General features: G+C 46.5%; 2 protein-coding genes and 1 long non-coding RNA gene across 8 annotated transcripts; all 3 read right to left on the bottom strand.

The window, feature by feature from the left end:
• Positions 1-18,346: 18,346 nt before the first annotated feature.
• Positions 18,347-23,952, bottom strand: LOC136523105 (uncharacterized). Of its 5 annotated transcripts, none has more exons than XR_010776098.1 (4): positions 23,435-23,952; positions 19,943-23,300; positions 19,509-19,561; positions 18,347-19,008 (listed from the first exon to the last, which is right to left on the bottom strand). It is a non-coding gene; the product is annotated as an uncharacterized lncRNA (long non-coding RNA). The 5 variants fall into 5 exon arrangements; XR_010776097.1 differs by having other exon boundaries at positions 18,347-18,978; XR_010776096.1 differs by lacking the exon at positions 18,347-19,008 and adding an exon at positions 19,025-19,054.
• Positions 23,953-26,544: 2,592 nt separating this feature from the next.
• Positions 26,545-39,954, bottom strand: LOC136520380 (uncharacterized). Of its 2 annotated transcripts, none has more exons than XM_066513881.1 (8): positions 39,738-39,954; positions 37,102-37,425; positions 35,880-37,007; positions 32,919-35,672; positions 28,941-30,059; positions 27,728-28,839; positions 27,481-27,605; positions 26,545-27,028 (listed from the first exon to the last, which is right to left on the bottom strand). In XM_066513881.1, the coding sequence occupies exons 1-6, from the start codon at positions 39,774-39,776 to the stop codon at positions 27,784-27,786; spliced, it is 6,420 nt and encodes a 2,139-aa protein (XP_066369978.1). In that variant the 5' UTR covers positions 39,777-39,954; the 3' UTR covers positions 26,545-27,028; positions 27,481-27,605; positions 27,728-27,783. The 2 variants fall into 2 exon arrangements, with proteins under 2 accessions (XP_066369978.1, XP_066369979.1); XM_066513882.1 differs by having other exon boundaries at positions 39,782-39,954.
• A 1,321-nt stretch (positions 39,955-41,275) lies between these two features.
• Positions 41,276-69,349, bottom strand: LOC136520381 (uncharacterized). The gene is made up of 8 exons (XM_066513884.1): positions 69,184-69,349; positions 68,645-69,050; positions 67,432-68,541; positions 48,936-51,554; positions 47,682-48,833; positions 42,086-43,452; positions 41,939-41,998; positions 41,276-41,743 (listed from the first exon to the last, which is right to left on the bottom strand). The coding sequence occupies exons 2-6, from the start codon at positions 68,954-68,956 to the stop codon at positions 42,328-42,330; spliced, it is 6,318 nt and encodes a 2,105-aa protein (XP_066369981.1). The 5' UTR covers positions 68,957-69,050; positions 69,184-69,349; the 3' UTR covers positions 41,276-41,743; positions 41,939-41,998; positions 42,086-42,327.
• Positions 69,350-71,656: the final 2,307 nt, after the last annotated feature.

Below are 71,656 nucleotides of genomic sequence, written 5' to 3'. Positions count from 1 at the left end.
ACCGAGCCGACGGCATGGCCCCTTGGACGTCGCTCCTGCTGCGGGCGATGAGCCGGCAATGGACCTGGGTGGTGCTCTTCCTTGCCGTGTACGCCGCACGGTCGCCTGCTCTCCGTCACCTGGTCTCTGCTCGCCTTCGTCCACGCCTAGCATTACGCCACCTTCTCCGCCTCCACCTTGACGGCGCTGGCCTGGCCCGCCGCACTCTACACCTGCGTCACATACGGCGCTGTGCTCACTGTCTTTGCCCCCGCCATGCTCGATTCAAGGTCGGTCAGGTCCATTCCGTGACGGGTCAAGCTGTTTCGAGTATCTTATTCGCTCAAGTAATTTGATTGTTTGGTCGGGTGTTTCGTTCCACTGTAATTGATATGCATATATAGGATATGATTAATTAGGCCTAGCGCTTGCTTATTTGATTTTTGCTAGGCGTTAGATATTGTGTTGGGGTTGGATCGTGACTCTGGTTCCTAGTGGGAGGGGTAGCCAGACTGAAAGTATGGCAGACGAAAATTTTGCCCGTGCGTTGTTGTGGGAGAAAAAAAAATCTATAAAACATTTACGAAAAATGAGAACCGAAATGATACATATCTATTTATGTTATGCTCTTTCTATAAAATTTCAGAGCTATTTTTTTTATGATAACTAAGTCATCCACAATATAATCTAATGTTGGCAATAATATGGCAATACCCTATTAAGCCTGTATCAAATTTAAAATACAATCTTGACAGATTTTTTCTCTCGGGTTGCAAAATACACAAAACCATTAATTTGAAAATTTGTAAATATATCATAATTCTAGTTTCATACTATCCGTGTGTTGGCATAGTTAAATTTTGAGTTATATGACTTCCTTTATGGACCGATAAAAAATTGTAATTTGAATCTATGATTAAAGTCAGTAAGATGTATAGTTACCAAGGTGTCAAAGACGATTATGACGTGAAGCATCTCTCGGTTTGTACATGGTAGCTCTAGTCGAGGATTGCTTTTGGATTTATTAGACTAAATTGGATAAGAAACTGTTCCATACTTCAGTTTGCGATTTGATTACTTAGGACTTTGCTGAACCGGATTATAATAATAATATAAGTTTTATTCTCAATTAAAACTGCATTAATAATTTAGTAGTGAAAATGTATATTTGTGTAGGTCAAAAGGTTCATAATATTATATTTATTTTTTATTTTTATATAGGGAAAACAAAATTAGAAAAAAAAGAAGGGGAACATGGAAGGGAATCACGGACACAAGTAACGTGGGGAAAAACCAGACGCAAACCAAAACCAACGTGAAAAAGACGGAAGCAAACCAATCTGATAACAAATCCAAATTTGACTCACGAACGGAAACAAAAACCCCAAAACCGGAATTTGAGAAACGCCATCAGCGAGGGAAAAAGGGGGACGTACATATATAGATTGGACTCTACTTCCAGTGTCTGAGTAGTTAGGTACTCCTTAGTTAAAAGAGGTGAACAAAAAAAAAGTACGTATAGATTAAAAATAGTAGAGGATATGGACACTACGGATTCAGGTGTGCAAGAAAGACGGACACCGTATGGGATCGGAAAAGAGTAGAAGGAATAGGAAAAGGAATAGCTCCACAAATACGTTTTTGGAATCGGACTTTGTATCGCGCTAAACAAGAGATATATTAGCTCGTATGAGCATGAGTTATATATATATATATATATATATATATATATATATATATATATATATATATATATATATATAAGTTTGGACCGAAGAAATTCTCCATTATTCGGTAGCTAAGAGGGAGACGTACTGAAAGGATCAAGATGCCCAAGAGGAGGGGGTGAATTGGGCTAATTCTAAATTTTCTTGCAATAATCAAATCCTACGGATAGCCCAATTAACCCCTTGTGCCTAAAAAAGTGTTTATATCAAACTAATGCACAACAACCTCGCAACCTATGTTCCAAACTTACTCTAGCAAGCAATTCTATGGATGTAAAACAAGTATTGAATTGCTCAAAGTAAATACTCAAAGTAAGTGCTCAAAGTAAATAGAGAGAGAAAGGAACGCGACGATGTTTTGCCGAGGTATCGGAGAGTCGCCACTCCCCACTAGTCCTCGTTGGAGCACCCGCGCAAGGGTGTAGCTCCCCCTGGATCCGCGCAAGGATCAAGTGCTCTCTACGGGTTGATTCTTCGACACTCCGTCGCGGCGAATCACCCAAAGCCGCTCACAACTTGAGTTGGGTCACCCACAAGCTCCGTCGGGTGATCACCAAGCTCCCAATCACCACCAAGCCGTCTAGGTGATGGCGATCACCAAGAGTAACAAGCACGAACTCTCACTTGACCACGCGAAGCCTAATGAGAAGATGGATGCACACTTGTCTACTCTTGATTCACTAATGAGGTTTCACTCTTGGATTCTCAAATCACAAACACCTCACTAGGACCTTGCTCTTCTTAGCACTCACAAACGTGTTTCTCAGCTGTTGGAATGAGCAAAAGTAACTCCACTCACGAGTGGAGCAACAATTTATAAGGCAGCCTGAAAAACGAACCGTTATGAGCTTCTGCGGGGTGACCGGACGCTCCGATCGTTTTGACCGGACGCTCCGGTCAGTTCAACCCGCGCAACAGTTTTCACGTGATGACCGGACGCTGTCAGGGTCCGGTCGGTACCGACCGGACGCGTCCGGTCGCTCTTGGATGCTTACTGTAAACGACCGGACGCTGGATACTCAGGGTCCGGTCACACTTTCTTAAGTCTGGACCCTTACTGGAGTCGACCGGACGCTGGCCCTCAGCGTTCGGTCACATGACCTTCCAGCGTCCGGTCACTCCAGACTTGTTCTCCTCAGTCAAATGAACTGACCGGACCCTGCGGCCAGCGTCCGGTCACACCGGAGCCAGCGTCCGGTCAGTATTTGACCCTCCATTCACTTCCAACTTTCGATCATATGTGAATGAAGTTTGCTCCAAAGGATCTTAGGCATTCATAGGAGCTACCTACAGCTAGTTTTAACAAGTGTGCACCACACCTAACTCACTAGACTCAACTAGGTCAAGCTACCTGTTCATACCCCCCTTCATAGTACGGCCAAAGGAAAAAACAAAGTCCTAAACTACTCTAAGTGTCTCTCCAACTTCAATTGACACTTAGAACTAGTTATCCTTAACCTTGTCGTCCATCCTTTGAAAACCGAAACGATTTCCATCGTAGGGGCATGACAACCTCAATTGCCCAATCGATCTCCATTACCATGACCTAACTTAATTGCCTCTGCAAAACACACGTTAGTCATAGTAATCTTGTATTGACATTAATCACCGAAATCCACTTAGGGGCCTAGATGCTTTCAATCTCCACCTTTTTGGTGATTGATGGCAATACCACCTCGAGTATGTTATGGAGTGAGGTTTTTGACGGGCTTGGTTCATATAAGCTTTTGTCGTTAAGAACAAAAGAGTTAGGCAAGCTTATATGACCTAAGCCAACACAGTGTACTCAAAGGATATGAATTAAGCATGAGTACAAGTAACAAAGCTCATTTGCTTTGAAGTATAAACGCGGAAGCAAAAGCAAATGAGCATAACACAAGTGATATGACATATAGATAATGCAAAGTAGAAATTACACAAGTCAAATATCACAATCACGTAGATAGCACTATCACATATATATAATAGTATGCATGAAAGTAAACACACAAATGCATAAGTAATAGTGTATCACACAAATTAAACTCCAAATGTATATAATAAGCTAATACTATATAACTAGCTCCCCCTAAATGTAGCTCCCCCTGAGACTACATACTCGAACACCCTCTCCCCCTTTGGCGTCAAACACCAAAACCTAGGGTGGGGCTGCAGCGGACGAGCCGGGCGCTGAAGAATGTGGGGCAAGCTGGAACTGGGCACCATCATCATCTGACCCTGAGCTCTGAATAGACTGACCCTCTGTGGCAGGAAGTGTCGCTGAAGCGGTCTGGGTCTGAGCTGGGGCTGGGGCTGCCTGTGAAGCTGCAAGTATGTCTGTCGTAGGATCGGACGAGGCGACAGACGAGGGGAGCCTCTGAGTAGTCACTGCGACTGGAGCTGCTGTAGACGGACCGGCGGTATGCATATGAGGCGGAGTAGGCATGCCGGTCAACTCGCTGAAGGATGCTCCAAGACTCCTAGAGACTGATGTCTCAGGCATGAATAGCGAGGAAGACTGCTCTAGTGTGAAGCCCGTCTGAAATGGAGTGAACTGCGGGGCTACCACGGGTGAGGCTAACCACTGGGACACCTGTATAGGCGGTGAAGCAAACTGAGCTGGAGGCTGTCCCTGACTCTGGAGCCCACTGGGCTGTACTGCTGGAGTCGTCGAAGTGGTAGGAGGCTGTGCAAGCTAGGGCGAAGGCTGTGGCAGTGGGACCCCAATGGCTGTCACTACATGCTGCATGAATCCCATGAGCTGCTGCTGCATAAGTAACTGCTGGTGCTGAAGGAGCTGCTGCTGCCGCTGGAACTCGTCCTGACGAGCCTGAAACTGTGCGAAGTTGGCAGCTGTCTCATGTGCCTGTCGTGTCTGATCCTGCTGCATCCGCTCAAGAATAGCAATGAGAGCGGGGTCTGTCTGCGGAGCAGGTGGAGCAGAACTAGAGCTACCGGCCTCTGCATCGTGTCTGCGTGGAGGCATCTGAGGTATAGGCTGGTAGTCATCGTCAGAGCTGTCACTGTACTCGCTCACCTCCTGCTGTGCCTCTAGCTCCTCCTCCTCAGTGGCTGCAATCCCTCTGATGATCTCATCCTGCTGAGCTGCGGACTCTGGCACGTCAGGACGACGGCTAGGCTGTCTGGGTGCCTAAGGAGTGGCGTGTCTGATCCTCTGTGACAGGTTGTAAGCTGGGAACTCTGTGGTGGCACCTGTATACTCATCCATCATACCAGGGGGCTTATCAAGCACAACTCTGCGGATGAGGAACGTGATCCAGTGAGCATAGGGAAGCTACCTGCGACCCTTGAATCCCTCAGCTATTGTGTCCTCCATCTCTGAAAGTAGAAGATCCCAGATATCAAATATTGTCTGCTGCATGATGGCATTGAGAAGCCAGAGCTGTAAGCGAGTCAGGCCCTCCCTGTATCCCAACCTGGGAAGCAGTGTCCTCCTTATGATGGCCTCTAGTACCCTCGCTGTAGGAGTCAAGTCACTGGGGTTCCTGCTCGACCCCTCTCCAAACGGCTCCTTGAAGCAATGTCGCACTAAATCTGTAGGGGGCACCAACCCTCCATGAGGACGCCTGGGAGGCTCCTGCTGTCCATAACAGACCTCATGCATCTTGACAGGCTGCTCCTGTAGCCTCAGGATCTCTCTGGCTCTGCCACTCGTCACTCTGTAGTCTTTGCCTTTGAAAGCAAAGTGAATGAATCTGTGATGTGGATCGATGTAGAGTGAAGCATAAAACTGATGGACCCAAGATGGTACATATATGCCCGTCCGTCCAATCAAATATGTCAGTCCTGGCAAATATGATAAGTATGGCCGAATGCTCTCTCCGGCTGCTGCCACAATAGACTCTATCTGACAGACTCTCTGAGATCTAAACACTGCCCCACTGTTGAGATAAGCATTGTAGAAATCCTCCTGCAGTGGCGTGTAGAAACCCTCAGCTGCTCTCTCATCCCTCCTCGGAGGAAACCAAACCTCAAACTCAACAAAATGCAGCTGCTGAACCTGCCTGACGGTAGCGGCCCTCAAGTCGAGGTGTACCACTGGAGGTGGACCCTGTGGTCTAGGTGGAGGACGTGATCCCCTCTGCTATGTCGGCGGCCTCGGCGAGACTAGTACATGCGTCCATCCAGAGCGGCGAAGCTAGGGTGCCGGCTCTGTCTCCTCGGCCTCCTGGGTCTGCTGAGCCTGCTCGCTCTCCTGAGTCTGCTAAACTGGCTCCTACGCTGCTGACGGACCCTCCTCAATGGCAACCCGTCGTCCTGCAAACATGGCAGTCCCAGCTGGACTCCCGTGACGACGCTCAACATCCTCAATCGTAGCTCTCAGTGCTGGTGAAACCGGCTAATCTACAATGACAACTCTGCTGCGGGCACCACCTCTCTCGGCACGCTCTGCGGCCTCTGCAACAGCTGCTGCTCTCGTTGTCTCTGCGTCGGGGTACTTCCACTTCTTGGATGTCACCTGCTTGGTTGACTTGCCCTTCGATCCGGCTGGCTGGTGAGGCGGGGGCCTCCGATCATCATCACCTGGGCCACCACCAACATTCTTGGTGCGGGCCATCTGAACTGACAAGATGGTGAACTGACGCTGATGAGGATCAACAGACAAACTGAACCTCTCAAGGCTTGGCCTCAATCCTTACTCGCGAGCTTGGCTCCGAGTTGACTGCCAACTACCACAAGAACCACAACGGAACCGACTCGCTGCACGATAGAGTAGATGGATATACAGATAAATACAATATGTCTAATAGATGCGAAACCCTAATAGAGAAAGCAATGTAGATGCGAACTTGAATCGAATGGCTTTCTACCTGACGATCCGTGAACCGAGAAAAGATGAGATGTCGCGCGGGGAACTCGGAACCGGCTAGGGTTAGGTCAAACAGCCCTGAATGTAATGGGGAATCAGTGCATTGAAAATTTGGTCTAGGTCACAATTGTAGAGATCAAGATTGAAAAATAAATCTTGCCTTACCAATCAGGGAGATGGTAGGGCTAGGGCACTCGGTGTGATGACCAGCAGGCTCGACAATGGCGCCAAAGATCTCGGCGGACTTGACTTGGTGGCGAGGTGGCGCGCTGGAAGGCTCGGGAAGAGCTAGCTGGACGACGGCGCGGCGAGCTTTGGCGCGAGGTGGCCGGCGCGATGCTGTAGTGGCACGGCGAGGCAGGGGCACGGTGGTGCGGGCGCGAGGTGGCCGGCACAGGGCCGAGGTGGCGCGCGGCTGACGAGGGGGCCGAGCGAGCACTGGCAAGGGAGGCGCGGGCAAGGCTGCGGCGGTGCTATGGCGGCAAGCAGTGGAGGCGGCGGCTCGGGCTAGGGCAGAAACAAGTTGAGGACGAACAGGGTACGGCTGTGGTTAAATAATTCCCCAAACGCGACAGAAAAGGAAACCGAAAAGAGTCCTGAAAACGCGCGAGATCCACTGACCGGACGCTCCGATGGTAGCGACCGGATGCTACCACCCAGCGTCCGGTCGATTCCAGAGAGGTCCAAATCCTCTGGAATCGGGACCGGACGCGTCCGGTGGTCCATGACCGGACGCAGGCAGGGCCCGGTCAGTACAACTTGTGCACTCTTCGATCGACCGGACGTAGAACCCTTCCTGACCGGACGCACAGACGCAGCGTCCGGTCACTCCTTCGGCAGCAGTTTACCTCCTGTGAACTGACCGGATGCTGGACAGCAGCGTCTGGTGCAGCGTCCGGTGCACCTTTTCTAGCAAATCTTCAAACTTCCTTCACGCTGCCTGTTCCCAATCAAGTCTCAACTTGAATAAGATCCAAATAAACACCAATTGGGACTGATGTGAGTGACCTCTCTTAAACCCTCATATTTTTCAAAATATTTTGCCTTAGGCTATAATTCTTTTTAAGAAAATAGGCAACAAAAGGGCAAATGGAACAAAAACGACAAAACAACATTCATGCATATGCAATACTTGAAAGTAAATCTAGTTGCTTGTCAAGTTTGATCCAAGGTTAAGCTTCTTCACAGGCTTTTCGGCGGTTATCTTAACCATGTTAGACAAGCGCTATATGCATTGCCACAAATTTAAACATGTCGTATATTACAATGAATGCAAGGGACAACACAAGCTCAATTTTTTGTGAAGTTACTAAAATCAAGTATATTGAGCTCATTCCGCAATCTACAAAATGTAGCCTCATCTAGCGGTTTAGTGAAGATATCCGCTAATTGATCTTCGGATCTTACACCTTCTAGTGATATATCATTTTTAGCCACATGATCTCTTAGAAAGTGATGTCGGATATCTATATGCTTGGTGCGAGAGTGTTGAACCGGATTATTTGCAAGTTTTACCGCACTTTCATTGTCGCACAAAAGAGGTACTTTTTCTAGAACTACTCCATAGTCTAGCAAAGTTTGTTTCATATATAATATTTGTGCACAACAAGCACCCGCGGCAATATATTCCGCTTCGGCGGTGGACAAAGCCACACTATTTTGTTTCTTGGAGGACCAAGACACAAGTGATCTACCAAGCAAATGGCACCCTCCAGATGTGCTTTTTCTATCAACTTTGCATCCGGCGTAATCCGAATCGGAATAGCCAATTAATTCAAATAAAGCTCCTTTGGGATACCAAAGACCAATGCTTGGTGTGTGCTTAAGATACCTAAGGATTCTTTTTACGGCAATTAAATATGTTTCCTTAGGACTAGCTTGAAATCTAGCACACATACACACACTAAACATGATGTCGGGCCTAGATGTGGTTAAATATAACAAGCTACCAATCATAGAATGGTAGAGAGTTTGATCAACCGGGTTACCTCCCTCATCTAGGTCGAGATGTCCATTTGTAGGCATTGGTGTCTTGATTGGCTTACATTCATCCATCTTGAATCTCTTGAGAAGATCTTTTGTGTATTTCTCTTGAGAGATGAAGATGCCTTCTTTTATTTGCTTGACTTGAAAACCAAGAAAGAATGTAAGCTCACCAATCATTGACATCTCGAACTCCTTCGACATCAATTCACCAAATTCTTTGCATGAGTCTTCATTTGATGATCCAAAGATGATATCATCAACATATACTTGACAAATGAAGATATGCTCATCAAGCTTCTTGGTGAATAGTGTGGTGTCGACCTTCCCAATGGTGAAGCCCTTCTCAATGAGAAAGTCCCGAAGGCGCTCATACCAAGCTCTTGGGGCTTGCTTAAGCCCATATAGTGCCTTGGACAACCTATAAACATGATTAGGATATCTAGGGTCTTCAAACCCGGGAGGTTGATCAACATAGACTAGTTCATTTAAAAAGCCATTTAAAAATGCACTTTTCACATCTATTTGATATAGTTTCATTTCATGATGTGATGCATATGAAAGAAGGATACGGATGGCTTCTAATCTTGCAACCGGTGCAAAGGTCTCTCCAAAATCCAAACCTTCAACTTGAGAGAACCCCTTTGCAACTAGTCTTGCCTTGTTTCTCACAACAACACCTTGATCATCTTGCTTGTTGCGGAACACCCACTTCGTTCCAATGACTCTTGCACCTTTTGGTCGCTCTTCAAGAGTCCAAACTTCATTGCGAGTGAAGTTGTTCAACTCTTCATGCATGGCATTGATCCAATCCGGATCTTTAAGAGCTTCTTCTACCTTGGTAGGCTCATAGCAAGAGACAAAAGAGTGATGAACAATAAATGAAGTAAGTTTTTGAGATCGAGTCATTACACCCTTTGATGGACTCCCTATGATGAGATCTTGTGGATGATCTTGTAGGAGAGGTGTGTTTCTTCTATTGACCACTTGAGGAGGAGGTTGTGGAGCATCAACATCTTGTGCTTGTACCACCATTTGCTCATGAGAGATGTGAGTATCTTCATTTTCCACTCTCCCATCTTTTCCACCATCTTGTGGTACATTTGATGAAGAAGGTTGGTTAATGACTTGTACATCATCTTCTTCATCTTTTGGCTTGATGTCTCCCACCGGAATGTTCTTCATAGCCTCCCTCAATGGTTCATCACCTACATCATTAAGATTCTCATGTGCTCCTTGGGAGCCGTTAGATTCATCAAATTCCACATCATATGTTTCTTCAACCAAGCCGGTGGCATGATTAAATACTCTATATGCTTTGGACTTCAATGAGTAACCAACAAGAAAACCTATATCACAACATCTTTGAAACTTTCCTAGGTGTTGCCGCTTCTTGTAGATGTAGCACTTGCAACCAAACACCCTAAAGAAGGAGACGTCCGGCTTCTTCCCATTGAGCAACTCATACGGTGTCTTGACAAGGAACTTTTGAAAAAATAGGCGGTTGGATGCATAACATGTGGTGTTGATTGCTTCCGCCCATAGAGCTTCGGGGGTGTTGTACTCATCTAGCATTGTCCTTGCAAGAGTGATCAAAGTCTGATTCTTCCTCTCAACTACACCATTTTGTTGAGGAGTATAGGTTGCGGAGACCTCATGTTTGATTCCAACTTCATCACAATAAGCTTCTATGTTTGTGTTATCAAACACTTTGCCATTGTCACTTCTTATCTTCTTGAGCTTCACTTCAAATTCATTTTGATCTCTCTTGGCAAACTTCTTGAAACAAGATGCAACTTTGGATTTGTCATGAAGGAAGAACACCCATGTATACCTTGAATAGTCATCCACAATCACAAGACAATAGAGATTTCCTCCCAAACTCTTGTATGTTGTTGGTCCAAATAAATCCATGTGTAGGAGTTCTAGCACTCTTGTGGTTGACATGAAAGCTTTGGTTGGATGAGTGTTTGCAACTTGCTTGCCGGCTTGACATGCACTACAAAGCTTGTCCTTCTCAAACTTCACATCCTTCAACCCTCTCACCAAATCATTCTTCATAAGCTTCTTGAGTGAGCTCATCCCAACATGAGCAAGTCTTCTATGCCATAGCCACCCAAGTGTTGTTTTGGTGAATAGGCAAGTCTTCAAGTTTGCATCTTCGGAGGTGAAGTCAACTAGATATAAATTGTTGTATCTAAATCCATTGAATATCACTTGTTTGTCATCTACTTTGGATACAACAACTTCCTTCTCGGTGAATAAGTATTGGAAGCCAAGATCACACAATTGCCCAACGGATAGCAAGTTGAAACTCAATGAGGCAACATAGAGCACATTGGAGATGGAATGATCATTTGATATTGCCACTTTGCCCAATCCTTTAACCTTGCCCTTTGAATTATCTCCAAATGTTATTTTCTCTTGTCCATCTACCTCTTCATCTAGTGAGGTGAACATACGAGGATCACCGGTCATATGTTGGGTGCAACCACTATCAATAACCTAATGACTTCCACCGGTCTTGTAGTTCACCTACACACAAGAGATTCAAGCTTTAGGGATCCAAACTTGTTGAGGGCCCTTCACCTTCTCAACAAGTGACTTAGCCACCCAAATCTTCTTAGGCCTACTCTTGTTGGGGGGTCCTAAGAACATGACTTTCATCTTTCCACTAGAATCTTTTCTAAGCATGTAGTGAGCATTGAAAGCAAAGGGTCTAGCATGCTTGGGCAAGGGTTGTGGTGGTGGAGTTTGACACTCATGAGCAAAGTGGCCTTCTTGTCCACACTCAAAACATCTCTTTGGCTTTAGCTTTGGCTTTGATTGTTGGTGTTGAGCTTGAGCCTTCTTCTTCTCTACACTTGCCATATAACCAATGCCACTTCTATCCATCTTCATGACGGTATTCATGAGTAGCTCACTTTGGAGATGCTTGCCTCTAGCAAACTTGCTCAATCCCACCTTGAGATGCTCTTTCTCCATCTTGAGCTTCTTGTTCTCTTCTTTGAGAATATCATTGTTCTTCTCTTCCTTGAGTTTCTTGTTTTCTTCTTTGAGCTTCTCATTCTCAAGGATCAACTCTTTGTCATGATCAAGAGTTTCTAGCACAATGGTGTTGTGATTTTTCATCTCTTCAAGATCTTTCATGAGCTTCTCATGGTCACTCTTGAGCTTGACATACTCATCATAGTCATTGCACTCAACCACTTGCTTGCCTTTGCTACTAGATCCATGCTCAATGCTCTCATAAATTAAATCATCACATGAGGTAGCTATATCAATCTTAACAACATGGTTAGTAGCAACATGTGGCTCATTTGGTAAGAATTCTTGTGCAATAACAAGGGTATCATAATTGATCTTTAGAGTTGTATATTCATCTTTTAGCTTGTTGTGACTAATGATAAGCTCATTGTGCACCCACTCAAGTTTATCATGTTTATCTTTAAGCTCTTTCTTAGAAGATTTGAGCTCCTTGAGTTTGGATGATATAGAATCATTTGTTTCTTTGAGCTCATCATTAGCCTTTTCTAATGTATCACACTTAGCTAAGAGTGAATCATTTTTAGCATCAAGTTTTTCATTTGTAGCTCTACTCTTTCTAATGATCTTAGTGTATTTTCTTAATATTTTGACAAGATCATCATATGTGTGTGAATCATCATCGCTATCACTATCATCATCACTAGCTTGCTCATCATCACTACTATCATCACTCTTAGTTACCTTGCGTTCACCCTTGGCCATAAGGCATAGGTGTGTAGAGGATGATGGCGATGGTGGCGGTGAGGATGCAAGATCAATAGCAATGGCGGCCACCTTCTCATTGTCACTCTCATCATCGGATGATCCACTTGATGAATCAATGTCCGTGAGCCAATCACCGACAATATAGGCCTTGCCACTCTTCTTCTTCTTGTAGAAGTCTCTCTTTTTGCCATCTCTCTTCTTGTATGGCTTGTTCTTTTTCTTTTCATCTTCATCACTTGAATCATCTTTCTTGCCCTTGTTCTTGAACTTGTCTTTCTTGGGCTTTGTGCATTGATGAGCTAGGTGGCCAAGTTCGCCACAATTGTAGCAATCCATCTCGGAGATTGGCTTTCTTCTTGAGCTAGTGAAGAACTTTTTCTTCTTGCCGTCAAACTTGATGCCACTCTTGTTTAGCTTCTTTAGCATCTTGGCGGTCTTTTTCACCATGAGAGCAAGACTTTCTTCATCATCTTCATCACTTGAGCTCTCATACTCAAGTCTTGCCTTGCCCTTATCTTGGCTAGCTTTGAATGCTAAGTCCTTCTCTTTCTTCTTTGTAGAGGATGAGCCATCTTGTGGCGTGATGTGCATGTACATCTCATGAGCATTGATCTTTCCCAAGATTTGTGTCGGTGTAGCGGCGGAAAGATCACCTTGATGTAGCACGGTCACAATGTGCCCATATTTGTCAATGGGGAGGACACTCAAGATCTTTCTCACAACGTCGGATGGTGACATTTGAGTAAGTCCAAGCCCATTGACTTCCTCTACAAGAACATTCAAACGAGAATACATTTCATTAGCACTTTCTTTGGGAAGCATCTCAAAAGAATTTAGCTTTTTAATCACAAGATGATAGCGTTCCTCACGCTCACTCTTGGTTCCCTCATGGAGCGCACAAACGTCCGACCATAGTGCATGGGTGTCTTTGTGGTTCCTTACACGATTGAACACATCTTTGCAAAGGCCTCTAAAGATGGTGTTGCGAGCCTTTGAATTCCATTTTTCATAGTTTACTTCATCGCCTTGAAGTTGTGCAGCATTCTTAGGTGTTGGGAACCCTTGAGAGGCGGCTCTAAGAATTCCAACATCTAGAGCTTCTAGGTAAGCCTCCATGCGAATTTTTCAATATGGAAAATCATCCCCCTCGAAGATAGGAGGTCCATCCCCGTGAGACATCTTGCTCTAAGCGGTTAGGCTTAAAAACGTGAGCACGAGGCTCTGATACCAATTGAAAGGATCAAGATGCCCAAGAGGAGGGGGTGAATTGGGCTAATTATAAATTTTCTTGCAATAATCAAATCCTACGGATAGCCCAATTAACCCCTTGTGCCTAGAAAAGTGTTTATATCAAACTAATGCACAACAACCTCGCAACCTATGTTCCAAACTTACTCTAGCAAGCAATTCTATGGATGTAAAACAAGTATTGAATTGCTCAAAGTAAATACTCAAAGTAAGTGCTCAAAGTAAATAGAGAGAGAAAGGAACGCGACGATATTTTGCCGAGGTATCGGAGAGTCGCCACTCCCCACTAGTCCTCGTTGGAGCACCTGCGCAAGGGTGTAGCTCCCCCTTGATCCGCGCAAGGATCAAGTGCTCTCTACGGGTTGATTCTTCGACACTCCGTCGCGGCGAATCACCCAAAGCCGCTCACAACTTGAGTTGGGTCACCCACAAGCTCTGCCGGGTGATCACCAAGCTCCCAATCACCACCAAGCCGTCTAGGTGATGGCGATCACCAAGAGTAACAAGCACGGACTCTCACTTGACCACGCGAAGCCTAATGAGAAGATGGATGCACACTTGTCTACTCTTGATTCACTAATGAGGTTTCACTCTTGGATTCTCAAATCACAAACACCTCACTAGGACCTTGCTCTTCTTGGCACTCACAAACGTGTTTCTCAGCTGTTGGAATGAGCAAAAGTAACTCCACTCACGAGTGGAGCAACAATTTATAAGGCAGCCTGAAAAACGAACCGTTATGAGCTTCTGCAGGGTGACCGGACGCTCCGATCATTTTGACCGGACGCTCCGATCAGTTCAACCCGCGCAACAATTTTCACGTGATGACCAGACGCTGTCAGGGTCCGGTCGGTACCGACCGAACGCGTCCGGTCGCTCTTGGATGCTTACTGTAAACGACCGGACGCTGGATACTCAGGGTCCGGTCACTACTGACCGAACGCGTCCGGTCACACTTTCTCAAGTCTGGACCCTTACTGGAGTCGACCGGACGCTGGCCCTCAGCATCCGGTCACATGACCTTCCAGCGTTCGATCACTCCAGACTTGTTCTCCTCAGTCAAATGAACTGACCGGACCCTGCGGCAAGCGTCCGGTCGCACCGGAGCCAGCGTCCGGTCAGTATTTGACCCTCCATTCACTTCCAACTTTCGATCATATGTGAATGAAGTTTGCTCCAAAGGATCTTAGGCATTCATAGGAGCTACCTAGAGCTAGTTTTAACAAGTGTGCACCACACCTAACTCACTAGACTCAACTAGGTCAAGCTACCCGTTCATACCCCCCTTCATAGTACGGCCAAAGGAAAAAACAAAGTCCTAAACTACTCTAAGTGTCTCTCCAACTTCAATTGACACTTAGAACTAGTTATCCTTAACCTTGTCGTCCATCCTTTGAAAACCGAAACGATTTCCATCGTAGGGGCATGACAACCTCAATTGCCTAATCGATCTCCATTACCATGACCTAACTTAATTGCCTCTGCAAAACACACGTTAGTCATAGTAATCTTGTATTGACATTAATCACCGAAATCCACTTAGGGGCCTAGATGCTTTCACGTACTGTCGGGTTCATAAACCCAGGGTCCCTCGCGGACCGGCTTTCCCGCAAAGGCTCGGCCCGAGCAGGCAGCGCGCAACTCATGGGCCGGCCCAAGTATCGGAACGACAGGCTAGGAAAGCGATCCAATCATCGACCAAAAAGGTCTGTCCGAGGAGGAACGGCACCCGCCTTCCGACTCCGACCTACCTCTCCGACCAGAGCGTCCGCTTCGATCTCCAGCCCCGCCTCCGGACGGTCTCTCCGATCGGAAGGCCTGGCAAAACACTACCTCCGACTCCGACCCCACGTCTCCGACGGGGGTATGCAAAGACCCTGCTCACTGCTCTTCTCCGACTAACGCAACCAGAGCCGATTAGGACCAACCGACCGGGGACGTCCGCTCGGAAAAGACTAGGGAACGGACGGAGAAAGCAAGGCAAGGCGCACAAGTCAAACCACGATACCAGGGACCGTACCCTGTACACCTGTAGGAACAGTACTCTGCAACCGCCCTGACACAAACAGTGTTGTAGCCGCCAACACTTTACCTACAGTGTTGTGGGTGCCATTAACTCCTATATGGTAAGGCCCCCTACATGTCTCTGGGCATCGACAGTGTTGAGGGTGCCGGAATTTATCGTTCCGAGTGAACATGGTGAAACTCCTCACATGCCTCTGGGCATCAACAATATATGCAGGTACTGACATCTGCCATACCCGAAATAAGACGACGTAACTTCCCACATACATCCGACATCCAACAATGTTATGGGCGCCTACCATCATCCTGTACCTGCCGGCGTGGGCAACAAGGTTTAGAAGCATACGTACTCCCTCCCTCTCACTTGTAAGGCCATCCCCTTCATCTATAAAGGGGGATGCGCTCTCTCCCAAAAGACTCAGTTGGTTCAGGTCGATCCAAGTGATTCCAGATTCATTAGATCAATCAAGTTCACTAGCTCACAACCACAGAACCGCCAGGTTCGAACCTCAAGCACACGCTTGAACACTTAGCTCATAGCGGAGCTCCTGTCGCTCTCGGCCCTTCCGATCGGAGCCCGACCGGACCTCTTGCACCCCCCATTTTCTCCTTCTCGTTTGTAACCCCACTGCAAACTTCGAGCACCTGGACTCAGTAATAAAGTCATCGATCGACTCAAATTGGATGTAGGGTACGTTGCCTGAACCAGTATAAACCCTGTGTCATTGAGTGCTAGGCCACCTCCGATTACAACGTACGACAAAACTACAAATATCTACTTGTTGGTCACTTTCTGCACCGACACGTACCAAAAAAAGATGGAAAAAAAATAGGTTGAAATTTTGTCTTTTTATTATTAAAAATATAGATATAGATACAGATAAAAAACAATATTATAAATAATAGTGCAATAATCCACTGGACCTACTTTTGTTGATTAGTATTTTTCTTTTGAAGTAAGAATAATTCAGGAATCCCAACACCCTTATTATTACAGTTTAAAATCCAAAAACCAGCTGTAATCCAAATAAACCCTAAGTACATATAATACAATATGGGGTACGGTGGAGAGGAGAACCCGAATGGACGATTCTGCAGTCTTGGTAAATAGTATTTCTTCCATCCCACTTTTTTTTATTTACATTGATTATTTCTTTTCTTTTCTTTTTTGATCGGCACATTGATTATTTCTGAAGTCGCTCGCACCTAACTACTACTTTAGACTACTGTCCCTCCGGCCAATTCATTGGCATTTCGTGCCGTGAAAAACTGCTGTGGGGATTAGATTAATCGACGGACGCGGAGTTGACTGACCCGTCACGAATTGAAAGTAATTCATGTCTACATCCGTTTGAGAAAGGCCAGCCTATAGCATCGTTGCGACACAAACACTTTTACTATATTGAACGGTTTACTTGTCGTACTACTCGTCTAGTCTTCCTCCATCGTCGATCGCTTCGACGTGGGCATTATTTTTTCTTTAATTAATTAACGTATTAGTTTCGATGTAGGCATTGCATTGATGTCAGGGGATACCGACCGGAACTGGACTTTGATTAACACCGACGATGATAGGAAGTTTGGAGGTAATAACACTCGTCGTCTCATTGGTCTATCTATCGTGCTTGCACTATGCACACGAGGAAAGTACAAGGACTTCTCACCTGCCACTGCCATTGGCAATTCTTCAATCCTGTCACGTCACACAGAATGAGACCCATGGCTTTTGAAATTGGATCCTCCACTATGAAAATTGCCTACATCGATGAGCTACCCACAAAGTCAAGCTTCCCAGCACACCCATGTCCAAACTCTTATCCTGTAGAATGCTAGACAATTGCTCCACTTACTGCAATAGACCCGAAAACTATGTGATACCATGGTTGACAAGTTTAACATGACTGCAACACAGTACAAGCGAAACAAAAAGGAAGAAATGCACCATATGGGTAAACTGAAACTTCTTTATGACATAGGTATCTATGCTCTCCTTGGCAAATTTAAAGTACCATTGATCTTTTTCCACTCTTCTTCTAAAGCCCATAAAAAATTGTAATTTGAATCTCTGATTAAAGTCAGTAAGATGTATAGTTACCAAGGTGTCAAAGACACTGGTCTATGTGACGATTATGACGTGAAGCATCTCTCGGTTTCTACATGGTAGCTCTAGTCGAGGATTGCTTTTGGAGAGATATTTATTAGACTAAATTGGATAACAAACTGTTCCAGACTTCAGTTTGCGATTTGATTACTTAGGACTTTGCTGAACCGGATTATAATAATAATATAAGTTTTATTCTCAATTAAAACTGCATTAATAATTTAGTAGTCAAAATGTATATTTGTGTAGGTCAAAAGGTTCAAAATATTATTTTTATTTTTTATTTTTATATAGGGAAAACAAAATTAGAAAAAAAAAAGAAGGGGAACATGGAAGGGAATCACGGACACAAGTAACGTGGGGGAAAAACCAGACGCAAAGCAAAACCAACGTGAAAAAGACGGAAGCAAACCAATCTGATAACAAATCCAAATATGACTCACGAACGGAAACAAAAATCCAAATATATATATATATATATATAGGGCCTGTTTGGTTTCAGGCTCCTAAAATTTTAGCTCCTAAAAAACTGTTTGGTTCCGATGACTAAAACTGACTAAAGGCAATAAATGTTGTTGGAAAGAACCATGATGCCCTTCTTCCCTCTACCCCTGCTCTCTTCTCCCTCTGTGTCTTTCTTCTTCCTCCGCCACAAGAAGAACCGAACGAGCTCCTCCCAGCCGCCGGCCAAATCCACCGCCCCTGCCCCGCCATTACCAAATCACCGCCGCCCAAACCTGCCTCGCCTGCCCAGCTACCTCCTCCACCTCTCCTTACCCTGGGCCATGGCAGGCGGGCCCCGGCGCCTGGGGCAGCAGCGACGGGATCGGCATCCGGAGTCGGATCCGGCCGTGGTTGAGTCCTCCACCAGCGGCGGATCGAGCGGCGGATCTGCGTGCTCCCGGTCGCGCTGCCGCCGCTCGCTAGGGCAGCCCGTTGCGCGTCGCCGCTAGCAGCCGCCGGCCCGGGAGCTTGACCTCGCGTTGCCGCTCCCGCAGGGGACCCGCCGACTCCGCCCTCTCCCTCGTTGCCGCCGGAGTGGCCCGCCGGAGGCTGTGCGGTCGCCGGGTTGGCGGCGGCGGGGCCTCTCTAGGACTCTGCCGCCCGCTGCCTGGGTTATATATATACTAGTCGATTGGCGCGCGATTCCGCGCGCTCGCGCGGTAGCACGTTCAGAGGTTATACAGGTCTATTGAAATATATTACAGGGATAAGTATTTTATAGTGGAAAAGCTATACACGGTAGCTGATCTCTAAGCCGGTGTACACAAATAGTTGTCTTCGGTGGTAGTAACGCTGCTGATGTGTGGTGGTGCTGGTGAAGGTCTGGTGATAGGCGACGCATGATGGTGCTGATGTAAATAGGAAGTTCTCTTAGCAAGCTGTGATCAGCGGATACGTTAAATTATTGATGAATGGCTGCCAATACTGAAATGCAAAAAATAGGACTCAGTACTATTATTTGTTTGCAAACTAAATTGAAGAATAATGTGTGTACGGTAAACCTAGATTGTAATAAAATATCATATCATGGTGAAATCATGTTAACAGTGGGTAAAGCTGGGCATAGTTAAATGTACCTATTATCCTAAACTCAGTTGATATATATTCCTCTTAAATCTAAAAAATAGAACACAAGGAAAAGCGTTGAATCTAAAAAAATATAGGAATCGAATCCTAACACGGATCATGATACATTTCTCAATCTCTTATTGGATGAGGCAGTCAAAGAATTGTGACATGGTATGTTTGTGGAAGAACCATTGAAAAACTCAAATTGGCAGAGCACTTGTCCATGAAAAGGATCATGGCACTATATGTAAGATTAATAAAAAGAAATGAGCATGTACTATGAGAACCTAACATCAAAGAAACAGGATACCTTAGAATGAGCTACAAATATCATCAACCCGAGATCCTGATAAGGGAAAGAACCTGCATATCAGCAGCCATGAATAGGATCAGGCCACTATATTTAGTCCAGGGAACACAGTTGTTAATGCACCATTTAATGGTACAAAATTGATGAAAATGCATACCGCTTTTTATCTGTACAGGTACCTTTAGTTACCTAACAGAAAGCAGAGGTAGAACCATAATGCAATTATTCCATAGAAGCACACACACGTTTCATTTCAGGATTTTTCAATTTGATACCGACAAAACCTCCAGCACCACCTTGCTCTAAAAAAACTACACCCTGAATTCTCTTTAGCCCCAACGTATTAAAGGCATATAATAATCAATGGAGGATATGACAGCTGTAGCATTAGGAGGGAAGACATTCAGAGATCTAGAAAAAAGATTCATAGATACCTGGGGTCTCCATCAGCTTCCTCACTGCCTCTTGTTTCTCTGAAAAAATAGAGTGTACCACCATGTTAACAAATTACTGGAAGCAAGATACAAGGCTAGCTTATGTAAACTTAAAATGTAATCTTCTCAGAAGAGGCATTATAAAAAAAAATAGCAGATCAACCAGATGAAGCAATACTCTGTACAATAAATCGACATTAGCAGTTAAGCAGTGTTATGAAGAGGGAGCTTCAAATTTAAGTGTGAGTAAGCACAAGAAACACAATATTTTAATAAATGTACAAAGCATCATTGATTTTGTTCTTTTGATCCCAAGCTTGCAATGGATAAATTGCTTGTTAATGTGGTAGGCAAATGTAGAACTACCGATGGAAATTCAAGACTTATACTATCATAGTATGAACCTCTAATATGTGTATAGCAGAACTTTGAAACAAGCAGGAGATAGAAGACAATACATTTATTTTTATGTATGAAAATAGAGAACAGTGGATTCTAGATGGATGCAAAGAAGTACCTGATCAGCACCCAGGTTTCAGTTTTAAACAGGTAAAAGTAGATAAGCATTTTACAATGGATGCAACGATTCAAGGTAAAACGGATAGGATCAACCATGACTGATAACTTCCTTTGTCTAGAGTCATGGGAATTAGGAACTGAAAAAAGCAAATGCAAATAAGATACCTGTATTCGGAATTCCAGAATAGTACAAATTTGTTACACAAGGTATGGAGTGCATAGATAATATTGGCCTAGCTACAACTGATGTTTTCCTGGTAGATTGCAGCCACCGAAATCCTACTACTCCTGATGACTAAAACACTGAAAGGAGATGCAGCTACCAGGTTCAGCGGATTGAACTTATTGTCCAAACTCAGTCAGCAGCTATCTGGCGGTCGGAGGAACAGCACACGCTGCATTGCAGCTAGACTGAGAAACCAAAACAGCCTGGCAACTATTGCTTCTCAATAAGTTTCGGAACAGTACATAAGCCTGCTGACTAAACAACTCTCAAATTCACCAAAAAAAACAAACCAATAAAAGGTGGGAAAATTAGATAAGGACAATGAGTAGGTAACTGTTGCTGGGAAGGAGTCACGGCTCTAAAAATTAGAAGAGTGCTGCTTTTGCTATTGCTGTGTATGTGAAAACCATTGTTTCAAAAGCACAATAGTATGCAGTGTACAAACGGAGGCTGTCCAAAATTCACCAGGAATGGGTTCAAACCCAATTTGACTCTAATAAAACTTGAACACACCAAATCAGTCAAACATTAAGAACGGAACTCACCGAAAATAGGCTCAATTCTAGAAAAAGAAAAACACAAGAACGAAAGATCTCCCGTGATCATTGCTGTAAAAGTTAAACATAATTTATGATGTAATCATCAGATATTGTAGATCACCACCTGATCATGTTGTAGGAGTATCTGGCCATATACATAGAAAATTACAGATTGGACAAAAGTACAAGAAAGTCATCAACTTATATGTTTCCTCAAAAGAACTGATTGGTACGCACCTACGCACAAGCTCTCCAACAGATCCATGCATATCATATATCATTATAAGGCCTGTACATGGTACTAATTTTTTGCTTCCAACATTTCCAAAGGAAGTGTAGCCGAACTGATTGGTACGCACCTACGCACAAGCTCTCCAACAGATCCATGCATATCATATATCATTATAAGCCCTGTACATGGTACTAATTTTTTGCTTCCAACATTTCCAAAGGAAGTGTAGCCTAAATGTTGAGTAAAAACCATTGCACCAGAACCATGCAACTCGGTTTGGATGGTGTTAAGTGAGCCGAAAGCACAACTCATATGTCAAACGAACTGTAGCTTGAATGTTATATGGTGTACTAAACTGGGTATCTTTGATGATGAAACACATGGTTTACCACTGTGCATATAGAGTAGGGAGAGGTGAATTTTACAATCCTACGACATAAAGGATACGAATCTGACAAAGAGAACCACACTGTAATTTTAATTCTAGTGTACTTTGAGGTCGCTCTATTCCTCTTTGTTGTACCAAGCATTCGATGAGGTGATATGAAAATGTCAAAGAAAACTAAGGTACCTATTATCAGAAAACAAAACATTCTTAAGATTTAATTGGGATAAGTATTTTATAGTGGAAAAGCTATACACGGTAGCTGATCTCTAAGCCGGTGTACACAAAATATCGTCCAGCTATCTTTTGGTGCTATATTTATAGTTCTTTGGCTATTATTTTAGACAAATAACGAGGGCAGTTGCAAGCAATAAAACAAACGTTTAGGCTCAATGGTGAGTTGGCGACCTACCTACTCCTTTGGACTCTTGGTTCTGGGCCTGTCATCCAAATCTATGCATGTGTCAAGCTAATAAGCTCCTAGGTGTTTCATTCATACAGCACAAATATATTATGTAGGAAGAGAGAAAAAAAAGTGAAGGCAAAATACAAGCCTGGCGCTAATGCTCTGAAACGAGAATCTGTTGAAAAGACAAGGCTGTTGGAACTATTTGTGTCCGCAAACCTGAACCCTGTAAAAAAATAACAAAAGGAACATGGTCAAACAATCGCTAAACCATCAACAGACCATATATGTAATAATCACATATGAGCAAATAGCAATGCAGAAAAATAAACTGTATGAACCACCAAATCTATGATTTTAGAATTATATCCATGCATATAGCAATGCAGAAAAATAAACTGTATGAACCACCAAATCTATGATTTTAGAATTATATCCATGCATATGAATCTGTGTCTAGGTAAAGGGCATATATATGGAGCATGATGGCGTGGATAAGAAACAATAATATTTGACCTGATGCCTGTGACATATCACCTAGCACCTGCACCTATTGGTTTGGGAGAAGGGCAGGGACCATGATATAGCATTTTGCAATGCCTTGGTGCAGTTCACAATGAAGCAACACTGATGAGCCAACAGATCAATCTAATATGTAATTAAAAATGTACAATGAATTATTTTGACGAATCAAGTATAAAGAAACATAGGAACCAATCTGAACTATTCATGACTACGAGAATAGTACCCAAATGCGGCAAAAAATCAATTTGAAGGAGCACATCGAAAAACCCAAACTCTGATAGAATATACAAGATCAATCAGGAAGAACACAAACGTAAAAAGGAAAAAGAAAGAGCATGCAGCTCCTCCAGGCACGGCACATAGCTCAGGAACGGGATAGGAAAACAATAAGAAAAGGAGTCAGAGATGCAGGGCAGCTCGTTCAACCATTGAACCGCTGTTCCGATTCTGGCCGGAGTGAGAAACGCAGAGCAGGACAGCGCGCGCGCGGCCCCTCACGACTTCCACCACAAGCACCTAGGGCCACCTGTAGCACATCACCATCAACAAAACAAGAATTCGAATGAGCGAACTAATCGCTAATTGGAAGAAGAAATCATCCAGATCTAGAACAAGGAAATGAATGAGGAGTAAACCGGAAGGGAAAATGGGAGACCTAACCTGAGAAGAACTGAAGCTGGCGACGAACCAAGAAGAAAGGGTGAGGGGAAGGACGGCGGAATTACTATTAGGGTTGTGGCCGCAACTGAGCCGGCCGTCCTTCTGGGACCCGACGACTCCGGCAAAGGGCGTAGCACGTCAGCCAAAAAGGGGAACGAAGGGGAACGGCGGAAGCGGCAACACAATCTCGGCTAGCGTCGCGGACCGCACGACACCGGTGAGGAGAACGCGGTCGCGGAGCTGACGAGGGGAGTGGCGTCGTGGACGGCACAACGCCGGCGAGGAGAACACGGCCGCCTTGCTCGCGTCGGGTCTCGGGAGGGAGAGGAGCGTGGAGGAGGAGGAGGCTGGGCACCGCGGCGCCGAGGGCCGGCGACCGACGTGGTCGGGCCGCTCGAGGCGTGGCACCGACGGCGTCGGGAGAGAGGGATCGAAGAGGAGGAAGACGTGCGGAAGAGAAGGTTGGTGAGGCCGGATCGGGCAGAAGCCGAGGTGCCGATGTAAATATCTGGGCAGTAAAATGTGGAGCGGAAGCTAGATTCAAAAAATTTCTACAGAGGAGGAGCAGATTTCTACAGAGGAGGAGCAGAAAGTAAACAAGATTCATGCAATAAGCTGATTTCGCTAGAAGCTGATTCAGCAAATCGTGGCCACATAGATCGAGATCCAACGGAAGGGCACATTTTGGGTGACGTGGCCACTGGTTCGTTCGGAGGAGCTGGCCATCTTTTTGGCTTTTAAATATAAGTCCGGACCGAAGAAACTCTCCATTGTCCGGTAGGTAGAGGGAGACGTACCAAAAAAAAGATGGACAAAAAATAGGCTGAAATTTTGTCTCTTTATTATTAAAAATATAGATATAGATATAAATAAAAAAAACCATATTATAAATAATAGTGCTATAATCCACTGGACCTACTTTTGTTGATTAGTATTTTTCTTTTGAAGTAAGAACAAGTCATCACAATAATTCAGGAATCCCAACACTCTTATTATTACAGTTTAAAATCCAAAAACCAACTGTAATCCAAATAAACCCTAAGTACATATACCATTTTTGGGGAATACAATATGCGGTACGGTGGAGAGGAGAACCCGAATGGACGATTCTGCAGTCTTGGTAAATAGTATTTCTTCCATCCCACTTTTTTTTATTTACATTGATTATTTCTTTTTTTTATCGGCACGTTGATTATTTCTGAAGTCGCATCTAACTACTACTTTATACTACTGTCCCTCCGGCCAATTCATTGGCATTTCGTGCCGTGAAATACTGCTGTGGGGATTAGATTAATCGACGGACGCGGAGTTGACTGACCCGTTACGAATTGAAAGTAATTCATGTCTACATCCGTTTGAGAAAGGCCAGCCTATAGCATCGTTGCGACACAAACACTTTTACTATATTGAACGGTTTACTTGTCGTGGGCATTATTTTTTCTTTAATTAATTAACGTAGTTTCGATGTAGGCATTGCATTGATGTCAGGGGATACCGACCGGAACTGGACTTTGATTAACACCGACGATGATAGGAAGTTTGGAGGTAATAACACTCGTCGTCTCATTGGTCTATCTATCGTGCTTGCACTATGCACACGAGGAAAGTACAAGGACTTCTCACCTGCCACTGCCATTGGCAATTCTTCAATCCTATCACGTCATACAGAATGAGACCCATGGCTTTTGAAATTGGATCCTCCACTATGAAAATTGCCTACATCGATGAGCTACCCACGAAGTCAAGCTTCCCAGCACACCCATGTCCAAACTCTTATCCTGTAGAATGCTAGACAATTGCTCCACTTACTGCAATAGACCCGAAAACTATGTGATACCATGGTTGACAAGTTTAACATGACTGCAACACAGTACAAGCGAAACAAAAAGGAAGAAATGCACCATATGGGTAAACCGAAACTTCTTTATGACATAGGTATCTATGCTCTCCTTGGCAAATTTAAAGTACCATTGATCTTTTTCCGCTCTTCTTCTAAAGCCATTTGAAGAGGATGCCTCGTGTGGGCGGCAAAGAAGGGGGCAAAGACGAGGGACTCTACGGCCATGAGCTTGATGAGGATGTTCACCAACACCAATAGTATCCCTGGTGACAGCAGTTCCATATCGCACAAACTTAGTGTTCTACTCCCTCTGTTCTAAAATCTACTCCCTTTGTCCCTGAATAAGTCTTAAATCAAACTTTTTAAATTTTGACCGAATTTATGAAAAAAAAATCAAGATTTATGACATCAAACTAATATCATTAGATTTACCATATAATATATTTTCATAATGTGTTAAATTTATGTCATAGATGTTGTCACTCATTTCTATAAAGTTAGTCAAACTTAAAAAGTTTGATTGACACGAATTCTAGGAATTGATTTATTTTAAGATAGAGGGAATAGATTATAAGATGTTTCGGCTTTTCTAAAAATATTGTTTTTACTTTGCATCTAGACATAATGCATATATCTAAATGCATAGCAAAAGTAACGTGTCTAGAAAAGCCAAAACACTTTATAATTTGAAACTGAAGGAGTACTTAAGGGCCTGTTTGACACAGCTCACAACAGCTTTATGAGCTTTTTTTTTTCAAACACTTTTTTCAAAATAGCTTCGTAGGTAAAGCGGTTTTTTCTCCTCTCACAAAGCGATGGGGTGGAAGAGAGCTGAAAAAGTAGCTTTTGCCAGCTTCATCTGAAAGAAGTGGTCCCAGCATGCACCATTGACTGGTCTTGCCCTAAAAGAAAGAGAGAGAGAGAGAGAGAGAGAGAGAGAGAGAGAGAGAGAGAGAGCAGGGGAGGGAGGCGCGCGTACGCCGGAGCGTGGCCGCCAGGGCAGAGCTCGCCAAGAGTGGGACCATCGACGCAGGGTGGGGGTGTGGCTGCCAGAGGCACGGTCGCCGGGGCGCTTCCGCCTGAGTCGCGAGGCCGGGGCACGAGGACAGAGGGCGGCCGCCAGAGGCACGGGGCCGGAGCGCGGCCGCCGGACATCGGGGCATGACATCCTAGATATAGGGTTGCTCGGGCAAGAGAGAAAGGAAAAAGACGCGCAGGAGAGAGGAGATATGGAAAAAAAAGGAAAGTGCATTGTAATCATTTTCCTATTTGGGTTCATGTGAAGCTGCAGTGCCAAACGGGGTAAAAAACAGCTCAGCTTTATAAAAAAAAGCTGCTTGTGAAGCTAGTGAAGCTTCACCAGTGAAATTGAGCTATGCCAAACGGATCCTAAATATCATACGTATATTTTAGAAATAAAACAAGAAAGCAACATGCCATAGGTCTACCAAACTAGCCGAATAGCCAGGCATTCATGCGCTGTACGAAGTCCAGGCAAACACACCACTACACCAGTGTCCAGTGGCGGCGAAGAAGAATCAACCACCACATGCAAATTCAAGCCCTCGTCAAGAGATAAATACGACACACTGCTTCATCCTTCCTTCTTCACCGCGAAAAATATATAGCAAAGCATGCTTCCGTTACAATTAGCAACTTCAGCTCTTCACTATACACACAGGCTGCTTCGGTATGGAATTGTGGATATATATTGATAGCATGCTGCAGGTCAGCGTGCAGTTCCTTCTTTGATGCTGGAAAAGATTGATACAGAAGGGGAAAATTTTAAGTACAGGATGAGAGGTGCATGGAAAACAAAGTAAGCATGTGGATGCATGGTCGTTTGCAGAAAGCACAGGAGGCCTCTCTTTTGACACCAACCTGCTTGCTAGTACATCAGTTCAGTCACATTTTAAAATCTGAACAGAGCAGGGGCAAAATTCATGGTACAATGCAAATCAATCTATGCTTCTATTTCATCAACCACAAGTGACGAGAGTAATTTATCAAGAAGAGTACAAGCACCATCATGAACATGTAAAAAAATCATATATAGGACAGGAGGGCCAAGATCGATGATTGGACACAAACCAACCTACGCTCCCAACTCATCAACAATGGGAGGAGCAAACATGAGCACATATTAAGGATATCTACAGCGAATTATATACTTCATATGAGATCTTTATTCAAGAAAAGTCTTCACCTCTTCTCAACTGAACATTTCAATTCACCGTGGACAGGGAGAAACAAATGGGAGGCTCATCACCGGCTTGGAGTAATGGAGCAGGAACAACGCCCACGGCTTCTCTCCTGACTCAACTCAAGATCCTGAAATATGGAAAAGCTTTGGCTCCATCACATTGAACAATGATCCACATTAAAGCATAGGCTCCGGCTCCTCGTTTTGTTGGCAATAATTCAGAAAAAAATAGAAATGACAAACCTCTTACCGGATTCGAATCTTAACCATCCATGGACACTGACGATGATGGGGAGTTGTCTCAATCTATAATATAGTCACATTTGGAATATGTGCCAGCTTGTTCTTATCCTCTCCATATCTGCATCTCTTCTCAAGCACTGGTCCACAGTTTAACAGGGTCAAGGTCTGCAATCCGGTGAGCTGTTGGATGCATGCAGGTAAAGTTTTCATAAAGTAGGTCTCCACCTTGAGCTCCCGGAGCGAGGTGATCTCGCCCAGCCACTCTGGCAGCGTCATAATTTCGTCACAGTTCAATATCTCGAGTTTCTGGAGGGATCTCCATCCCCGAATACTCTCTGGCAAAGGTATATCATCATAACAGTCGTCTATAATCAATTCCCCGATGTCAAAGTGTCGTAGACCGTTCCAGGATGTGGATGAAAACCCTCTGCTATACCTGATCTCCATTTTGTATAATGAGGCAGGGATGGATGGCCTCATGATTCGAGGAAAAGATGGACACATGTCTTGGCCTGGTTGTCCTTTCCTGCCTGATAAGATGTACCTGGCACTCCTTGGGATTGATGGTTCAAACCTCAACATAGAACAACAGTGTATCTCCAGATCTTGTAAGCCTGGAAACAAATTCTCATCGCTACAACCCTGCCCCTCCATGGATATTTGCAACTCCTGGTTGGTTAATTCGGACATTGTAATTCTTCTGAGCTTTCTAAGTGGTTCTGTGCACCAGATGCAGACTTTCGACCTTATGCTCTGTACCCGTGAAATGTGCAGCTCTTGGAGGCTCTGTAACTGATCAAGACGGAGATGTTCAAATCCCACACTGGAGAGCTCCAATTTCACAAGGTTTGGTAACTGATCCAGACGGATATGTTCAAGTACCACACTAGTGAGCTCCAATTTCACAAGGTTTGGGAGTGATGACATCCAAAGAGGGTTATATGCATCATCATATCCCTTTAAGCTAAGTATTTCGAGCGAGTCATAAGGGTGGAGCTTTTTTACATCCAGTGTGGATACTTTATTGTATTTAGAACACACAATATGTAGTTCAATAAGCTGGGGACTACAAATCCTCTCCATAAACATATCGTTTGAATGGACCAAGAGAACAGGGCTCTGCATTTTCAAAGACAACAAGAAACAAAAGGCATGGCCAAATTATCATTTTATATACAGCTGAATATAAGTCATACATATAGACACGCAGAGTAAATTACCTGAGTTATATCTACACTTCCAATGTGTTTTATCTTGTCTTTGTCCTCTCCTGATGTGCAACGTTTGCGGAGTCTGTAGTTGCACTTCTTAAGGACCAGCTTCTCCAAAGCACTGAGGTCTTGAATGGATTGGGGCAATCGCTCAAGTTTGGCAGCATGTACACACAGATCACGCAGTGATACAAGTTCTCCAAGCCATTCCGGTAAAGCAGAAAAATTCCAACATTCTAGTACCTCTAATTTGCTGAGGAAGAGGCAGCATCGGATGCTATCTGGCAAGGTAGTAAGGTCGATACAGGAACGAATACTCAGTTGCTCCAGATTAACACAGTACTTAAGAAGTTCCCACTTCTCGAGGCCATTCATTTTCTTGATTGTAAACTCTCTCAGTTTCCTAAATAATGGTGTCTTGTCTCCATATATAGCAGCATCAACTTTGGCGACACAAGGCATATTTGAGATGCACAGCTCTTCCAGGTTTGCTAATTTGCCTAATAAAGGGATATGCTCACACAATATCATGTCAGACAGCTCAACTTTCACAAGATTTGGAAGCGAAAAACTTATATCCATCACCCAGGAGCACAATGTACGACTCCTATAGCCTTGTATTCGAAGTGTTTTTAGGGTCCCATGAGGCTGGAGTTTTTCAAGAATCAGAAAGTCATTAACTATGCTTGAATCCTGTGGCAAACTGCTGCTAGACCACATCAAACTCAGTGACTGCAGTTGCTGATATTGGGACAACTGGCCTTGCCTGCTTACTTCCTCTGCTCTCTCCACATGCTCAAGATTCTGGATAGTTATCTGCTCAATTTTGTAGTCATGGTATTGATATAGAAGGGAGAAGTTATTGGAGCAATTAGTGGCAGAGCCAGTGGCAAAGTGTAGGGGGTGCTCTTCCCCTTGTGTTTCATTCTCTTCCATCTCTTTTTTCCGGTGAACCCAGCACCTGAGGGGATCTTCCTCCTCTTTATTGTCTCCCTCTTCTTCTAGTGTTTCTAATTCTTCCTCCTCCAGTGCTTCTTTCCAACGTAGCTGCTGCCTGTAGCTGTCAAAAATTAAAAGCGGATTCCTGTACACCCGACTCCGCTTTGGTCTTACGCTAAAAAGAGCCACCTGCGTTGTACCACATTCAGCATTAAAAACTAAATAAACTACTACCAACATTAGTATGCATACGATAGCCATCCGACTCCCATGGTGATATTGGCGATCTTGAACATATACAAATGCTATCGTGTATGTTAGCAAAAATTGAATGACCACACTGAAATTTTTATCCATGTCAGAGTTTTGATTAAATTCGAGTAGATCTTATAATTTCTTAAGAGTATCTAAATATTCGAACATTAAAACTTTGATAAGTATTCCAACTTAGATATATTTTTTTAGCATAATTCAATTAAATAACTCTAATTTTACAACAATTGATGATGTCATTATAGTTAAAATGGAACAACTACATATCATACTGCAACCCAATCAAAATCTTAAAATATTTTATATTCACTACCTAAATAAATTTGAGGAAAGGAGAACAGATTGAATATTTATTTCCAGTATTTGGAAACTCATTCTCTCATTGCAGCATTAATACATCCTACTTTCAAATTAGATATTTCAGAAATATATAACGCTTGGTTTTGTGCATATCACCAAAATGGAACATTTACACTATGTACAATGCACATGTCGGTTTCGTAGGATTTCGAGTCTGATTACTAATTTATTTTTGGGGAAAATGAATCGACCCAGTCAGGTGAATGCTTATGGCATGACACTATGTTTTTGTCACATCACTCCCTCTGATACGACATGAGCACGCCTTGATACCGGTGTGGCAGATTTCCCGAGTCAATGCATGTGGCATGATACCGGTGTGGCCAAATGGATTATATTTTAAAATACTTTTGAGGGTAGGTTATTTTGAAAATCTATTTTTTAAACGGTAAAAAATTAAAAAAAAACACGTATGTGAAGATATTCTTTTGTGGATAAGGACAAACCCTTCCTTCAACTTTGTTAATGCTATGGTTTGAAGGGATTAGAGGGATCAAAAGGAATTGAGGAGGATTAATAAATTCTTATAAGTTAAAATCTCCTTGATCCTCTCGAATCACGTTGGAAACGGGATTAACTAAACAGGGTCAAAAGATGTGGTTGGTTAATGATTTAATGTGCATAGGACAGAGTGTAAGCTATGCTTTGTTTGGTTAGGACAAGTCTTTTCACAAATGGTTACTCTATTACTATGGGCGTCCTAAAATACATGGGAATATGAGTTTGTCCAAAGTTAAATTGTCATAAGTTTGACAAAATACCCATTCGATATAAAAAAATTATTATTATTGGTCAAGGTTAAAACAATTTGACTTGGGATAAACTCAGAATTCTTATGTTTTAGAACGACGTAATAATATATATAAATTTTGTGCTTAGTCTTGGGAGATCTTTTCAAAAGGTGCGAGTTTTGGGGAAAAATGGTGGCATGGGATTTGTACATGAATTGCATATACTTAAACTAAGGGGGCTGCCAAACACCCTTTGTAACTATAAATTTGTGTTATCATTGGTTTTTTTCTAGAGTTGCAAACCAAGTTAACCATTGCATGGTAATTTGCTGTCAACATAGGCCTTAAACCTATCCCTTGTGTCGATGGGTAAACACCGGTAAATTAACACTAGCAGACTAAATTGATGTTTGGCTGAGGGATTTGGAGGGCGAGGTCTCACTAAATCTGATATAAACATGCAAGGGAAATGAATGAGCTTGTGCGTGGACTCCACGAGCAGACCTTGTAATCCGTCTGAGCCTAGCATTGAAACAAGAGTTAGCTCTTCTCTTTCCCTCTCTTCTCTCTTGTAAGCAAAATTCTGAGCTAGACTTATATGAGCCCTTTGTAGACTTGCTTAGCATGTTCTTTTAGTGTTGTTTTAGTTTTTTTTAAGGACATGTTTAGCATGATGGCCCTAAGGACTTAATCTTAGTGTGATGTTTTAAGTCCTAGGCTTCATCCTTGCAAGAGGTGGGTAGAATTTGTAAAGACAAAGGTTGTTGCACTAAATTTTAGAGCCCAATTCACCCACTCTAGAGCCATCCAGTCCTTTCAGAGCCAAGCTTTTCCTGTGGGACTCATTCTATTTGAACCATGTTGAATCGACGGTTAAACAGGTTGGACCAAGCAAACCATGAACCAAGACCTGGATTGGTTCAGTATCCGTTACAGTCATAATATAACTATGGCGGAGCACTAGGAGTTGATGTGTGCCGTAACTGCCACCACTGCACCTTCCTATTTCACCTCCAATTTTTTTCTGGTTATTGTTAATATTCCATTCAATTCAAATTTGACTTCCAACTCAAAAATCCAATTTTAAGGAATTACCCCACAAGTTTAAAAATCAATGTGGTTAGGAGAGCAAATTTTTCTAAACAAAATAAAAAAAATCCTATACAAGGCCTTTTTTAAAAGGTAAAAGCCCAAATTACTCCCCTGCGCATGAAAATTGACTGCATAACCTATAAATTACTTTTGTGTTGAATTTACGCCTCCAGTTGAGTCTAAAGCTCCAATTATGTAGCTGATAGTGAACATCATAACTTATGTAGTTATGTTAGAAAAATACATTATGACATTTTCATCATAATTTTTGTACAATTTTGTATGTAGGATTAATTTATTATAGATGCCTAAGTTATCAAAAATTAATGATGAACATTCATAATGTATTTTTGTAACATAAAATATGATTTCTTTCAACCTACAAGATTGAAACTTAAAATTCAACTTACATGTGGAGAAACAAGAAAGAAAAATCTTACTAAATGGTAGATTAGACCAACTGAAATATCTTGAGAGATAAATTGAACATAAAATTAGTTTTGGGTGCTTTGTGGACAATGTTCCTGTGCTGGGGCCGAGGAGTAAATTGAACTTTTTCATTCTTTTAAAAAAGTAAATAGGGTCAACTTACCTCCCTCGTATTGACATACGGAATATGATGATAGCCAGACAACATTGAAATAAGAAGTTCTGGAGATGGTGTAGTCAATTTTTCCAATCTGGTCATTTTATGCAGTGAGTCACGCCAGAAGAAGTAGCGGATGCAATCGACTTCAATTTCCTGTAGTGATGTGAATAGAGCCAATATTTTAGGAAGTGGCCCGTGGCAATCTGTTATCTTGACTTTCCGAAGGGTTCCAAAAGACCATTCCTCCATTCTGGACGGTCTGGCAATGATGTTGCATCTAGTGATAAAAAGCTCCTCCACGTTGATGTGTGTAACTACTTTCACAATCCATCTTAGAAAATCATCATGTATTTCAACACAGTCCTCTATCCACATTTTTGATTTGAATGTGGGATTCAAATGCAACATATCATATCTTTGGATACCTATGGCATCTTCCTCGATATGATCCAGATTGCGAAAGCTATTCTTGATGATGTACTCCTTGCTCATTGGGATATATGGATGCAGTTTTAGATTATGACAGCTTTCTATCTTCAAATAATCAAGTGTAGGGCCTGCTTCCTGTTCTCTTCTTTCTTTAGAGGGAGCTGGAGTTAGTACTGGCTTGCAGGTGACAGCAGGTGCGTCATTTCCAGCACCAATGTAGTGTATTCTCTTTGTCTCTGTCGACGTGCTACAGCGTGGAGCTTTTAAACAACCCTTGACCTTTGCTACAAGGCCTGCTACTGCTGCCTTTCTTTTGACTTGCTTATTTACAGGAAGAGAACCAGGTAACTTGTCATGCTTATCTCTTGTTTCTCTCTCTTCCTCATCGAAGTCACGACTTAATACCACCTCATGTACTCCAGTCTCTTCCACATCATTTACTTGTGTCTCTGAGTTGTCATCATAAAATATAAGTACAGTGATGTCTTGCAGTCCAACCAATGTCAGTCGTCTTAACTTCTTGCATGGTACAATTCGTGCATGACGAAGCAGAGGCATATCATTAATCTCCAGTTCCTGTAGATTTGGTAAATGTCCCAATGTAGGAATATGGTCACATCCCTTGATATTGGACAATACAATTTTCACCAGATTTGGGAGTGTGTCATCTATCTTGTTAACCCAATTAGGAAATCTGGTTCCACTGTAGCCTTTTAAAGAGAGGCACTGTAAATTGTAATAGGGCCTGAAATTTTCCAAAACTGCCATAGCCTTTTCCTCACCAGCCCCATCAGGTGTCAAAGAACACAAAAAACAAGACCATTCAAAACTCAAGAAATGAAGCTGTTGCTTCCTGCTCAGTTCCACTTTCTTTGCTTCCTCTGGCGACACCACATTCTCAAGGCATTTGATGTTTAGCTCATGATGGGTGAGATCCAGGATCTGCTGGAGAAGCATAATATTGCTGTGGTTGTCTGCAGGTTGTGCCCGTACATTAAAGTTGGGCAAGGTTAGAAGGTCTACCAAGCTTGCAATGCCTTTTTTTGAGAAGAGTGTGAACCCTCCAACTGATAGGTACTTAAGATGATGCAAACGTTGGGTGATGATATCCTCTTGCAGCATACCTAGCTCTAGTTCTCTATTGAGATCTTCTGAACTCTCTACATTTGCCACAGAGGTTCCTGGAGCTTCAGGATAAGCTTTTGCATCAAACCCAGAGAGATTTAGGTACTCCAACTTATCGAATTTCCAGTGCGGAATCAAATTTAGAAAGTTGTTAATTCGAGAACAACCTGATAGATTTAAATACCGGAGCTCACAAAGACTGGTGCAGGAATTTGGAAGGGCAGCCAGATTAGTACAATTTGATAAATCCAAAGTTTCCAACATCGGGCAGCAGCCAGCATCATTCTCACAAACTTCAGGAAGAACTTCAAGAGAGGTACAGCCAGACAAATTCAAACCTAGAAGCTTCTTCATGTACTTGAATAACCCACTAGGCAATAGTTTCAACTGGTGGCAGAAGGACATATTCAGATGTATCATATTTGCAAGGTAAATGAAAGAATCAGGCAGCTCACAAAGTTGGTAACAATGCAACAGGTTGAGATACGAAAGTTCCTGAAGCCCACCAAACTTTGAAGGAAGCGTTTGAAGCTGAGAACAATATGAAAGGTCGAGGAATGAGAGTTTTCGAAGCTCCCCAAACTCATTAGGCAGAGATTGTAGGCTACCACATCCTGATAGGTTCAGGTGTAGCAGCTCTTTGAGTATATGAATTTCTTGTGGCAGCTCTCTAAGATTTGAGCAGCCATGTAGATCCAAATAGTGTAGGTTGACAAATTCACAAATGTAACTGGGAATATCAACAAGGCCAGTATTTTCGGAAAGATTCAATGCTAGTAAACCATGCAAGGAGCTTAGGGACTTGGGCAGAAGGCCAGTTTGCATTCCAGATATATTTAAGAACTTCAACAGTCTAAAATTGCTGATAGAATCAGGTAGATCGGCAATAGAGGTACATGTACCTAAATCCAGTACACGTAAGAATTCAGCTCCCATCAAAGACTTCAAACTAGTCTGAGCAATGCTACACTTCTCAAAACGAAGAGCCCTTGCTGTGCTAGGTATAGACCAATAATATAGGGATGAGTCACATAAATTTGAGAGCAACATGTGTCGGCAGTTCTCTGTATTACCATGAGGATTTTGTTGCCTATTAGCATCAAAGGCAATAACTTCATCACCCGCAACTAATCTAGCTAGATCATGAACCAAATCATGCATCTGGAATAGTACACCTCGAGGTTCGTTATATCTTGCAAATGGCTGAAAAGATGAAATTGTACCCATGTTAGTAAACTACCTTGCCCAAGTTTAGTCATAATTAACTTGCATGGTAGCATGTATTATCAAAAAAACAAAAAATGAACATAAATTGACGTAGATTGGCTTTTTTGTAGTGGAACTAGATGAGACTACCTAAATAGAAGTTTGACCTCAAATACTAAGCAGTAAAAGAAACCAAGGACTTACAGTTGGAGACATTCCAGCTACATCCTGAAGAAACGACATCTCACGAAGCTCCTCAAAGTATCTTTCTCCAGCTTGTTGCACGGTGAACGATTGGCTAGCAGCAGGGAGCTGAACAAATCCAAGAGCAATCCACTGCTGAATCAAGCTGCTCTTCTCTATGCGGGAGCCTTTAGGAAAAACAGCACAATATGCAAAACAGGGCTTGAGATGATAAGGCATGTATTGATAACTAAGCTTCAGTGATGGTAGTACTTTCGTGTCTATGAAAGGTCCATCTCCATCTTCTGCCCAGATATCACTATCCAGTATAGCTTTCCATTCATTAGTTCTCCGGCAAAGGCGACCCAGAGAATTTGCTGCAAGTGGCATTCCGCTGCATTTATTTACTATCTCTCTTCCTATACTTTCCTTATCAGCATCCACCTTTCCATGTGGAAATGCCTTTGCTCTGAACAACTCCCAGCAGCAATTGTCCGGTAAAGCACCTAATTCTATTGTCAAACTCCCATTCATTAGCTTAGCAACTTTTACACTGCGTGTGGTTGCAATGATCTTGCTGCCTGCTTTAGCACCCCGCAGCAGTGTCCTTAGTTTTTCCAACTCATCTGGATCTTCTTCCCATAGGTCATCAAGAACAATAAGAAACCGTTGCTCTTTAACAATAGTTTTCAAGCGGTCCCGTGTAGCTTGTAAGGTGATATCAGCAGAGCTACTTGATTTATCCAGTTGGGAGATGATAGATTGACCGATGGTCTTGATATCAAATTTTAGAGAGACATAGACCCACACTTGGATGTCAAAGAATTGCATTGTTCTATCATCGTTGAAGACCATCTGGGCAAGAGTAGTTTTACCTACTCCTCCAAAACCATAAATAAAAATGATGAAGCAGTTTGAGTCATCTGCTTGCAGCATACTGATTATTCTTTCTTTTTCTTCGATCCTCCCAATGGGGACTTCATCAGCATCTGAAAATGTCTCACGTTTCCTGAACACTTCTTCGTCATTCTTTCTAGTGTCTTCTCTGAAGTTGAATTTGTTCTGGTGATCTATTATCTCCTCTATTGTTTCCATCATTCTTTTCAATTTATGAGGCATCTTCAACCTTTCAGAGCATGCAACTAATTCCTGTTGTCAATAAATAGCACACATCGTAACAGATTTCATCATAATCTACCGCAGTTTAGCTTTGAAGTATTATAGCTGGCAAGTGGCAACTGACCTTTGTAGCCTTGGCGCTAAGCGGAAGGACTTCACCCTTGTGGGTGGTGGTCCAGGACTCGAAGAGTAGCAGCATATCCTCTAAGTCATAAGCTGCAGCCTTGAGCTTCTTGAGCGTGTGACGGACACTCTGCAGCTTTGACGACTGCCTCTCCGCGTCCCTGAGGAATGATTGAATGAAGGACAGATTGTCCTTGATGCTCCCCAAATCTTCACTGAATTTCAGCTGCCTAGCAATCTCTTTCCAGGCGGCGTTAAAGGTGACATCAGCGAGCTTGCGGAACAATTCCACCACGGCATCCATCGTAGGACGCGAACGAATACCCTGCGGGAAACCAGAACGTGTGTGGAGTAAGGAACTAGTAGCAGAGGTGAGGCCACAGAGGACTCTTTTTCAGCGCACGGGTTCATTCTTCTTCCCTGTTCTTCCTCTATTCTTCTTATTCGTGGTGCCATTCTGCTCCCCCGCTGCAGCCCCCGGCCAGCGGCGCCCTCGCCTCTGGCCGCGCCGCCCACCCACGCCCTCACCTAATCCCTGTAGGAGAAAAAATCTTGTGCCCCTCGCCCCCTAACCTTGCCTTCTAAGCCCGGAGGTCATTGGAGTTACCCAAGCTCCACCCCAAACCCTAACCTTGCGGGTGCACTGTTCTTCTTCCTCCTCACCAGCATCGTTTCTGTACGTGTGGACGCGTGTCCGTGCGTTGCGCACAGCGCGCGCGTTATGTATTTTGGAGGCCATACTAGGTATCTAGCTGTCTGTCACGCCCTACGTCAGGCACCGCCATCTTACAGCATCTCCACCAACGCTATTCAAAACAGAGCCTCTACTTTTTTTAGCCACCTATTTAAAGAGACCAACGTGACATCCTCTTAGATGAGTTTGGAAGGTCATCCTCTATTGAATGAGCCTGTAAGGTCTATTTTAGATAACATTGCTGTAAAAAAATAGTATTTAAATAATCTTTTATGTTGGAAGAGGTGCGCCGGTGTTAGGGAGCCGGCATCGAGGAGCGTCGATGGCGGGAGCCAAAGGTGCGCCTGCACCCACGTGGGGGCATGGCTGCCGCATCGGACAGGGTCATCGTGCTAGGACAGAGCCGCCAACGTTGAGGAAAGTCGCAGCGCCGAGCAGAGCCGCCGACGTCTGGGAAGATCGCCGCGCCGGCCAGAGAGTGCCGGGGAAGGGAAGGCGACGGGGTGGAAGGGACACGGCGGGAGCAGCTGTAGGCTCGCACGGGGAAGAAAGGCTTAAGGAAAATTTTGGGTGGCCGAGTAGGGGGCTAAGAGCATCTCCAGCAACATCCCCTACTAGACCGATATCCCCAATTTTGGTAGTGGAGGCAAAAATAAAACAGCTCCAGCAGACCCCAAATGTTGGCCTCCTATTTTTCTCTCCCACTACCCATTCTTGTTGGCCCCCTAATAGACTACCCAATCTTTTTTCCCATGTTTCTTCTCTGCACGTCTCTTCTTCTCGCCAAGCGAGGGAATTAAAGGGTTAATGCAAAATTCATCCAGTGGGCTACCCGCATAAAAATTCATTATGTTGTAAAGTTTTTCTCTCCTATCGGTACTCATGACCGCAACATGATCCAATAGATCACGGGTAGGACTTGAAATTGGTGGAAATGATCGAGCAATACTTTCTTCAGATTCCGGTCTAGAGTATGTTCCCATTCACTTGTTAAGGAAATGGCTATCAAGAACGAATTAACCCTTTATTCTTTTTTTTAAGTCCACTAGTTCCCCGCTAAGAAGGTAGAGCAGTTTAGTAGCTCACAAAGCTCATAAGCTTGGGGTTACGGGTTCGATATGATATATGTATCATCCATTTGTATATGGTATATATGGATTTGTTTTTCTTTCCTAAAAGAGTTTTGGTCTAACAGTTTTTTATTATTTCTCCGGCACACCAGCATCGCGGCTCTCTCCTTCGCGCGACTCTCCGGCGTGGGCGCGGCGGGCCTCGCCGGCGCTGCTCCTAGCGCGGGTGCCTCCACGACGGCGCTCCCAGGAACAGGCCGGCCTCCCGGGCGACGCTCCCCGCCGGCCATGCCGCAACAACACACTACCTCTATGCCGGCCGGATCCGTAGCGGCCCGCTCCTCGGCTACTCCCCTCCCCGCGCGGCAACCTCCTTCGGCCACTCCCCGGTAACCTCCTCCGGCCACTCCCCCAGCGGTGGCCTGCTCCCCATCCCCATGGCTGAGTTCGTCAATGGTGACAAGGACCCACATGTCATCCACTTCTTCTTAAATGAATTTGTGCACACGAACTTGCTCAGATTGGTTTGAATTGGGACCCGAATCGATCGCATGTTTTGATTGATCCCCTCCCAGAGTTTGTACAAAATCTTGTGTCTCATGATGTAAATGTTTCACCCTAGATATAATAAAGTGCAAACTTGTTTCAGAAAAAAATAAGAGGCTAACAAATTTAGGAGGCAGGGTCTGGAGCTGAGTTTTTAGTCTCCACTACTAAATTGAGGATAGGATGTCATTTGGGTAGTGTTGCTCGAGATGCTATTAACGGTTCCTATTCCTCTGTTCTGATCATCAGATGGGAAAGTACTCCGTAAACAAACTGCTCCAAAGCAGCAGGAGTGTGAAGGAACGAATAGCAGAGGACATCACTTACATCAGGGCTAGAGGAACAGGGAGGCGGAAAGCCTTTCATCTTACCACTAGCAGCAGTAGGAGTACGCCGTGGCCGGAGTCAGGCGGCCGCGGCAGCGGGAGGCAACCCGGCTGGGTGACCGTCTCCTCCCCTCCTCTTCCCGGGTTCCTCTGGGCTTCCTGGCAGAAGAGATGGGTACTTGAGAGAGGTGTGAGAGAAAATGGGAGCACCGAGATTGTCGTCCCGGTACTCATAAGTCCAGACCGTGCTCCACACGGCGTTACGGGTGAAATTCGATGCACGCGCTTGGCCGCTTGCGCCGCGGACAATGACTCTTGGTCAAGTCGTCCGTGTGCCGACTGCCGATGGCACCACACGCAAAGCTTACGCCCTATTTAGATTCCAAAAATTTTCACCTTAAAATGTCACATCGAATCTTACAGCATATGCATGGAGTACTAAATATAGATGAAAAACAAAACTAATTGTACAGTTGGGTGAGAAATCGCGAGACGAAACTTTCGAACCTAATTAGTCTATAATTAGATACTAATTGTCAAATACAAATGAAAGTACTACGGTGGCCAAAAACAAAAAAAAATTTACCAACTACACGCGCCCTTATTCTTTCCGTTCGGCAAGTCAAGTCAATTGACCGGAAGCAGTGACAGTGAGATCTGACGCGCTAAGTCTGAGCAAAGCGGAAGAGCCTGTAGCAGGGTCCAAAGAGGTTGAGGTATTGGAACTCGCCGCCGGTTACCCACCTAATAATCACATAGTAAGGTGTGCTTTCTGCGTCTCTTATCCTACCCTTCGGGTGAATTTCCGTTTTCACCTTGTCACCTACAACTGTAAACTCTGAAATGGAGCCTGTTTAGTTCATCACGTAACAAACAATATTTGCATATACATGGAATCAGGGCCTGAAAACTTGATAAAACTCAGTCATCATCGAAGAAGCCGAATCTTTTTCTTTGATTCGGTCTCATCAAAATCTCATGGCCTGTTACAGCAACGAAGATTCAGCGCACTTGTCGACACTAGCTGACGGGCTCTATGGGACTACTGCCTCCGTTCCATTTTGTCTGGCGCACACGTATATCAAGATTTAAACTTTAAAAACTTTGACCAATAATTAGGCTAATAATATTTAACTATTATAATACGAATTTTATATGCTTAGATTTGTAACGAATTATACTATCCAATGATTATAAGTTTATAAGCATAAATAATATAATATAAAGCAAATGAATGGTCAAAGTGTAATCTAGGAGACCGTGTCATTCTAACTTACGCCAGATAAAATGAAACGGAGGGAGTAATACTTTTCGTTTCTCAAACCAAACAAACCAATGGTCAAGTTTCGAATTTAGAATCGGATGATCCGCTGCCACTCTCAGGAGTCAGGACCAGTGAGGTGATCGATCTACCTTGGCCCAATACCCCTGGCCCTGATAGGTGCGACATTTGTTTGGAAGGACATATCCTGTCCTGAAAAACCTCCGTAATCAAAATACCGAATACAGAACTCTGGGAGTATGGGTTGGTTATGCCTGTTGACTGCAACGGACATTCACAGTGCCCCATACTACTGCTGCTGCTGCTGCTCAGTAGGTGTATTAATCAAATCTAACCGTCAATATTTTCTGCGAGTTTAATCATTGTTACAATTCGATAGAATTTGGGCCAAGTTATTCCCTTCCGTAGCAAAGAACAATTATCCTGACTAAGCGTTGGGTTGTACAGACCGGTCAGCAGTGACCTTGATAGGCTCATAGGCATGCTGGTGCCTAGCTTGTTGCACCATTTTTCTCCCCCCGAAGAAACGCCATTGTTGCAGCATATGCCACAGTTCATTAACTTGCTCTATACGCAGGTACAATCAATGGTGAAAGCAGGAGACACTAGTTCATCTGGATGGATCGGCCGGAGTAAGCAACATCTCCATGCATGCAAGGAGTGAAGATGACAGATCCTCAAGAATTGGCGACTGCTGTAGAACAACCCTTGTCCAAACTTCGAGCCTGTAGGTGATAGCATGATGCTTAAGCACAACAGCATTGCAATACACTAAGAACAAAGGAAGGCACATCATTGTTCAAGTTAAGTGATACTTCTCTATGCTAGATGCTAAAACCTTTTCTTGCATAAACGTTACACTGTAAGGTTTATTTATGAGGAATCAGACAAATCAGGAGCTACTTTCTTTAAGATTTTACCTCACATGTATTTCACACGTTGTCCAAGGCTCCTCCAGTGCTGAATGCAGAGATGGCAATCTGAACGCAAACGACAGAACATGTCAAGAATTTACAGTGATTTTTAGTTTGTTGCCAAAAAAAAAAAAAGAAACAGAATTTACCAACCTGAACAACATAAATGAGCGGAAGAACTCCAGAGTGGAGCTCGACAGTGGAGTGGACTAAAAAATCAGACAATAAGAGGTCTGAGCACCACAATGCAAGAGCACCAGGGGATATCATCTCCCTCGTGTTTGCATCAGTGGAGATCTTGATGCACACCACGCAGTCAGGCTTGGCGGTGGTCCTCCATCCATGAGCCTCTGTACTTCCTCATCAATCTTCGAGCGCAGCAATACCAATATTTCTCATCGCCTCATCTCTTCTACGATTATATTGTCAATGTGCTTTATCTTGCTCCAATCATCTCCTCCCTCGCTACATCTTTGCTTAAACTTTTTTGTGCATTTTAATAGTGTCAAGGCCTGCAAAGATGTAAGCCTCCCGATGCACGGAGGCAGAGTTTTCATCGCCCAGTGGGTCTCTACTTTGAGCTCACGGAGAGAGGCCATATCTCCCAACCATTCTGGCAGTGTCTCCATGTTCTCACAGTTCAATATCTCCAGCTTACGGAGGGATTTCCAGGCCCAAATGCACTCTGGCAACGGGACAGGACTGCTGCAGGTGTCAACAGTTAATTCTTCACAGTCGAGTTGTCGAAGAGAATCCAATGATTGTCCACTAGATAACTTTCCAATGTACTTGATTTCCAATTTGGATGGTGCAGATGTGGATAGCCCCATGACTTGCTTGAAAGATGGGCACCTAAATAACCATGTCCTTGTGAGCATTTCACTTCCTGATATTATATACCTGGCGCTCCTAGGGATTGATGGCTCGAATATCACGTCCCAACAACAATCTATCTCCAAATATTCAAGTCCAGGAAATAGATTCTCGGAGGGCAGGCACGAGGATTCCCACACTAACTTCCCTACCCTTGCCATGGTCACTCTTCTGAGTTTTTTATGCGGTTGCGCGCTAGAGATGCGTATCAATGATCTGGTGGCATAGTCAAGAAGCTCTACACAAGAAGAGACTGACGAAACATGCAGATCTTCAAGACTTTGTAAATGATCTAGATGGAGATGTCCAGCTTGAACGTTAGAAAGATCCATGATCACAAGATTTGGAAGCGACTGCATCCAACAAGGAAAACCAGCATTGATGGGGTAGTTCTTTATGCAAAGCCTTCTAAGGTTTTGATGAGGCCGGAGCTTTTCTAGCGCAACGTTATCGATCATATCGCATTTTGAACTCCACTCCAGACTCAACAGCTGTAGCTCCTCTTTACCCACCAAATTGATTTTCTCAGCTTCTAAGCTTGATAGATGTTGAAGATCCTTAATGTTTAGTTCAATAAGCTGGCGACTCGTAGTTTTTTCCAAAAGAGCCATGCCAATTGATGACCAGATGAGAACCTCGAGGCCCTGCTATTTCAGTAAAACAAAGACCAAAAAAAAAAAGTGAAACATCCTGCAATTATTGTCAAGCTGGGGTGCATAAGATGTAAACCCATCCCTATGTGCTAAGACAGCTTTCATGTAAACCATCCGGCAACCGATGCTGGGCTAGTAGTGTATGAAACCGGTTTAATATCAAGTAAGGAATAAAGATAATTGGTAACTACTCCCTCCGTTCTAAATTATAAGTCATTCAAAGAATCTTGGAGAGACCAGTTTGTATTTTTGATGTATTTTTGTTGCGACTCTCTAATCATATTTGAGATCAATAGATCACCGGTGTCGGTTCCACGGTTTCTTTCAAAAGACTTGAGTGTCGACTGATCTTGGCATGATGACTGGAAAGCATTATGATCGAGGGAAGAGTCGAGATATATAGTAGAGTTTGTGGCTATATTTGGGGGAAGGGGGAAGCAACTGTGAATCCATATTTGAAAGTTAGAAGGGGGCAAGTAGTTGAACAGTTTGTGAAAAGGTTTAGTTAGTAATGGGCCTCTCAAAAAGGATAGTAAGGGATGCATAATTTTAGAGACTGTTTGGTAGGGCTCTTCCTTGCTCCGGCTCCGGCTCCTCCGGAGGAGCCCTACCAAACGCTTTGGAGGAGCAGCCGTTTTCAGTGAAAAACAAAAGAGCTAGAGCTGTTTTGGAGGAGCCACAAATTTCAAAACGGCTCTGGCTCCTCCAGAGGAGCCTTGCCATAAACCCCCTCATTATTGGCATAAATGCCATAGCCATGGGATAGGAGTGAGAAAAAAAATGAAGCAAGATACAACAGCTTTAAGATAAAAAGTTTATCGACGACAAACGTATATAGTGTTGGGCCTTGCTGTGGTACTCCAATTATAACTTGTACTCCCTCTGTTCCAAATTATAAGTCACTTTGACTTTTTTTGTTCATCTATTTTGCTATGTATCCAGACGTATTATAGCAAAATGGATGCACCAAAAAAGTCAAAGCAACTTATAATTTAGAATGGGGGGAGTAGGAAGTAAATAGCCCGAATCAATCACAGCCATTGATTTTTGAAATTATGAAGTAATTAAATAACTAAAAACCTAGAAAAAGAAAAAGAAATCCAAGGAAAAGAATATCTTATTGATCATTTACCATGTATGTTTACTCGTTATATGAAGGTATTACGTACAATTAATATGGTAACCAACATGCAGCACATGGAAGGCTATATTGCTAGGATCAATATGTGCTTATTACCGTGACTGATGGATGAGTGTCTTATTTATTGAACGTGAATAGGGAAAGGACGAAAGTCTAATTAACAGATGCGGAAGTGGACGTGCGGCACTAGCGTCGTTCTAATTAACAGCTCGAAATTTCCATGACACATGTCTACTGTCTTTAACGTCCATAAAAATTTTGAGCTTGTTCTGAATGTTTTAATTAAATTTCAAATAAAACCTAAATTTGAGTATAAATTTTGTTAAGGAAAATTGGATTTTACTGAAGCATGTATGCTAAGAAATTACATGACAAAATACAATTCTTCCAAACATAAACTCGAATGACATTTGAAAAAGCATAACCATAGGACGGCTTTTATAAAGAATCTTATTATTCTTCTATGAAAATAAAAATTGCCTTAGAGATATACAATTTTACCTTAAGCCGTTTTTCATAATAATTGTTTTTGAATTTTGTTCCATTAAAGAAGACATCGTATTGTTGCATTTAGAAAATATAAAAAAATTGTAACATCGTATCCAATCCATAAAAAACACATGTTTACACACTCACATATTGGACCTAGGTCTAATCAATAGATCCACCCATGCATGAGATCGATCATTATCAATCACATTAGAGCTAACAAATCCAATCACAAGATATTTTGCCTATTTTCTAAAATAAGAAGACGCAGTTAGAAATCTCGAGCTTCAGCCCCCGTGCCATCCCCATGCGGGCGACATGGGCGGCCCCTCCCAAAACCCTAGCCACCACCCTTCTCTCCCCTTCCCTCGCCGCGCCGCCGCCGGAGTTGGCTGCCGGCAGGGCCTTTCGACCGACCAAGATGGTGGCGGCGGGGCCTCCCTCCCTCGCTTTTCGGTGGCGCACGCGGCAGCGAGCTGGCCGACCCTCCCTCTGCGCGAGCTAAGTGGAGCTCGACGGGGTGGCTGCCGCGGCTGTGGCGACGCTAGCCGATGCCTGGGCAGGCGCATGGGGACGGCGGCGGGGCTCCTATCCTCCTCCGCTTGTCCCCTCCTCCAGATCCTTGGCGACGACGGCGGAGTTGGCCAGGACAGCCGGTATGGGGCCCGGGCGGCCGAATCCGGTGCCTGGGTGGCCGGATCTGGAGCCCTGGTGGTCGGCCCCGGCTAGAAATTTCCGGCGGCAGTTGGCGGCAGCGGCCAGTGGTTGTGCAGGCATGGGGGTGGTGGCAGGGCTTCTCTCCTATTCTTCGCCTGTCCCTTTCCTTCACGGCCTGGCGGCTGCGCATGGCCTGGCGGGGGCTGCTGTGGCCGTGGCCAGCTACGGCCGGGCCAGATCTGCTTTTGCCCCTTGGGGTGGCAGTGCATGGCCGTCTTCTGGACCGGCTGCGGCCAAGCCGCGGCAACATTGGTCAAGATGGAGGTGGCGGCGTCGGATGGGGCGCCGGGTTCGTGGCCTAGCGGCTGGATTCGGCGCCCCTAGTGCAGGGCGTGGCGGCCGCGGTGGTCGGGGCACGCGCCTCGTGGCTGCCGGCGGTGGAAGTCGACAGCGACGACGACTGTTGCCAGAGCCGGCGACGGTGGTCGTGCGGCGGTGTTACACGAGTGGCGGAGCTAGGTCTGGCTCTTCGTGCGCCCGGTTGGAGTGGGTGGCGGCCGACGCAGCCGTGCGGCTGCTCCGTGCAGCCGGCGCGTCGATGCCCCTCTGAAAGGGCTTCAATGGGGGCGGCGGGACAACGACGACGACGGTGATGGCTGGCAAGGGGTCCGGCTATTGGGCCGATGTTCATGCTAGAGGGTTCTTGGTTGAAGACCTTGGTGACGACGCCGCCGGTGGGTGCCGCTTCCCTGTTGGGGGCGTCGTGTTTCCCCCTCTAGTATTGTCATCCAAGGGTGAAAACCCGGTCCACTTTGGACGTGCGATGGCAGCGCCATTGTCGTCGCTCCCTTCCTGAAGGCGTTGCATTTGGATGATCGTCGTGGCTTCGAACCGCTGATGGCAAGGTAGGACTTCGTGTCTGGAAGTCAGAGCTGCTCTTCGCGGGGTTTGAGCTTGGCAGCGATGACCGGTTGCGACCGGTTGCTTCGGGCCCGTCGATGGGTGGCAGTTGGTGTGGCCTGCCATGGGAAGTCGGAGCTGTTAGCAGCATTGCTTCCATGCTCGGCAACTATGACCCATGGCAATATGTCGTGTTTGTGCTCGGCCACGTCGTGTGGGTGGTTAGCCCCCCGAGTGCCTTGTTTGGCATCTTGTCGGGCTAGCCTTCTTGTACATAAAATTTCTTTCGTCTTAATTGAGTGACAGAGCTCCTGCCTTTGTTTCAAAAATAAATAATTAAATAAAATAAGAAATATATTTCTTCCATTTCCTCCTAGGAGGTAATATATCTCTACCCATGCATGAGATCGATCATTATCAATCACATTAGAGCTAACAAATCCAATCACAAGATATTTTGCCTATTTTCTAAAATAAGAAATATATTTCTTCCATTTCCTCCTAGGAGGTAATATATATTAAAAAGCACTTAGATCAACGGTCCATAGTCATTTGAGAGTAACATAGCAAATCCCTATAGTGTTCGTGGTGATGTATGCCCTGCGCATATGAAGGGTGAACCTTTACAATAAAACAAGGACACGATACTATTTACAAACAATATTAAAAAAAGAGCATTAAAAAATCCAAATAAAAAGAGCATTAAAATCCAAATTTTATAATAAAAAGCTAGCTATCTGCAGTATCTGTGCAGACCATAGTGCTAGTTTATTCTCTCGGAACTGTGTTAGGTCCCTATCTAGCTACGGTAGTTTGACTCCTTTTTAGCTTCAGTTGCTTGGTTGTTTGGCCACTGGTTAGCAATAGTCCTGTTGCAGCTCGGAGTTGATTTAGTTACGACAATTTTTGTAGGCTCTCATTGTCCCTTTCTGACCATCTTTTCAGTCATTATAACTTATATATAAATTTCTAATACTTATATCTCTTCAAACCACGGGTTTAGGAACTAGTGGTAACTAAAAGCAGGGCATATTACCTGTACTTTGATGCGCTTGTCGTAGTCTTCTCCTGAAATGCTGCATCGCTCACGCAGTTTATAATTACATTGCTCAAGAGTCAATGTCTTCAAGGAGGTCATACCCTTGATGGCATGAGGCAAGCACTGCAATTTGGGAGCGTGAACTTCTAGCTCCTCGAGAGACGTCAGATCCCCCAACCAATTGGGAAGCACAGAAAAATTCCAACAGTCCAATATCTGCAAGCTCCTAAGGTTTTGACACTTCTGGATGCCCCCTGGTAAGGTGATCAGATCACTGTTGGATTTAATAGTCAATTTACTCAGGTTGATGCCATGTCGGAGAAGCTCTAAACCACCAGAGAAGCCAAGGATATTTGTTTCTGCATCAAGAAGTCTAGAAAATTTTCCTGACCCAATAAATTTTCCAGGTGATAAATGTACCTCACTGCATGATTCAATTATACGCCTTATGCAACCTTGAAAACCTGAGTCAAGCGTCAACCTTGGGCATCCCATTACGATGAGGTGTTTAAGGGAAGGAAATATTTCGTCTCCTTGCAACTGCTGTTCGTCGTCATTCCAAGACATTTGTCCAGCAGGTGGCTCCAAATTCGTGGACCACACCTCCAAATTTTCCATCCCATCAATATGAAGTTCCCTCAGTCTCCGGAAGGGGTGCTTGCCTCCATAAAAACTAGTACCCATTTCTCGGATATTAGGCATGTCTGAAATGTGCAGTTCTTCCAGATTTGCTAGCTGCCCTAGTGACGGGAGACGTTCACATCTTGGCAAGCCAATGAGCTTAATCTTCACAAGATTTGGAACATAGAGATTGGCATTGCTCATCCATGCACAAAATGTGGCACCCTGATAACCTCTTATCTCAAGCACTGCTAGGTTTGCATGAGGTTGGAGTCTTTGGAGAACTGCAGAATCGTCAGTATCAATTTTAGATAACCCTTGATCAAAATTAGTGTGTGCATTATCAGCCTGATCGTCAGGTTGTCTGGACCATCTCAAATACAACCTGTGGAGCTGGTCATATCTGGCCAACTCTCTAGGGTCAACTTCCGTGGCTTTCTTAACAAGCTGAAGGTTTGCAAGACATAGCTCTGTGATTCCAAAGTCTACATTTTCATGGAGAAGGCGAAAATCAGCTAAATGCATTGCCTGTGAAGGAAGATACACAGTTAGACCGTTATCAACCTTGCCTATTTTTCAATCCTTTTTTTTCTAAAAGAGGAGAACCGAAGCACGGCCAAGAGAAATTACCTCATTAACAATCTTGATATGTAGAGTGTGAGGAATAGCCAATGATAGAACTTCCCCAGGGTTTGTGTACAAGCAATTCTCGCGTGATGATGAAGTAATTTTCTTCAATTTATACATTCGTTTTCTTTTCAACTTATCCATTATGCACCCTAAATAATCATAAGTATCAATAGGAATCTTGTTCACGCAATCAAATTCAAGCTCCTGTAGTGATGGAATGGATGGCATATATTCAAGATCAAATTCCTCAGAGTTTGTTATCTTCAGTTTCTGGATGGCTTTGTGTTGAAGATAAAATCTCTCGTAAAATTCCTCCATGGTTTCGATGGCAAACTTCAAAGGTTCCTTATTGAAAAGATCAAGGGCATTATTGCGTATCTTGGATTTGGCAAAGGTCTTCAAAAAATTCTTGTCACAACCATCAATCACTAGTTCATCGGTCCTGATATGTACATCCTGTAGCAACGTAGCAGTTTCATGTGAACAGTTTTTGAAATGCATCTTACGTGCCAATATGGGAGCTGATGACCCCGTATCTGTGATGAACTCAACTTTACTCTCGTTGATGAAGTACTCGTCACAGTTGATGCTCGAATACAGCTTCAGATCTTGGCAGTATTCTATCTTCAGACAGCAAAGGGTAGGGACTGTTTCTTTGGCTGCAGATGGTGTGGGCGAAGATACAGGCAAATCTAACATCTTTGCTTTCCTTTTAAAGCCTATAGCTGGTAAAAATCTTACACCTGCATTTTTCCTCTTATTCCCTTTCATTATCGCCTGCTCTGTTTCTCTATTCTCTTGAGAAAGATCACAAGACTGTGTCCTAGCTACATCTGGGGTCTCAGATTCTTCTGCATGATCTATATCCATGTCATGTATCCCCTGACAATTTGTGTTTGTATCCTGAATAAATCTCAAGGTGAATCCACTTGCTAGTGCAACCAGCGACAGTCGCTTTAGATTTTTGGATGGTAACAAACATGCTTTCTTAAGTAGGGGCATATTTCGAATTTCAAGCTCTTCTATGCTTGATAGATTTGCTGGAGTAGGAAGATGGTCACATGATACAAGATCAGACAACACAAGTTTGACCAGATTTGGGAGTGTATAACGTATCCCCATAAGCCAACGAGGAAACATACTGTGGTTGTAGCCCTTTATAGCGAGATGCTTTAAATTTCGATGAGGCTGCAGGTGTTCGAGAACAGCCATTGTCTTCACTGTAGGTTCACTTGGTGTATACCATTCTGACGAGGACCACTCCAGACTCAAAGAAGCAAGCCGATGTTTCCTGCCCAGTTCGATCATCGCTGCTTCTTCCGCAGATATCACAGCCTCAAGACATCTGATATTAAGTTCACGGTGTGTTGGATCGAGGATGTTCTGAAGAAGGGTAATATTGCTGGAGTTGCCACCGCTTCTTGTTGAGACAACAAAATCCGGCAAGGTTAGGAAGTCCTCAGAAATGCCTTCTTTTGAGAACAGCGACAGCCCTCCTGCCGACAGATACTCAAGACGAGGCATGTTTTTAATTATCCCATTGAGCATTTTCAGGCTCAAGTCCTCGCCAGAAAAACCAGAGGCATGCCCTGTAGAGGAGCTTGGAGCTTCAGAATCTTTTATCACATCAAATCCTGATAATGGAACACCTGACAGGTTTAGGTACTCCAACTTCACAAATTTACCAAGAAAGTGAATAATGTTCTGAATGCGAGAACAGCCAGATAAGCTCAGGAACCGGAGTTTATTTAGTCTGGCAAAAGATTCAGAAAGGTTAATAAGTCTATCACAGTCAGATAAATCCAAAATCACCAGGTTCAGGCAGCCATCATTGTCGCCATAAAACTCAGGAAGCGCCTCAAGCCAGGTACAACCAGACATATTAAGATAAAGAAGTCCCTTCATTCTCTTGAATGACAGAGTATGCAGTTGCTTAAGCTTGGAGCAGAAGGACAGATTCAAATATTCCAAATTTTCCAGTTGACTGAAAGTGTCCGGTAGCATCTCAAGCTGTGAACATGATAAGTTCAGGAACGAAAGCATTTGCAGCTCTCCAAATCGTGAAGGTAGCTTCTGTAGGCTGGTACATCCTGATAGATCAAGGTGTACCAGATCTTGGAGTATGTGAATGTTATCTGGTAGCTCTCTAAGATTCGAGCAGCCATGTATATCCAAATAGCGTAGCTTCTGAAAGTCACAGATGGAAGTGGGACTATGGAGCTTTACGAGACTGGTATTTTCTGACAGATTTAATACTTGCAGGTGATGCAGGTTTCTCATAGACCTGGGTAGCTCCACAATTTGCATGCTTGACAAGTCCAAGACACGCAACCATTTAGTTACTGAAAAGGCATCCCTTGAAGGCTGATATCCTGTGCAGTCACTAAAATGAATAGCTCTTGCCTTCAAAGGCATATCTTTGCATTTTAGGTGTCCATCTTCGAAATTCGAGAACAACATGTACCGACAGATGTCCTTTTTAGCACCGGAGCTTCCATGATTGGCATCACAAATGGCTACTTCCTCAACAGCAACTGACCTTGCAAGTTCATGGACTAAATCGTGCATTTTGAATAATAAGTCATGAGGGTTGTTGGATTTGGAGTATCCTGCAGAAATCTGAAATGCAAATTTGCAGGTCGATTAGTGACGCAACAGATAGTTTGTATTTCCATGGTTCAACAGTACCTCAAAAGGAAAATAAAAATAAGGGCATGCAAATTTCACATCTTACAAATGGGCGTACCCAGTGCAGAGAGCTCCCGCTCTGTGCGGGGTCTGGGGAAGGGTGTCAGTGGCAAGCCTTACCCTCGCCTGTGCAATGCGAGGAGACCGCGACTCGAACCCGGGACCTTCCGGTCACAGGCGGTAAGACTCTACCGCTTGCACCAGGCCCGCCCTTCTCACATCTTACAAATGGAATCGAGTTAAAACTTCACAGGATTGTATATTGTCACCTTCCATATAAAATCATATTTTTTCGAGAAAAAAAATATTACACATCTGCTGTGAACAATGCCACAATCGAATGGGTGGTTCTACTATTACGAGATAACTAGCAAATATGCTCGCGCGTTTTAACAGGAGAAAAGCTATCAAACGTTCATGGTAAACAGGATCAAAATGATATATAGCTATTTATGTTTTATCCTTTTCTATAAAATTTTAAAGCTATAGTTTATTTTACAATGAATATGGCATCCATAATATAAGCTAATGTTGGCGCTAATCCGACAATATCCTATTAAGCCCGTATCAAATTTAAAATACAATCTTGAGAGATTTATTCTCCCGTCGCAAAGCATAGAAATATTAACATGTAAATATATCATACGATACATGCATTGGTACAATTAAATATTGAGTTTTGTGATTTCCATTGTGGACCCATAACAAAATGTAATTCTAATCTTCGATTAAAGTCGATAAGAAGTTAGTTGCTGACGTGTCAAGGACTAGTTTGTCTGTTAAGATACGTGTTATCCATGTCTTGTAATCCAAGGTAGATAGTTTGTTATAGATGTATCTATACTGTTGTATCTCGGTGACGAGATCCTAACGTAGGGGTATGTTAAGCCTCGGGATCAAAGGTTTCCGACCGAGAGACCCCCCGACCGACCCTTTCAGGATCGCCTGGGGGCTCGGGGGCTATACCCATCGGGTACGCTCGCGCGTACACTCCGGCAAAGGAATCAGACCGAGTCCGAGCACGCCCGCCGCCTCTGCTTGGAACTCGGGGGCTCGCCCGAGCCTCAGGCTCCCGATCGACGGAAGCATGGACTCGATCCTTGGCTCCCTCCCGGTCTTCGGCGCCAGCCAAGGCCCGGGCACGACAGGGGCGCCCCAAGCCACCAAGGCTCAGGGGGCGCCCCGAGCCACCAAGGCTCAGGGGGCTCCCCAGCGCTGCCCCACAGGCACGGCTTTGTCAACCACTCCTCCGAGAAGGTCACACACGGGGCGCGACGCAAGAAGACAAACTCCTCCTCTGGCTTCAGGGGCTCGGGCACTCCCAGTCCCGCACGTCAACCCCTCAAGCCAGCCGCCTTCACCACCAAGAAACCTCCAGAAGGTGCACCTAGTGGTGGCTGGTCCAAGCCGACACAGCCTGACACTCAGCGTGTCAGAACAGAGCAGCCGGACGACGCCCATAGCTTCTTCGGCTCCACGACATCGCCATGGTCCACACGACGCCGCTGCAAGACGCTCCTGGACTCCGGCCCATGTAGACCATAGGCTCAACTCCCCCAAACCGTCATGTACCCGACCTACCTCGAGATATAAGGGGAGGTCGAGATATAAGGGGTGGTACAAGCCACGCCAGGGGCTGTTCCTGGTCCATATAACACGCAACCGAGCCTTCAGAATAGGCAACTTGCGAACACATGGTTGATATGTGCCCATGTGTGATGACTGGTGAGTGATTGTCACGAGATGATCGAGCTTTAGTTTAGTTTTGAGACTAACCATGGCGTGAGTGAAGTGTGTGCAACATGTCTGTTGTCTTGTGATGTGCAGGTGTTGAGTGCTAAGATGGTCGAAGGTCAAACGAGTTTGTGCCGATGGACCAGGAGCGGTGAAGGACGGATGTGGAGGCTTAGACCGAGGAACAGAGGGCTAGAGGACTGACCGTGGACGGTTAGCACATACATGGTGAAGCCAGTTCATCAAACCAGCTAAGTTGGTTCATCAAACCGGCTAAGCTGCCTCTCCCACCCGGCTAGGCTGTTTCCTCAGAGGGGCACAACAAAATCGGCTAAGCCAATTTTCCTAGGAGGTGTTGCTGCTGTGTTGCGTTTTCGCCTCCATCACTGCTTGTTCGGCTCTGTTGCTTCCGTGTTGCTTCCGCTAGTTGCTCTGAGTATTTTGTGGGTTCATTCGATCACCAGTTGGCCTGCCTGGACTCGCTTGGAAGATTTAGAGTTGGTGAGCACTTTGGGATTTTGTTGGGACAATGCACAATCTCGTCGGAAAGAAAATTTGATTTGGTTCCCATTCACCCCCCTCTGGTCACCTGCTCAGTCCTTCACAACTAGTTCCACCCATTTTCACATGGTAATTAGAACCAATGTCCTAATGGAACTCATCCATGGCATTCCCATCGTCCTCGCTGCGTCTGCTTCTCCCTTGCTCGGTTTTCTCGTGACCGAGAAGCTCTCCCGCAACAATCATCAGATGTGGCAGGCTCAGGTCCTCTTCGTGCTGACGGGAGCACAACTCGCTGGATTCATAGAGGATGACAAGAACTCGGAGTATGAGGTTTGGGTGGCCAAGGATCAGCAAGTCCTCAGCTATCTATTGCCATCGCTCTTGCGAGATATTCTATCGCAAGTCTCATCTGCAGAGACTACTGCCGCGGCATGGGCAGCGATCGTGGGGATGTTCGCCTCTGAGTCTCGAGCTTGCGTCATCAGCACATGTATGGCACTCTCCACGGCGTCCAAAGGGCATCCTCCATCAACGAATACTTCACCAAGATGAAGGCCCTTGCAGATGAGATGGTTTGCAGCGAGGAAGCTTGAAGACAAGGAGCATGACCTTGACTTCAATCTGGTGGTCTCTGTCATGGCCGCTCGGGTTGAACCCATCTCGGTCAGTGAGTTATACCCTCAACTTGTTAGTTCTGAGCAGAGGATGGAGCTCCACAGCGGGGGATCTCAGTCCTCCGCAACAATTCTCATGGCCGTGGTGGTGGCTATGGCTCAGGGCGTGGCCAGAAGGGAGGACGCAGCGGCGAACGTGCTTAAGGCAGTGTGTCTTCTAGCATCATCTACCAGCTCTACATCAAGGAGGGCCACACCATCATTCAGTGATTCAGTGCTACAAATGTTTCGATGCGTCCTTCACTAGCCCTCCCCAGAAAAGTGTGGTTTCAGCAACCACGTCATATGGGGACGGCAGCAACTAGTTAGTCGGACTCAGGTGCCATAGATCATGTCACCGGTGAACTCGAGAAACTGACCATCTGTGACAAAAGGACACCAGCAACGAAGAGGTGCATACTGCTAATGGGGCAGGTATGGAGATAGGTCATGTTGGTCATAGCATTTTGCGTTCCCCTACTAGTGAAATTCATCTTAACAACATTCTTCATGTTCCAAAGGCTAGCAAAAATCTGATTTTTATTAATCATCTAGCACGTGATAATAATGCTTTCCTTGAGTTTCATCCCGATCATTTTCTCATTAAGGAATGGGGACGAAGAGGACTCTTCTCAGAGGCAAATGTGAAGGAGGCCTCTACCCCCTAAAGTCGCTACTGAATAAACAAGTGTTTAGCGTCCTTCAAGCCATCTACATCCTTGTGGCAATATAGGCTATGCCATGCTTCCACTCCAGTAGTCTAGCAAGTTCTAAGTTGCCACAAACTTCCTTTTGTTAAAGATTCGAATAAAAATGCAGTCTGTGATGCATGTCAAAAGGGCAAGAGCCATCAGTTGCCCTATTCCTGATCCACTAGTGTGTCTGCTAGTCCTATGGATCTTATTTTTTATGTATGGGGTCCTCCTCCAACTTCGATTGGGCAAAAACCTTATTGTGTTAGTTTTATTGATGATTACAGCAAGTTCACCTGGATCTACTTCTTGTGCCATAAGTCATAAGTTTTCCAATGTTTTTGTGACTTCCATAACCTTGTAGAACAACAATTTGATCACAAAATTTTAGCTATCCAAAGTGATTGGGGAGGAGAGTATCAATCCTTGAACTCCTTCAAAAGTATGGGAATATCTCATCACGTCTTTTGTCCCCATGCGCATCAACAAAATGGCTCACCTGCGCGTAAACACCGTCACGTGGTTGAAGTAGGTCTCTCTCTTCTAGCTCATGCCTTCAGCTGAAATTTTGGGATCAAGCTTTCATCACAGTAGAGTCTTTCTTATTAATCGCCTTCCATCCAAAGTCATCAACAATGAGACTCCCTTTAATAGTCTCCTTGGCCAGAAACATGATTACACCTTTCTTAGAATGTTTGGGTGTGCCTACTAGCGAAACCTCCGCCCCTACAACTCAGAAAGCTACAATTTCGTTCCTAGAGGTGTGTGTTTCTTGGGTATAGTAATTCTCACAAGGGGTTTAAGTGCTTGGATCCCTCAGAAGGGCATGTTTACATCTCTTGGGATGTGGTGTTCGATGAGCATGTTTTCTCTTTTTCTCTGTTGCATCCAAATGCAGGTGCTAGATTAAGAGCTGAGCTCTAACTCCTTCATGATGTTCTTCTAAATCCTTCCACTAGTTTAGGGAATATTTACATATTTATCATCATTACGATGTGAGTGGTATAAAAATACCATGTCAGTGACTCATGTGTCAGTGACACAGTGTAAGATGCCATTCGTAATAGTGGTAAATATGTAAATGCCCCCTAGTTTAGGGGATGCAATTTTGCATGATCAATAGATGCTTAATTCTACCCTACTGATGGCATGCCAAGCCCTAGAATTTGTGACCTCGATGCAGGTGCAACAACGACATTTTCTGGCAAAAATCTGTGGCTCAACACACACCGCCGACTAGAGGCAGCTAGGGCTCTAGTTCCGATGTAGATATGCTTGCCAGTGTCGGGACTAGGGTCTTATCTGGCTCGAGATCGCTGCCAGACACGTCTTCACATGAAGGATCTCCATCAGGCAGATTGTCTGTGGCTCGATTCTCTCCACCATCTCACACTGTTCCTGCGGGCGATGGTGTGGCTGCATAGGGAGATTCGGGTGCAGAGGGTAGGCACACGTGTCTCCCAAATGGATTCAGCGGTGACAGAGATTTCTTCACCCGGATCCTCTACGTCTGATGTCTCTGTGTCAACTCTTACGGTGAGCCTCAGGTGTCCAGCAACCAGGCTACAACAAGGTATTAATAAACCCAAGATTTACACTCACAAGACTGTTCGATGGTGCATGTGGGCTGCTACTACTGAAGGACCTGCCACATTAGATGAAGCATGTCAGGATCCTAAATGGGTGACAGCCATGGACAATTAAAGGCCCTAGTTTGGTTTTGCCTAATTGATGAAACCTATTGGACTAACCCTATGCTCTAAGTGTGATTATGAGATAGGTTGGTCCAAGTCCAAGTGATGGAGCTATATGGCACTCATGGTGATGGAGATAGCCAAAAAAGATGGTGATCAAGTGCTCCAACATGGAAAAGAAGAAAGAGAAACAAAATGCTTGGGCTCAAGGCAAAGGTATATGCTTGGGCATTTTGTTTTGCCAATCAAGACGCAATAGAGTGCGTGATTAGGTTTAGGATAGATAGTCGTACTATTAAGAGGGGAACTCTCACGGTGATTACGGTTATCTAGTGCCACAAGGTGAATTGACTCCATGCATTTGCATTAGGACCTAGTGAGTGCTTACAACCCTTTGAAATGTTTGTGAAAACTGCCACATACACAAGTGGTGGAACTTGGTGGAGTTAACACATTTGCACAAGGGTTGAAGTGTTGGAAGGATTGGAGGAGCTCTGCTTGCATCGGACGCTAAAGACGCAAGCATTGGGCGCTGAAGTTTAGCGTCCGATGGCTAACCCTAGCGTAGCAGAGGCTACCGACTTCACGCAGCAGCATCGGACGCTGGCGAGGAATGCATCAGACGCAACAGAGTTACTGTTCACTCACTGACCATGAAGTCAAGGGAACATCGGACGCTAGAGCATGCATCGGACGCTACACATCGGACAATGTCTGATGTGATTTGTCTCCTCTCTATCTTAGAGAATAATTCTTTGGACGTTGTGTTGTGTCCGATGGGTGACATCGAACGCGTCCGATGTACGTGGGAGCACTCTAGAACCTTACTGGATAGCATCGGACGTTGCAGGGCGTTGCATCCGATGTGGCATCGGATGCTGAGGCGCGGAGGCAGCCGTTGGGTGCCAACGGCTATATTCAAACGGCTAGTAAACGTGGTAGCTGCACAGGCATCGAACGCTCGGACCATTGCATTCGATGGTATGGGTTATCGTCCGATGCCCTCACAAAAAGCCCAATGAATGGGTAACGGCTAGTAGAGTCTTGGGGCTCTATAAAAAGAGGTTGGACGGCTCTAGCTCATTCTCTTGGGCATTTTCATCAGTGATACATCCTTGTGAGCTAAGTCAAACACCTCCCACTCATCTCCTTCATTGATTCATCATCCAAATGAGATTGGGAGTGATCCATAGTGCATTTGCTTAGAGTTTGAGCATCTAGTGGCACTAGTGATCGTGTGAGCTGCGGAAATTCTTGTTACTCTTGGTGGTTGCCGCCTCCTGGATGGCTTGGAGCAGCGGGATCGTTGAGCGGGGGTGGTGATTGTCTCCGGCTCCGATCGTGGTGATTGTAAAGGGTTCTTGTGCCTTCCCAGCAGGAGATTCTCAAAAGACAACTTTAGTGGATTGCTCGTGACTTGTGTACCCTCATCTTGTTGTGGTTCTTACGGCACCCAAGTGTTGGGCTAGGCATGTGATGCCTATTAGCACGTGAGCCACCAAGTGAGTGCGTCGTCACAACGTGGACTAAGTTGCCGGCAAGCAACCAAACCACGGGATAAATCTTGTGTCTCATTATCTCATTGGAATTCTTATTGGACACTTGCCCGGTTCGGTATCGCTCTCTATCACTTGTATTACTTTCATTGATTCACTTGTTTAGTGGTAGTGATTGCTTGTCTTGATAGTTGAGTAGAGGAGTAACTAGTTGTAGCTAGTTGTAATTAGTTTTTCTTCTTAGCTAGCTCACTAGTTGTAGTAGTAGCAACTTAGCTAGTTTATTCGATTGTGTGACATAGAGATCATAGTAACCAGCTTGTAGTAGGTGGCATGCATAGTATTTGGTAGAGCTAGAGCAAAAAACCGTGTTTTTGCCATATTATTGTCTAACACTTTGCTGTAGTGTATTTGTAGAATTTTAATTAGGCTGTTCACCCCCTCTAGCCATTTTAAACCTTTTAACAATGAACACAAGGCCTTGCTACACAACAAGACTTAGCATTTAGTTCCTCCTCCAAAGGGCAAGAATATCATTGACTACAAATGGGTCTATAAGGTGAAGGAAAGAAGATGGCACGATTGATAGGTACAATGATGGATAAGTCTGGTTGCTGTGGTCTTTGTGGGGCTGTTGTGGTCTTTGTGGGGCTGTGCTGGTCACATAGTCTTTGTGGCTGCATGGTCTATTTTTAGGACAGCATAGGGCAGCATCTTAGACTAGAGGACAGCATCTAGGACAACATCTTAGACTAGCATCTAGAGGACGGCATCTTAGCATCTAGGACACCAGCAAGAGCACGAGCGGGATCCTCTTCTTCCTCGGCAAGTGCCTCGTTAGCTGGCAGTCGGTCAAGCAGCAGGTGGTGGCCCTGTCCAGCTGCGAGGCCGAGTACATAGCGGCCTCCACCGCTTCGACTCAGGCGCTCTGGCTCGCTCGACTGCTTGGTGATCTTCTCGGCAGAGACACTAGAGCGGTGGAACTCAGGGTGGACAGCAAGTCCGCTCTGACCATTGCAAAGAACCCCGTTTTCCATGAACGAAGTAAGCACATCCGGGTGAGGTACCACTTCATCCGAGGCTGTTTGGAGGACGGGAGCATCAAGGCGAGCTACATCAACACCAAGGACCAGCTTGCGAACCTGCTTACCAAGCCCCTTGGGAGGATCAAGTTCCTTGAGCTCTGCTCCAGGACCGGGATGGTTCAACTTTCCCACAAGACGACGCACAAGACTTAGGGGGAGAATGATGGATAAATCTGGCTGTTGTGGTCTTTGTGGGGTTGTTGTGGTCTTTGTGAGGCTGTGCTGGTCACATGATCTTTGTGGCTGCATGGTCTGTTTTTAGGACAGCATAGGACATCATCTTAGACTAGAGGACAGAGGACAGCATCTTAGCATCTAGGACAACATCTTAGACTAGCATCTTGGCATATGCTTGGCTGGCTAGCAGCCTATAAATATGTATCCCCAACCCCTCGGGTTGGTATGGCATTGAAAAATAAACCAGAAAATTGTCCCAACTCCTAGTGTTATACTCTCTCGATGAGAGTAAGAATTCTGCTACTACCAAGAGTGCGAATTCAGCGACTAACAACTGGTATCAGAGCCGTACTATCCTGTAGCCTGAGCATCTCCTGCTCATCTCCTCTCCTAGCCACACAACAGCCCCAGCTGCGAGCAGCAGCTCCGGCCGCTCCTGCTCACTCCTCCCCCGCGAGCTCGTCTGAAGCAGCCCTCTCCCCACGCAGCAGCCCCCCGGTAGCGCGTCATGTCCGTAGGGCAGTCTCAGCGCTCGGTCGCCTCGAGCACGCGGCGTCGGCAGGAGGCCGAACTTGCCGCGGCAAAGGAACGCGAGCGAGCGGCGGCAGAGACCGCTGCGGCGGCGGCAAGGGCGTCGAGGCTAGCAGCAGCCAGAGCGGAGGCGGAAGCGGCGGCGGCGGTGAATGCAGCGCGTGCGGCGGCAGCGGAGGTCGAGGCTCTGCGTGGCAGCATCGGCAGCTCCATTTCCGCTGACGACACCGCCGACGCGGACCTCGAGCTGCTAGAGAGGGAGGCAGCGCGAGCGTGGGCGGCGCAGTGGGCAGCCGCGCACGCCCACGAGCGTGGCGGCAGCCCAGACAGGCGCGGACACGCTGGCGGCGCTCCTGGAGGAGGCGCGCACGGCGGTGGCGCACCTGGGGCAGCCGCACACGCCCACGAGCGCGGCGGTAGCCCAGACAGGCGCAGACGCGCCGGCGGCGCTCCTGGAGGAGGCGCGCACGGCAACGATGGCGGACGGGTCGATGGAGAGCGCGGCCTTCACAGGCAGCGTGACTCTCTCTCCCCGGATCGGTACCGACGGGTCGATGGAGAGCGCGGCCTTCACAGGCAGCGTGGCTCTCTCCCCGGATCGGTACCGACGGGTCGATGGAGAGCGCGGCCTTCACAGGCAGCGTGGCTCTCTCTCCCCGGATCGGTACCGTGGTTACCACGGGCTCCAGGCTGTTGTCAGGGACGTCGATCCCGGCGGTGGGTGGCCTACCCTCACCAAGACCAACTACGTCGAGTGGGCTGCGGTGATGAGGGTAAAGCTTCAGGTGTGGCACATGTGGGAGGCAGTCCGATACGGCGACGTCGACTACGACCTAGATCGACGGGCGCTGGATGCCCTCATTGCTGCAGTCCCGCCCGAGATGCAGTTCTCGCTTACCAACAAGCGGACTGCCAAGGAGGCTTGGGACGCCATCGCTGCGGCACGCATCGGCAACGACCGCGCCCGCAAGTCCACACTGCAGGCACTTCGCAAGGAGTGAGAGAACCTGGTCTTCAAGCCATGTGAGGACGTTGATAACTTTGCTCTCCGTCTCAACACTCTGTTGCAGAAGATGGTGCAATTTGACAATGACACCTACGGTGAGGAGAGAGCTGTCGAAAAGCTCTTTCGCTGCGTCCCCGAGAAGTACAAGCAGATGGCTCGCTCGATCGAGTTCCTGCTGGATCTCTCCACGATGTCGATCGAGGAGGCGATAGGTCGCCTCAAGGTCGTCGACATCGATGAGCCACAGTCTCTCTCGAGGCCCATCACCACTGGCGGGAAGCTCCTTCTCACTCAGGAGCAGTGGCTTGCCAGCCAAGGTGACCGGAAGAAGGGGGAGCCTTCTTCCGCGACAAGCGGTCGCAAGCGTGGCAAGCCACGCAAGGCGCGCAGAGACGCCCAAGCCGGGGCGCGAGGACGTGCCAAGGGTGATGCCCGCGGAGGCGCCCAGGGCGACGCCGCCGGCAGGCACAAGCCGGCACGAGACGACGCCTGCCGCAACTGCGGCCAGCTTGGCCATTGGGCCAAGGACTGCCGACAGCCACGACGCGGCCAGGCCCACGTCGCACAGGCGAAGGAGGAGCCGGCTCTGTTCATGGCACATGCAACAACCGAGCTACCTCCAGCGGCACCGGCCGCAGCGGCTCTCCTCCACCTTGACGAGCCAAAAGCACACGCCCTCCTCGGCGACGACTCCGACAACGACAAGACTGATGGGTGGTGCCTCGACACCGGCGCCACCCATCACATGACCGGTCGACGGGAGTTCTTCACCGAGCTTGACTCTAGCGTCCGAGGCTCCGTCAAGTTTGGGGATGCCTCCGGCGTGGAGATCAAGGACGTCGGCTCCGTCATCTTCACCGCCGTGTCTGGTGAGCACAGGCTGCTCACTGGAGTATACTACATCCCCGCGTTGAGGAACTCTATCATCAGCTTGGGACAGCTGGATGAGAATGGTTCACACGTGGTAGTTGAGGATGGAGTCATGAGGATTTGGGATCGCCGTCGTCGCCTTCTTGCCAAGGTAACCAGAAGCGCAAATCGACTCTACGTCCTCAACGTGTAGGTGGCACAACCCCTCTGTCTCGCTGCTCGTCGGGACGACGAGGCGTGGCAGTGGCACGAGCGCTTTGGGCACCTTCACTTCGAGGCCCTGAAGCGGCTCAGTGCCACGGAGATGGTGCGAGGCCTGTCGTGCCTCGACCATGTGGAGCAGCTCTGCGACGTCTGCGTGTTGACGAAGCAGAGGCGACTCCCCTTTCCCCAGCGGGCAAGCTTTCAAGCCAAGGAGAGGCTCGAGCTTGTGCACGGGGACTTGTGTGGCCCGGTGACACCGGCCACACCGGGAGGACGACGCTACTTCCTGCTGCTCGTCGACGACCTCTCCCGCTACATGTGGGTGATGGTCCTCGGCAGCAAGGGAGAGGCTGCGGCCGCCTTCAGGCGCGCGCAGGCTGCTGCGGAGGCGGAGTGCGGCCGCAAGCTGCGCGTGCTGCGCAGCGACAACGGCGGCGAATTCACGGCGGCTGAATTCGCGTCGTACTGCGCTGATGAGGGCATTCAGCGCCACTACTCCGCGCCGTACAGCCCGCAGCAGAACGGCGTCGTCGAGTGGCGCAACCAGACAGTTGTGGGGATGGCTCGGGCCCTTCTCAAGCAGAGGGGGATGCCGGCTGTCTTCTGGGGTGAGGTGGTGGTGTCGGCCGTCTACATCCTCAACCGCTCGCCTACCAAGGCGCTCGACGGCAGGACGCCGTACGAGGCTTGGCATGGGCGCAAGCCGGCGGTCTCCCACTTGCGGGTCTTCGGCTGCCTCGCGTTCGCCAAGGAGCTTGGCCACATCAGCAAGCTCGACGACAGGAGCACTCCGGGAGTGTTCATCGGCTACGCGGAGGGCTCGAAGGCCTACCCCATCCTCGACCCGAAGACACAGCGTGTGCGCACGGCGCGCGACGTCATGTTCGACGAAGGGCGAGGATGGGCGTGGGACAAGGCGGTGGACGACGGCTCGGCTCCGACGTACGACGACTTCACTGTCGAGTACGTCCACTTCGAGGGAGCTGGGGGACTAGGCAGCTCTTCTTCGGCGAGCACGTCTACCCCAGTCCCCGAGCCTCCACCGACCCCGGCGCCTGCTACTCCGACAGCACCACGCTCTCCAGCCAGGACCTCGGCTGTGATGAGTTCTTCGCCGGCTCCACCACAGCCGGCAACGCCACGCACTCCAGCACCGACAGGCACCACTCTGGGCACGTCTACTCCACCACCAGCTCGTGTCGAGCACAGCCTGGTTGAGCTCGCTACTCCGCTCTCTCATGACGAGGAGCGCATCGACGCGTACCACGACGGCGAGCCGTTGCGGTACCATACGATGGAGAACCTTCTCGGCGACCAGCCGATGCTGGGACCGGTGCCTCACGACCTGGAGGCGCAGTTGCACCTTGCGTGTGACGACGGCGAGCCTCGGTCGTTTGCAGAGGCCGAGAGACACGCGGCATGGCGCGCCGCGATGCAGTTGGAGATGGATGCGGTTGAGAAGAACCACACCTGGGAGCTTGCTGACCTTCCTCGTGGTCACCGCGCGATCACCCTTAAGTGGGTGTACAAGCTGAAGAGGGATGAAGCTGGTGCCATCGTCAAGCACAAGGCTCGCTTGGTGGCACGAGGTTTCGTGCAGCAGGAGGGGGTCGACTTCGACGACGCCTTTGCTCCCGTGGCACGGATGGAGTCCGTGCGACTCCTCCTTGCGCTAGCTGCCCAGGAGGGCTGGCGTGTTCATCACATGGACGTCAAGTCGGCGTTCCTTAACGACGACTTGAAGGAGGTCTACGTGCACCAGCCGCCGGGATTTGCGATCCCCGGCAAGGAGAGCAAGGTGCTCCGCCTGCGCAAGGCCCTCTACGGCTTGCGACAGGCACCGAGGGCGTGGAATGCCAAGCTGGATTCCACGCTAAAGGGGATGAGCTTCGAGCAAAGCCCGCACGAGGCGGCCATCTACCGACGACGCAGTGGAGAAAATGCTCTGCTGGTGGGTGTCTACGTCGACGACTTGGTGATCACCGGCACCAAGGATGCAGAGGTGGCGGCATTCAAGGAAGAGATGAAGGCCACTTTCCAGATGAGTAACCTAGGGCCTCTCTCCTTCTACCTGGGAATCGAGGTGCACCAGGATGACTCTGGGATCACGCTTCGACAGACCGCCTACGCCAAGCGCGTCGTTGAGCTAGTTGGGCTCACCGACTGCAACCCAGCTCTCACTCCGATGGAGGAGAGGCTGAAGCTGAGCCGCGACAGCACGACGGAGGAGGTGGACGCTACGCAGTACCGGCGTCTTGTGGGGAGCCTTCGCTACCTCGCCCACACACGGCCAGACTTGGCATTCTCCGTCGACTATGTTAGTCGGTTCATGCAGCGACCGACGACGGAGCACCAGCAGGCTGTGAAGAGGATCATCCGCTACGTTGCGGGGACTCTCGACCACGACCTCTACTACCCTAGGTGCCCTGGGGCGGCACACTTCGTCGGGTACAGCGACAGCGACCACGCCGGCGACATCGATACCAGCAAGAGCACGAGCGGGATCCTCTTCTTCCTCGGCAAGTGCCTCGTTAGCTGGCAGTCGGTCAAGCAGCAGGTGGTGGCCCTGTCCAACTACGAGGCCGAGTACATAGCGGCCTCCACCGTTTCGACTCAGGCGCTCTGGCTCGCTCGACTGCTTAGTGATCTTCTCGGCAGAGACACTAGAGCGGTGGAACTCAGGGTGGACAACAAGTCCGCTCTGGCCCTTGCAAAGAACCCCGTTTTCCATGAACGAAGTAAGCACATCCGGGTGAGGTACCACTTCATCCGAGGCTGTTTGGAGGACGGGAGCATCAAGGCGAGCTACATCAACACCAAGGACCAGCTTGCGAACCTGCTTACCAAGCCCCTTGGAAGGATCAAGTTCCTTGAGCTCTGCTCTAGGACCGGGATGGTTCAACTTTCCCACAAGACGACGCACAAGACTTAGGGGAAGAATGATGGATAAGTCTGACTGTTGTGGTCTTTGTGGGGTTGTTGTGGTCTTTGTGGGGCTGTGCTGGTCACATGATCTTTGTGGCTGCATGGTCTGTTTTTAGGACAGTATAGGACAGCATCTTAGACTAGAGGACAGCATCTTATACTAGCATCTAGAAGACAGCATCTTAACATCTAGGACAACATCTTAGACTAGCATCTTGGCATATGTTTGGCTGTCTAGCAGCCTATAAATATGTATCCCCAACCCCTCGGGTTGGCATGGCATTGAGAAATAAACCAGAAATTTGTCCCAACTCCTAGTGTCATCCTCTCTCGATGAGAGTAAGAATTCTGCTACTACCAAGAGTGCGAATTCAGCAACTAACATACAAGGCCTCGCTTTGTTGCAAAAGGATACAAGTAGCGATATGGGATTGACTACGAGGACACTTTCAGTCCTATCATCGAAGCTACAACTATTCAACTTATATTTGTTACTAGCAGTCTCCAGAGGTTGGTTGGTTCGTTAACATGATGTCCATAACGCTTTTCTTCACGGAGTGCTTAAAGAAGTGTACATGTGTCAGCCACCTGGGTATGTAGATAAGACAACCAAATTTTGTTTGTAAGCTGGATAAAGCTATATATGAACTTAAGCAAGCACCATGTGCATTGTATGCATGGTTGTGTGGAAAATTGGAAGCTTTGGGGTTTGTACCTTCAAAAGCAGATACCTCATTGTTCTACTACAAAAGAGGGAAGCACATTATGTTTTGTTTTGGTATGTGTGGATGATACAATTGTGGCGAGCTCCTCTCATGAAGCAACTGATCCTTTACACAAGGATTTGGAGCGAGAGTTTGCGCTGAAGGATCTTGGACCTTCATTATTTCCTATGTATTGAGGTTAAGAGATCCCGTGATGGTTTGAAACTGTCACAGGAAAGGTATGTTGCTGACATTGTATAGCCGGCATGGGTCAATATAAGCCAATTAATACTCCACTCTCCAACACTAAAAAGCTTAGTATCACTGCAGGAGATAAGCTTGGACCAGAAGAATCGACAAGGTATAGAAGTATAGTGGGGGCATTACAATATCTTACATTGACAAGACCAGATATTTCCTTCTTTGTGAACAAAGTCTGTCGGTTTCTTCATGAGGCGACTACATCACATTGGAGTGCTGTAAAGAGGATATTGCAGTGTGTGCAAGGGTCTGTAAGTCTAGGGCTTAGAATTGGGAGGTCTCAGTCCATGATGGTAAGTGCATTTTCATATACAGATTGGGTAGGTTTCCCCGATGATTGGAGATCAACTGGTGGCTTCATTGTGTTACTTGGATCAAATCTAATCTCATGGTGTGCAAGGAAACAAGCCACAATTTCACAGTAAAGCATAGAAGCTGAATACAAGGCACTGGCTAATACGAATGCAGAGGTAATGTGGATTCAAAAATTACTTGATAAGTTGGGAATTGTACATCCTCCTGCAGCTCCTCTATGGTATGACAACATTGGCGCTACATATCTATTAGCAAACCCCATGTTTCTTGCTCGTATACTGAGAACATTGAAATAGATTTTTATTTTGTGAGAGAAATGGTAGCGTAGAAACTACTTGATATTCGGTTTATTCATTCTATAGATAAGCTTGCTGATGGGTTTACAAAACCGGTTGTGGCAGCCAAGATAGATAAATTCAGAACTAATTTCAACCTAGTGGCCAACTAAGATTGAGTGGGGTTGTTAAGATACGTGTTATCTAGTAGTGTCGGTTAGGCGTGTTTCATGTCTTGTAATCCAAGGTAGATAGTTTGTTATAGATGTATCTATCCTATTGTATCTCGGTTTGTTGTACAAGCCACGCCAGGGGTTGTTCCTGATCCATATAACTTGCAACCAAGCCCTCAGAAGAGGCAACTCGTTCCAGCCATTTTCACATTGACCACTCATGAATTTTACACTAGAAATTGATGTGCTTATGAGAAATGTGATGGTTTAACACATTCTATTCGTCAAAGCAAAGAAGTGGATTATTTTTCAAAACTATATGTAATCAGACGATCCTTCGCTATCTTATTCCTCAAACCAAACACTAGATTGAATTAGCTGTAGATAAGCACCATACGTTGTGAATTAAGATTGAAACACTAATAAATCATATGTTAAATGACAGCACAATATAATACAAGGAAAAAAAAAGTAAGTGTACTAAGCCTGTGTGTATGCATATAACTCACCGAGGTAGAGGCGCTCGTAGCCTCCAGGAATAACATCTGACGAAGTTCTTGCAGGTATTCCTCAGCACGATCTGCGGTTGAAACAAATCCCAGGGCAATCCACCTGTGAATCAGGTCTCTCTTCTCTATGACGAAGCCTTTTGGGAAGGCAGAAAAGTATACAAAACAAGGCCTCAGATAATAAGGCATGTAGTAGTAACTAATCTTCAAGGATGGCAGCACTGCAGTTGCAGCTGTCGCGGTCGTTGGATCACGTTCGCCTTCCCACAACTCACTCTTAAGCGTCTCTTCCCACTTGCGCAACGGCATATCTAGCAGACGGTCCCCAAGGGATTTGACTGCCAACGGTACGCCACCGCACTTCTTTACTATTTTCTCACCGACCTTTAAGAATTCATCATATTCTTCAGATCCATTTGGGAACGCTTTATCTTTGAATAGCTTCAAGCAATCATCATATGGTAAGGCATCCAACTTGAACGGCAAATCTTGATTCATCCGCTTGGCAACCTGTTCGCTTCGAGTGGTCACAATTATCTTACTACCTGGTGCACCACCTTTCACTTTCAGCATCGCTTTTAACTGGTTCAAGTTGCTTGTGTTTTTTTCCCACAAGTCATCCAAAACAATGAGATACTTCTTTCCACTTAGGATGGTTTCCACGCGCTTCTGCACGGAGGACAGGTCATACTGGTTACTCTGTCCATCTACTTGGGAGATAATTGATCGACCAATCTTTTCATTGCTAAATTTTGTGGAGACATAAACCCAGACGCAGATATCAAAATCTCTCTTAGTTGTACTGTCATCGAAAACCATTTGGGCTAGAGTGGTTTTACCCAAACCACCGAAGCCATAGATAGGGATGATGGCGTGCTTGCAATCTTCTTGCAGCAGCTTCATCAACTCCGCCTTGTCTTTGTCCCTCCCAACGATACCTTCTTCGAGGCAGGGGCCTGTAGCCCGCGCCTGGATCACGTCCTGTTCGCCAGAGCTTGTGTCCACCGTGGATTCGAACCTCCTCAACTTTTCTATGTTTTCCAATCTTCGTCTCATGCCCTTCAACTTGCCAGGCATGGTCAGTCGCAGCTTTACTGGAATGGAGATCTCCTGCGAATTCATCATATATATAGCCTATTAGTATTAATTAGAAAAGGGAAAGAAATCTTAACGAAAATATATATGGGCATCAACAAAAGCGCTGGAAACCTACCGTTGTAGAGTTGTTACTCTGGGAGCCATCTCTATTTCTCAGAATATCACCTTCGAATTTCATTATCATGTCTTCCATGTCATAGGCTGCTGCCTTGAGCTTTCTCATCCATACGGGGACGTCACCATCTTTCATCAGCCTCTTCTCCGACTTAACCATGCCTTCATGGATGCTATCCACAGTATCCTTGAGGGCTTTCAGCTCATCACCGAGCTTCAGCTGCGAGGCGATGGTCTCCCAGATGGCCGTACCTAGCATGCCGGCGACCTGCTTCAACGCCGCCGAGGCGAGCAACTCGCCGACCCCCACCATGGCAGAAAGGGCCGCAAACCCGCAACCTGCCAACCAGGCCGGGTGAGGAACAAGCCAAGAGATAACGGAGAAGACAAGGTTCTGTGTTTGTCCCCTGAAAAATCCGCAACCCTGCAGCGAACTCAGTATCGATTGAAGTGGCTCGACCTTGGAAAGTTGGAAGTGCGCCCCCAATCGAGTTTTTTTTTGCAAAGGAAAAGAAAGCGATTAAAATATTCAGCACTCACCGTGAGGGTACTGGTGAAGCCGGCCCGTGGGTGGGGGAGGATCCGGCGCGACGGCAGCCTAGGGGACCAGCCCAATTTCTCCTTCCATCTGCCTCGTGATTAACACGACTGAAGAGGGAGACGGGAGGAGGAGCCTGTGTGAAGCGATGAGCAACAGGCTGGTGCCTTTATCCGGATAAAACAAAGGCTGCTGGGTGTGAGGGAGACGCGAGGGTTCTTTACAAAGTTTGGGGAAGCGATGTACTAAATTTCTAATTTGAACAACACCAAGACCGGTACCAAAATCTATAGGGCCAGATTTTTTTTATTTTTTTGGTTATTGGTAAATTGGTTATTTTGGCATCCTCCTTGAAGGGCAAAATGGAATTTCCCATCCCATCCCCATCTGAATCCATCACCGTCACGATGCAGCCTGCAGGCGGCCAGCAGGGGCTCAAACGGAGCGGCAATGTGGCACGCGCGTCGAGGCACTGCGCAAGGCATGGCAGATTTTGCAGCAGCACCAGAATTTGGGAGAAATAGCAAGTCTGCAAGTGCCCAGCAATGCAGCGGCACCAGATTTTGCAGTGCAAAGGCCCTCCAGGAAGCCAGCACCGTGGTCGGAGAGGAACCGCATGTGATGGAGAAGCAGAGGCCTCGCCGTAGCAAGTGGAAGGGTCTAGCCGGACGCAGATTCATTGACTTTACTTCGGAAAGTCACGTTGTAACTTTCCCTACGCTATTCATCGTCCAATCAAGATCCAACGAGGGAGATGGATTCAAGGCCTGTGACCTGTTTCTTCTTTCACGCGAACGTCTCCATTCGTTGCACCGGACCTCCGCGGCTCCGCGTGCGCCTCGCCGTCAGCCGGCGGCCAGGTGGCTCGAACTCCGAGTCTCCGAGAACCTCGGACGAAGCCGTCGGCCACTCGGCATCCATATGCTTCACGATGACCTCGTATGCCTATGTCGCCATCACCTCGCACAGGAGCGCAACCATGATGGCACCGGTGGTCAGGCCGGCCTGGGCGCCCGGCGGAACGCCCCACCAGCGCAGGTTGTCCAAGAACGCGAGCACATTGTAGGAGCATATATAGCAGTGCACGGCATCGCAGCTTGCCACACCGCAGTTCTCCTTCACCTCGCTGCCATCCGCGCCTCCCCGGAGGGACCGGAAGTACCCGCGACGGCCCCCCGCTCGCCGCGCCCTGTGCCCACGCCGACCGGTCGCTCACCACGCTGGCCGTCCACGCACACAGCGTTGGCCGCCAGCTCGCCACACCGGCCGTGCACGTTCGCAGCGCCGCCCACTGCGATGGCGGCGCGCTCGCCGCGTCCCATGTCCGCGACGGTGGCCGTTCGCCGTGTCCGTGATGGCGACGGTAGCCGCTCGCCGCACCGCTCGCCATGCCCTGTGCCCACGCTGGCCGGCCACTCGCCCCACCGCCCCACGTGGTGGCCGTGCACACACGCAGCGCTGGCCGCGAGGTGTGTGCTCGCCACACCGCCCCACGTGCTGGCCGTGCATGCACACAGCGTTGGCCTCGAGGCGTGAGCTCGCCACGTCGGCCGCGCACGCTCGCAACGCTTGCCGCAGACCTGCAGGGAGGAGGCCCGGACGACCATGGAGGACCTGGTTCGGTACATCACGACGGTGAACAGCAGGAAGAGCAGGAGGTCGGTCTCCAGGCCTGCCGCGCCCGGCTGCCGCAGTGACGACTCCGGCCGGCGCATGGTCCGGTATCGCTCTTCCGGTTGGTGACTGCCACACCGTGACGCCGCAGACATCTCGCATCGTGCCGCGCTGCCGCAGGCATCTCGCATCGTGCCGCGCTGCCGCAGGCCTCTAGCTCCTCCAGTGCCTCGCGTCGCTGCCGGCCTGCAGCGCCGAACCGCCGGCGGCATCTCGCATCGCGTTGCGTCGCGCCGCCGCAGCCCTCCCGCGCCGAGCCGCTGGCGAGCCCGCTCCCGCTGAACGCGAAGTTATGAACAACCAGTAGTCGAGCTTCAACTTCTGCACATGGCCGGCGCCGGCGCCGTCGTTGGAGCCTGGCTCCCCAACCTTGTGTGGCGCTGCTCCTCCGCCTGCCACCAGACTACCAGAGTCGAAAGGAAGAGCGACGAGTGACTGACAGATGGTCCCAATAGCTGTGAGGAAGTATAGCCTTTGGATCTGATTTGGACGGCAGAGATGGAGAGAAAGTTACGTTGTAACTTTACAGAGCGAAGTCACTGGATCTTAGTCCGGTCTAGCCCTCCTGGAGTGTGGCCCACACCTCCGACGCGGCACGAAGACCTGACGACAGCCCAGCCCTCCACCTCCTCCAGGCTCTAGCACGGTGCGGGGATCTTAACAGCGGACCGACACTCCACATCCTTTGCACGTAACAACAATAATCATATTGGAGGTCTGGCCCTCCTCTATCTCCTGTCGTCCTCTGGCGGTGTGCGGTCGCTGCACAGAGTTGGCACGAAGGGACGGACACGAGAATCA

Source organism: Miscanthus floridulus, chromosome 18 (assembly GCF_019320115.1).
Source record: "Miscanthus floridulus cultivar M001 chromosome 18, ASM1932011v1, whole genome shotgun sequence".
Lineage (NCBI taxonomy): Eukaryota > Viridiplantae > Streptophyta > Magnoliopsida > Poales > Poaceae > Miscanthus > Miscanthus floridulus.
The sequence above is the reverse complement of the archived record's forward strand: the minus strand, read 5'-3'. Positions and strand labels throughout refer to the sequence as shown.

What these genes read in the sequence shown, in the direction of transcription:
- LOC136520380 (XM_066513881.1), bottom strand. Translation starts at nt 39,776, where the DNA reads ATGAAAGGCTTTCCGCCTCCCTGTTCCTCTAGCCCTGAT. An exon ending in TTAGCGCCAAGGCTACAAAG is followed by an intron (nt 37,008 to 37,101) that starts GTCAGTTGCCAC and finishes TATTGACAACAG; the next exon opens with GAATTAGTTGCATGCTCTGA. An exon ending in GAAGTGTAGATATAACTCAG is followed by an intron (nt 28,840 to 28,940) that starts GTAATTTACTCT and finishes TTGAAAATGCAG; the next exon opens with AGCCCTGTTCTCTTGGTCCA.
- LOC136520381 (XM_066513884.1), bottom strand. Translation starts at nt 68,956, where the DNA reads ATGGTGGGGGTCGGCGAGTTGCTCGCCTCGGCGGCGTTGAAGCAGGTC. An exon ending in AGAGTAACAACTCTACAACG is followed by an intron (nt 68,542 to 68,644) that starts GTAGGTTTCCAG and finishes ATGAATTCGCAG; the next exon opens with GAGATCTCCATTCCAGTAAA. An exon ending in CTACGAGCGCCTCTACCTCG is followed by an intron (nt 51,555 to 67,431) that starts GTGAGTTATATG and finishes TTTGCATTTCAG; the next exon opens with ATTTCTGCAGGATACTCCAA.